The sequence below is a fragment of the Aphis gossypii genome, unplaced genomic scaffold, assembly GCF_020184175.1.
Source record: "Aphis gossypii isolate Hap1 unplaced genomic scaffold, ASM2018417v2 Contig00260_ERROPOS192875, whole genome shotgun sequence".
In the NCBI taxonomy this organism is placed as follows: domain Eukaryota; kingdom Metazoa; phylum Arthropoda; class Insecta; order Hemiptera; family Aphididae; genus Aphis; species Aphis gossypii.
The window spans coordinates 1-53,283 of NW_026083047.1; the positions used below are offsets into that span (position 1 = coordinate 1).

General features: G+C 27.5%; 3 protein-coding genes and 3 pseudogenes across 3 annotated transcripts; 3 read left to right on the plus strand and 3 right to left on the minus strand.

Annotated features, from left to right (window-relative positions):
- Positions 1-5,135: 5,135 nt before the first annotated feature.
- LOC114119167 (uncharacterized) lies at positions 5,136-8,333 on the minus strand (annotated as a pseudogene).
- Positions 8,334-12,825: 4,492 nt separating this feature from the next.
- On the plus strand, positions 12,826-13,307 carry LOC126553556 (clumping factor B-like). Its single transcript, XM_050208701.1, has 2 exons — positions 12,826-12,874; positions 12,958-13,307. Exons 1-2 carry the CDS (start codon positions 12,826-12,828, stop codon positions 13,305-13,307), a joined length of 399 nt encoding a protein of 132 aa, XP_050064658.1.
- A 3,977-nt stretch (positions 13,308-17,284) lies between these two features.
- On the plus strand, positions 17,285-17,713 carry LOC126553553 (uncharacterized; annotated as a pseudogene).
- A 2,251-nt stretch (positions 17,714-19,964) lies between these two features.
- LOC126553557 (uncharacterized) lies at positions 19,965-24,049 on the minus strand (annotated as a pseudogene).
- Positions 24,050-34,687: 10,638 nt separating this feature from the next.
- On the plus strand, positions 34,688-37,290 carry LOC126553558 (uncharacterized). Its single transcript, XM_050208702.1, has 5 exons — positions 34,688-34,799; positions 34,890-35,040; positions 35,159-35,183; positions 35,608-36,518; positions 36,603-37,290. Exons 1-5 carry the CDS (start codon positions 34,688-34,690, stop codon positions 37,288-37,290), a joined length of 1,887 nt encoding a protein of 628 aa, XP_050064659.1.
- Positions 37,291-47,845: 10,555 nt separating this feature from the next.
- LOC126553559 (protein FAM200A-like) lies at positions 47,846-48,307 on the minus strand. The gene has a single exon (XM_050208703.1). The coding sequence runs from the start codon at positions 48,305-48,307 to the stop codon at positions 47,846-47,848; it is 462 nt and encodes a 153-aa protein (XP_050064660.1).
- Positions 48,308-53,283: the final 4,976 nt, after the last annotated feature.

Sequence of the window (53,283 nt, forward strand, 5' to 3'; positions counted from 1 at the left end):
TATAATAACTGTGGTATACCGGTATTTCAGTATACGCGGTATAACCAACTAGGTAAGTTTTACCCTCGTATTCACTAGTTAATGACACTCTCTAAAATAAATTAGAATGGCACTGTTAACTAGTGAGGTACGATGGTGTGCGCTTGTCGATTCTTCGCTCCTTTATAGTGGAAACGACTCGAAAATTACATATGTCCGTGGTACGTATATCCGGCACTGTTTCCTATATAAAGGTAGGAACGCAAGGAAGACTTAAATGATATTCAACTCGGGTTGTCCTGGTCGGAAACACTTTTTATTAAACTTTCAAAAAAAACACAAAATAAACAATCAAAAATACTATTCGTTTAGCCCGTACTATAACCGCCGCTTCACACGTACGATCGTCGTACCTACACTCGCCGACTCACTCAGCGACAGCGGGACTCCCCCTGCCCGTGCGTACGGCGGTCTTATATACGAAATTTTCTTGTTGCCTCAGCACATTTTGCTTCACCGGCCTCTCCCGTGGTTTATTTAAAAATATTCTTTTATACATATTAAGTAATAATTTTGGACGACTGTCTACAATATACGACATAACCATTGATCGTCTGTTTTTAGGTAAGCTATTTCGTTAGTATTTTTATTTTGTTTAATTAACTGTTTTATATTATTAAATTTGTTTTTAAATTTTAACGCTATTCCCTGGGACATCGTGAGACAAATGCTGACGCAGTGGCCTATTGCCCAAGTTTTGTCTAGTGGACAAATATCTCCGGTTATTCTCTCCGGCTTCTTCTCTATATTTTCCTGGTACTCTTTCTCGACTATTGTCTCTGCTGTATTGCCGGTATTTTGAGTACCGTTTTTCTTCGTTGTTGTTCTTATTACGCTGTTTATAATTTCCTCTTATTTCCCTGTCTTTATCATTTCTGTGTTTATACGTTATAAAATCTCTGTCATAACTTCTATCTCTACTACTTTCCCTAGAACTATCATAATTGTTCTTTCTTTCTCTTGAATATGATCTGTCTCTATTGTAATTGTTGTCTTTGCTATTATCTCTAGAATATCTATTATACAATCTAGTGGGGTAAGGACTATTATCTCTTTTATTATAATTTCTCTCTTCGCTATCATTTCTCCTATACGGGTATGGACTGTTATTTCGGTGCTCACGTTATCATTGTAGAAGTCTCTTTTCCTATTGTAATTTCGTCCTCTGTTTTCATTGTAATCACGATTATTATTTTTTTGTTCATTTTTGTCATCAAAATATACCGATCTTTTTCCTAATAAATTTATTTTTTGTATTTCGTTACTTAATTTGTTTATATTTATTTTATTCTCTCGATCTCTAGAAAACTGTCCTTTATTTGCCTTCTCAATTCATTATTCTCTATTTCTATATCTTTTGTTTTTAGGTTTAATTGTAATACTTGTTCATTTAGAATTTCTGTATATTCACTCATATCACTTTTTTTTTTTTTTTTATCCTAAACTGCATCAGTTCATATTTTTTTTAAATTTTCTTTTAATTTTTTTAAGCTATTATTGTCTTGCATTGAAATATATTGTAAAATGTTATCCTTTCAACCTTTTAAAATATATCCACAAATATCTTTTTCACTCATGTGGTTATTTACCTGCATACATAAACTTTCTATTTCAGCTAAGAAACTTGTGGTAGATTCCTTTTCTCCTTGTCTACGTTTTTCTAGTTTCATTTGCAATATAGTGTCATGTCCTATGGGTTGAAATTCATTTAAAAAAAATGTCCTCTAATTCTTTCCATGACCAATTATCTTTTTGGTCTTCAAGATTTTCTAAAAAGGTATTGTCTGTGCCTTTTACAAAAATTGAAAAATATTTTAGTTTATCATTTTCATTCCATTCATTAATGTCACTAATCTTATTATATTGCTTAAAAAATTTCCTAACGTCCTCGGTCCCAGTGAAATTATCAAGTTTAATCATTAGAGTTTTTTTATTCATTCTTCTTTTGCTCGGTGCAATTGGTGTGGGTAGAATAGAATTAGTGTTTAAATTAGGATTAGCTTGATTATTAGTTGAGTTATTTTTGTTGAGCCCTATTTCCTGATATATGTGTTTTAAGTTTTCGGGAGAATTAATAGAATCCTCAAGATGTATTAAGGTATTTTGGTATAATTGGGTGCTTTGATCTTGAGAGTTATTACCAGATGTGTTTGAATTTTCTAAGATTTTTCCAACTCTATTTGAAAAAGAATTTAAACTATTGTTTAAGTTGTCGTATAGAGCTAATGATGTTGAGTAAGTAGCTGGTGAGCTTTTATTGTTGTCTATTTGATCGGGACTTGAATCGGATAGCTCAGCGTCTTTAAGTAAATTTTTTAAATACATTTTATTAGTGATCGAATTGTTAAGAATTATATTACGTTTTTCAACGTCTAATGAATCATCCACTTCTTCCAAAGTTATAGCTCCTCTTAAATATCTACTTAGTCTAGCTCTTAATTCGGTAGTAGTTCCAGTAGATTTTAGATTTTTATTTTCGCAATATTGAATAAAAAATGGTTTTTTGAGAGTATAGATATCTGTTGCCGTATTTATCGTAATAGAAAGATCCGATCCAGGGTCTTTAAGTTGATTCATTAAACTGTAAATTTGAAAACTTAGTTTAAATAATCCTATATCTATACCTGGTCATATAAAATGTGTTAACTTTAATTAATTACTTTTAACTAAAATTATAACATTTTTGAAATTCCAAAATATTGAGTTAGTAAAATATATTGTTAGAAAAATTTATTTGGAGTGTTTATACAGCCAATTTATACTACTAGATTAATTATATTAAATTATAAACTAATTAAATAATTACTACCCTTACTAAAAATTAAAATATAATTAATTAACGCTAATAATAAATCAAAAAAAAAAGCGGGCAAGTGGGTACCGTTCTGCTGTACATTAGGGGATGGGGTGGATCTCGGACTAGGGTAGGTTAAATTTGAATGCAATGATAGGTATCATTGTATACAAAAACGATTCTGAACGAAGATGATTTGTCAGCCTAGGATATAATTTCCAATGGTTGGTGAAAAAGGTGGTTTATGTTTATGGCCTGAATACACCAAAATTTAAGTTCTTTTATAATTATTGTAAGCTAAACTTATGAAAAATCTTGTATTAAATTTTCAACTCTTAGCTACCTATACAAACATTTTTATGAATTATACCTACAAAATAATTTGCAAATATTCATAATTTTGACGAATTTTCGTCAAGATTTGAACTCAAAATGCTTATAAAAAAAAATTGTGCCTATGTATTCTTATAATTTTTTAATCACTATGAGAATAACATATGAGGAACTTTGTATAAAATTTTCAAGTATTTTGATAGGGTCAAAAAAATTTTATCGACATTTCAAAAAAAAATTTTTAGAAAAATTGAAAATTTCAGTTGTCTATAAATAGCTCAAAAAAACTCAAAATATTTTGAAAACTAAATAATGTAAGGAAAATGCCAATCTAAATAACTGGTAACATTTTCAAGTATCTACTACTTATACTTTTTGAATAATAACAAATATCAAAAATCGTTTGAGGCTAAACCGTTATTTAACGCGGTTTTGTAAAAATTTAAATTTCAAACACTCATAAAAATCTTTTGTCTGAATCCGGTAGAGTTTTTTTTAAAGATATTCGAAGAAAAGTTTATGGAGAATCTTGTACCAAATTTTCAAAATTAGTTATAAAAGAAAAAATTGTTACGATTTTCCAACCACAAAATTACTTGCAAATTTAAGCTATTTTGACATATTCGTATAAATTCGAACTTTAAGTACTTATAAAAAAAAATTGTGACTTACGATTTCGGATTTTTTTTTATCACTTTAAGAACAACTTATAAGAAACCTTGTATTAAATTTTCAAGATTTTCTGGTCAGCCAAAAAATTTTTATCGTTATTTAAAAAAAAAAAATAATTAGAAAAATTGAAAATTTCAATTGTCTATAAATATTTCAAAAAAAGTTTGAAAATTAACTGTATATGGAGAACGCTAATATAAACATTTTGTGAAAAATTCAAGTATTTACATCGATTAGTTTTCGAGTTAGAGCAAAATAAAAAAATCGATTTTGACGAAAACTGGTTTTGCGTAAAAATTCTCGTTTTTCCGTCATTTTTTTTTTTTGTTTTTCTCGAATTTTTTGAAAACTGTTGGAAAATGTTAACTTTTTACTTGTATATGCACCAAGGATATTCACTTTTACATCGGAAACCACCCCCATAGTTTGAAATTGGGTCATTATTTCGACTAGTTATGCTGTATACAGACAAAAAAAAAAAAAAAAAACAAAAAAACAAAAAAAAAAAACGTACATCATTGTAAAATCAATACATTCATCACTTCGTTCAGAATCTAAAAATAAATATATATATATGTTATATTGATAAACGAAAAATAAAAAATAGATCACGTATATATCAATTATAACCAAATACAAATATTCACCTCGAGTGCGTAAAACACCAAAATGATCACAATTGGTCGTAGTCTTCCTGCCGTGAGAATTCAAAAAAATGTTCAAAACGCGATATGTATGAAAGTAAAACACAAAAATGACTTGTATTTAATCTACACAAAAAAAAACAAAAACATAAAAACACAAGTGTTCAATAGAAATCCGGGTAGTGGATTACGAATGACGTTGGGCGCCACTGCAGTATGCCTATATCTCAATGGTACACAAAAAGATTAAAGAACAATTCACACTATTTTGGATTTCTTTATTATTCACACAAACAAACACACAAAAATAAGAACGTGTGCCGTCTCTCACTCGAAACCCGCACTGTCCCTATCCTATGGTGCTTACGTCCTTAAATATTATTTTACAATGTGCTGCCTCAGCTCATTTGCTTCATTGGCCTAATATTACGTAATTTAAACAAAGAAGTAACATTTTTCTATTATTATTTGTTGGCAAATGCCACATACAACAATAGTATAAATGTTGTACGTAATATATTATGTTATCAGAACGATACATATATAATGTTAAAATAACATATTATTTAAACAACTAAAAGTAACTATAAGAGAAAAAAAACAGGGCTAATTTAAACTGTTAACTTTTTCACAGAATTAAATAATAATTACATTTATATAATATCACTGAAATCCATTTCTTCAGAAGTAAATGTAAACTTGCGGGTGACGGAACTAGTGTAGATGTTTGTGTAAATTTAGCTGGAGATGTTTGTGTAATTGTAGCTGGAGATGTTTGTGGTACTGGTGTAAATGTAATATTAGTATCATGAGTTGGAAATGAGTATGGCAATGAAGGAAAATGCATGTTCATCGGATAACTTTGTGGATGATAATTATAATTATGAGTTGAAGGATCAGAAATGTAGTGATTATTTTGATATGTTGATTGTTGTTGATTAAAATATCCATAATCTGCTTTAAATAAAATATTTCATATTGAACAATACTTCTAACTTGTTGGTTGTATTTTTCTCATTTATTTCCAACAAACTGTCCAAATGATTGACTTTCATTATTTACAGATGAGGCTGATGCCACCGTTTCTAGAATTTTAAGCGCTTTATCTAGTCTACCATCTTCTTTGATATTTTTTTTTTTTTTATGGCTGTGTTAATGAACCTTGATTTTCAGAGGTAATTTGTGATTCTTTAGAATGAATTTGTAGTTCTTCAGTATGAATTTGGTTAATTTTGGTTGGATCATTATCATCGGACATCTAAAATAAATTACGGGGATTGTAAATAATGTGTGCATGAGAATTAATAAAAATGATTATGATACCACAAAATATTATTATTTATTTAAAGTAAAAATGTCAAACATGCACAATTTTACTTATTATAATATACAGTGTGTTCGCCAATTTAGGGAATTTCTCTTCCGGATTTTTTTGGAATAAATCCATTTTTTGTTTTTACAAACTGGTGGTATAGAATTACACATTTTCCGATACATATCAAATTTTTTTGAAATTTTGGTCTGCGTATGCTCAGTAAAAACTTTTTTTTTTGAATAGCAAAATCTATTTTGAACATCATATTCGGATAGGTCTATTTTTTTAAAAGCAATTTTGATGTACCTATCAATTATGGTTATAAATTCAAAATTGACTGAATAAGAGCCATGTAAATTTTAATAAATAATACATTTTTTATTATTTTAAAAATTTATAAAATCGTTTATAATTAGTTCATAATGGTTACTTTTTAAATATTTATACATTTTTTTTTTAGAAGTGCCATAAACAAGACTAACATAATATGGGTATAAAATTATAACACTACTAAAAAAAATACGTACAAATATTCAAAAGGTAACTAATAAGAATTAATTATAAATGATTTTATAAATTTTTTAAAATAATAAAAAAAATTTATTATTTATCAAAATTGACATGCTCTTATTCAGTCAATTTTGAATTTAGAACCATAGTTGATACATCAAAATTGCTTAAAAAAATAGACCTATCCGAATATGATGTTCAAAATAGATGTTATTATTTTAAAAAAAGTTTTTACTGAGCATGGTAGAAAAATAGATAGCAGATCAAAATATAAAAAAATTTTGAAATATATCAAAAAATGTGTATTAATATACCACCAGTTTATAAAAAAAATTCCAGCCGAGAAATTCAGTGTTCTCTAAATTGGTGAGCACCCTGTATATAATATATTAATAATAATCAATTTTAAAATGTTAACTTAAATTAATTAGGTAGTTTAATAAATATTTTTTTAACATAATGAAAAAATAAATCAATTATAATTTATGCTGAATAATATACACAAAGTAATTAAAATTAATTAAACAAATGATTACTATGAAATATGATTGTTTAAATATTTATTTGTATTATTATATTATAATAATCGTATTATTTTATATACAACTTCAGGTACTTAATACACCAAAAAAAATGGTTGGAAATTGCAAATGATTTTGAAAGGAAGTGGAACTTTCCACACACAATGGGTTCTATGGATGGAAAACATGTGGTAATCCAAGCTCCTATCAATACTAGGAGTGAATATATTAACTATAAATCTTCATACAGTATTGTCTTATTTGCTGTTGTTGATGCGAACTATAATTTCATATTCGTCGATGCAGGTTGCCAAGGAAGAATTTCAGATGCAGGTGTATTTCAGGATTGTCAACTTAATAAAAGATTAAAATCGAATTCACTAGATTTACCATTATTAGCTCCACTACCAGGTAGACATAAAAAAATACCATATTTTTTTATTGGAGATGGAGCATTTTCTTTACAGAAAATATAATGAAACCTTTTCCTGACTTACATTCTAAAGGCACGCCGCAACGAATATATAATTATAGACTTTCTCGAGCACGTCGGGTAGTGGAAAATGTTTTCGTTATTATTTAATCTGTATTTAGAGTTCTCCGAAAACCTCTATTATTAAATCCAGAAAAATCACAACTAGTTGTTACGACTATAGCACATCTCCATAATTTTTTAAGAAGAAATAATAATTCAGCCGCTATTTATACCCCAAATGGAATATTCGATTCTGAAGTAAATGGAAATTTCATTGAAGGAACATGGAGGAACACTAATAATGAAAAAATACAATACATTAGACCAATAAAGAGAGTAACTCGTAAATCTACTTTAAATTTGATGGAAATACGAAAAGAAGTAATGCACTACTGTAGTAATGAAGGTTATGTTAGTTGGCAAGAAGAATATGCATAATTTAAATAGGTATTTTAAAAATATTTTAAATACTCGTATTAAAAAATAATGTTATCATCAGTAGTTATATTTATCACTTTAGTTTAATATGTTATTATTATTTTTTTAATTAGCTGATAATAAACACGAAATAAAAACATTCCAATATTTTTAAAATTACTTATAAGTTATAACCATATAAAAATTTCTAAATTTACCGTGCATCTTCTTTGTCGAGGAGTATCTTTGTTTTTTAAAAATTCTAGACTTTCAAATGCAAACTATGATGACTTATACACATCTTCGGCACCTTATGAGTGAACAAAATTTTATAATTAACTATAATTTAGTTTACCTGAACCGGTTCCTATACTTTTACGTATTTTCATTTTTTCTCTTCTATACGCAGCAAGTATTGTCACAATTTTAGTTTTACAGTCATTTGCAGTGATTGCAGTTGAAGTATGATCGGACAATTCACTTGCGATTTCATTCCAAGCATCATTTTCAAAATCTTATTTAAATTATTTTTGTTCGTAGGGCTCCATTTTATTTCCTTACTACGATAAACTTCAATAAGTTTTAATACATTTTCATTTGTCCAATTTACCATAGTTACAAAATGTATTTAAACGATAGGTATTAAAGGACTATGGTTTGTCTTAGGAGGTTAATCGTCAACTAAATGAATGTTGTTATTATGATAAAATGGAAAATAAAATGTACGCTGCAATTTGGTGGTTATTTATAAATATTAGTATGCATAACATTATAACAATAATATCATACTAGTATAAATAATTATTTCGACAATCGAATATCGATATTATATAGGCATATATTTTATTAATTTTTGATTCAAAATAATGTATGTTTGTATGCTATATTCGTAAGGTGTTACATGATTATGTTCGTAATTTCGTCCATACATATTGTAACGTGAACGAGTATCACCCTTTGATGTTTCGCCAAAATACCGACAATCGGCGGATCGGTGATTTGTTGCACTCTTATGTCACACGAACATTGTTACGTGTTACATGTTCACTGTTTTGTTACGCTAGTGTGTACGCGCCTTTAGAATCCTAGGTTTACTTAAATTTGTTTTTTCTAACCGTAAGTTGTGTTGCTGCTGAGCACTTTAATTTGGTACTATGTCCATGATTCAGTTGGATTTCCACAAGCCAATTTACCGGAAGAACACTAAATTCCTTGGTGTCGGTAAACTTCACCACTACCCATTTCATTGATCGATTCTGGAATACCATTGTAATAATTTTAAATTTGTAAATTGTAAATTTGTGATGTATTTTTGTAAGACAAAGACAACGCATATGTGTGTACCATCCTTTTGGCCAGAGGCGTGCCTGTTAGTTGTTACCCACGAAATATGCTATGATATGGAATGAAATACAACTTACCTTTTTATATAAATTTTCCATATGGTTCTAAGATAAAATAGTTAAAATAACAGCTTAATAATCAATAACTACTATTTAAAAAATGATGATCGTTTGTCGGTTGATCTAAATGCGATCGGTAATAAAATATTATTATAATTGAGCGTGAACGGACAGTTTCGCAATGAGACAATGGAGTGGATATCTAGTAGTCAAAAGATACGCTGCTGGTCATCGATAACATTGTAGTAACCCGTCGCTCTCACCGCTGGGTTTGTACACGCTTCTTTTATGACGAGTGCACGTTCGCTGCTATTTGGAGTGGAAGAGGTTGAAAAGATATATATAATAAATATTAAGACTTTATTGATTTATAAACGTTAAGTTACAACTGTTTTTTGAACCGTATCAAATTAATTAATATATTTATTATAATTAGAAGTTTTTCGACGGAATAGAACTCTACGGAGAGTAAGTGTTGTGAGAACGTCTCCCTAGAGGCTTCGGGTAAGCATGGGTGAGACGTTGTGTGTAAGACTTGTAAGACTTCTCTGATCAGAGCTTGTGAATGGCTCCTATTTATATGGAGACATGCCCTGATTAGGATAGGATGATTGCCGTTATAGAAAACTGCTACAATAATCTAAATCGGTGTTTACCAATGAGAAGGCCCGATTAGTGGCCTATTCCGGTGGCGTGATGTTGTGTTTGACCTTTTTCACTATAGGCTTTCCGTACCTACGTCAGCTTACTACACTAATATAATTTATATTTCTGAACTCTGCAAAGTATATTAATCTAAAGTAAATTTATGATGAATAAAAGTGTAAAAAGTAATTTATTGTTTTGAAAACTATTATAATAAATGTTTAATCCATCCAATATAAAATCAATTGTTATCATAATAACAATATATATAATAAAATGTATTAATATAAATATATTTATAATGTGATACAATTTATTTGTATGTTTGTATGTAGATTATACTTTATAAACATTTTATATACTAAATTATTAACCTAAGATATTTATTGTAGATACTTGTATAATAATATTATAGATAATTTCAAATCGTAAAATAATTTTTATTGATAAGTATAATTGAGAATTATATGATACTAATTTATTGTTATTAATATATTTATCAAGGATATCCCTACTTTAAAAATGTTGAACTTGTAAGGTGCCACGTACAAGCAATGGAATGATGTAGTATCGAATGGAATATTTGTAAAAAATGAAGACTTTTGAATTATTTCTTAGTGTTTTATTTCGACAAAAATATTCTACGTCCAAATGACAAAATTATTGAACTGGGTGACGTGAAGGTGCTCGCTCTAACTCTGGTGGATCACGTCTGAAATGTGCCTAATCTTGGCCCCCTTATATATCATCCACGGACTCCCGCGGTACCTTTAGGTCCCTGATGGTCAGCGTCACCTGCATCCGCTTCTTCCCACGCTTTGCGTTATCTGAGCGACGCTGTGCGTCAATAATACATCTATAATATTCTACCGAGTGGGTAATTACGTACCTAGTATGTTCTACCGGGTGGTGATGTATTCATTACATGCCTCCGGCAGCAATCATATAAATCATATAGTTGTTATATTCTAGCGGGTAGAAAGCATACGGGCGATGATACTGTTGATTGGTTTTTTACCTTTCGTTTTAGGTCCCAATTTATTATACCCGATCATTGCTTGCTTGGCTGCTCACCCTTAGCATAATTATAGGGATGTTTGTTATGCCCCTATGGTTATTGTTGGCTACAGTATGTAGTAATTTATATATTATATTTAATATAAGTATCAGAGCACGTTGCAGACTCAAAATATCAACTGATGACTTGGCATTATTTGATAGCAGTAACAGTCAATTATGACCAATTTTGGGCTGTTTAGCTGGGAGCTCACACATATTTGTTATAGGTGTTTATCATGGTCTTACTAAACCAAACGATTCAAATATTTTTTTTTCAAGATTTTGTGAATGAAATGATAAATATTGTTAACAATTGATTTTTATTTAATGATGTATTATATAAAGTTTATGTCCATAGCATTATTTGTGATACTCCGGCAAAATCTTTTCTTCTCAAAATAAATGGCCACACAGGTTATTTTAGTTGTACCAATTGTACTCAAGAAGGTGAATTTCTAAATGGTCGTATATGTTTTCCAGAAATAAAAATAATATTTTAAGAACCGATGAGGCATTCATACGTTAGGTTAGGTATATGAGTACGAAGAATTTCATCAAAGACAATCAATTTTACTAAATATTCAAAATTTTAAACAACCTATTACTAGAGTATGTTTGGATTATATGCATTTAATATGCATCGGTGTTCTTAAGAAGATAATAAAATTGTGGCTAGAAGGCAAACCAAATTACAGATTTGTAAGTTTACCTCATGCTAAAATATTGTCGTTGACTTCAAAATTATAAAATATCATATTACTAAAGACTTAGCTCAAAGATCCCAAAGTATTGAATTTATTGAGAAATGGAAAGCCACAGAATTAAGGCAGTTTCTGTTATATACCTGTCCAGTTATTTTAAAAGATATTTTACATCCAAAAGTTATAGATAATATTATGACTCTTCATGTCAGTATGCGAATTCTGTGTAGTAAGAGTATTTTGCAAAATATTCTGATTATGCCAAGAACTATTGCAACATTTTATTGATACATTTTTAATTTTATACGTATAACACTTTGTTTCTCATAATGTTCATGGATTGCTACATATTGTAAATGATGCCAAATTATTAGGAACTTTGGATGAATTTAGCGCTTTTCCTTTTGAAAATAAACTTAGGTTACTCAAATGACAGTTGTGGAAATCTTATAGACTTACTCAACAACTTCATAGAAGGTACATTGAGGAATCTAATAATAAGACCTATACTGTTAGTTCCTCATTAGTAAATAAGTATACAAAGAAACTATCAAAAGGTCCAGTTATTGATACATCTGATGTCGATAGGCAATATAAAAAAGCTAAAATTAACAATATCTGTGTACATATTACAAGTCCTGATAACTATTACATGTTAAACAATAAAAGTATCATAGTTATTAGCAATATTGTATTTGATCAAGTTCTTAAATGCATGACAGTCATTAACAAAGTTCGTTTCTGCGTCGTCCATTAAGGTGTGTCTTCGCCGTGTATTACAACACACACCAAGTCTCCAACGTCAGTGCCCGACCATTTTTGCTGTATATTCACATTGGTGTTTGTGCTACGACTGGTGAGGCTGAGAAACATTGTCCGTCCCACGCGTTAGCTGGATCCAGGTCAGCCTTATATCATCCCTCTCTTTTGTTTTTTTTTGTTTGTTAACACGTTGATGGACACGCCATACTATAGCATTCTATGTGTTTTGGTATTGCCGGTGCATGACTGCTATAGCATTTGTTATTGTAAATGTTGATTTAGGGTCAAAAATGAAACTTTATGTGATGTACAACTATACAACCTCTTTGGTGGTATACCATAATATCTTTATCACACGTGCGCTTATCGGGCAAACCCGCCAAATTCATAATACAACGTATTTTGTTATCAATTATCATTATGATTATTATCCACAAACGAAAAGCAACAACATTTTAAAAACATTACTACTAAAACATTTTACTTTTTTATTTAAGATTTATATTTAAACGTATTTTATTAATATATTATTATAATGGATGAAGATAGCCGAATACTGGAAATGTTAGATGACGTGGAAAATGGTAAGTCGCTTAATATTTTTGGTGTTAGGGATATATAAATTAAAACTAACCATAGGTATTATGTGGTTATTGTTATATTTTAGATAATTTTTCAACATCTGGCGAATCATATGCAGAAGATTCTCATCAAGGTGATGGTAATTCGTACATAACTGACAGTGATGCTGATCATTCTACAACACTGTCAAGCTCAAATATAAGTTATACTAGTCCGGATATTGCAGTTGCTGAAAATAACATAAATAATAATGATAATGAAATTGACAGTGATAGTGTGGTAAGTTCTGATTCTAACACTGATACAGAAGAGGATGAAAGTGATTGGGAAGATGAAAAATTTGGTAATATACAAGATTTTGAATTTGATGTTAGTACAGCTGAAACAAAATTTGAAATAAACAATGAAACTTCAGCTATTGATGTTTTTTTTTAATTTTGGGATGAGGAAGTATTCAACTTATTACTTACATGCACTAATAACTATGCAAAAAAAATTGGCACTTTAACTCGTCCTCATACAAAAGGTAGTAGAGCTAAAAATATTACAAAAATTACTCGAGAAGACTTAGAAAAATTTATTGGATTATGTTTACTCAAGAGTCAGTTGAAAATCCCAATATTACGAAAAGCATTTAGCAATAACCCAATGTAATACCATCCCATTTTAATTATACTATGTCTGGTAGAAAATTTGAAAAAATTCTTAGATGTTTTAATAGCTCCGAAGGTATTTCTATAAATATTGTGATAGATTACATAAAGTTTCAACATTAGTTGACATACTAAAAAACAAATTTCAATCTAATTTCAGCCCTTATGAGGCTCTATCTTTGGATGAGTCCATGTTGCTTTGGAGAGGGCGACTATTATTCAGACAATATATAAAAAATAAAAAAAACAAATATGGAATTAAGTTTTTTGAGTTATGTACACCTAACGGTTATGTACTGAATACTGAAATTTATAAAGGAAAGACTGATCAGGTGTCAAATGGTTCAAAAATAAATGATCTAGTCATCAGATTGATGAAACCATATCTAAATAAGGGTCACCATTTATACATGGACAATTTTTATAACTCAGTGGATTTGTCAAATATTTTGTATAAGAAGAAAACACATACAACAGGCACATTAAGAAGTAATAGAAAGAAAAATCCAAAATCAATTACAATAAAAACTTTGAAATTGAAATTTGGTCAACATGTTTTTGCTAAAAAGGGCCCAATTTATGTCAGTCGCTGGAGGGATAAACGGGAAGTGCTATCAATTACAACTGGACACAAACCTCATGGTTTCAGTCAAAAATAAATATGGACAACAAAAAATGAAGCCCAAGCACATTGCTGAGTACAACTTAAACATGTCAGGGATTGATCGAAGCGACCAAATGATAAGTTACTATTCTTCACCAAGAAAAACTATTAGGTGGTATAAAAAAGTTATCTTCCACTTTCTGGATATTTCTGTATGGAATGCATACTATTTGTATAAAAAATCCCTGTCAACTAGCAACTACCGTTTTATTGATTTTCGTGAAGCCATAATTCAAAAACTAATATATTTACCAGAGAACATTATTCATGGAAACCAACTAATTAAAAATAAAAATATTCATAGAAATATGAATAATTTACCAAGACCAACATCGCCAATTTTAGGACACATGCAAGAAAAAATTCCACATCCTCCAGGTATAACAATATAAAAAATATTTTAATATAAAATGTTGTAAAACTATTGTTTTAGGTTGGAAAATAAGTGGATATTTCCTGCGATGTAGACAGTGCACAAAGCAAAAAAAAGTTAAACAGACCTCATGGAGGTGCAAAATGTGTCCTGAGCAACCGCCATTATGTCCAGGAATTTGTTTTTCAATGTATCATAAACTTGAGTAATAATCATATAAATAAAACCAATTTAATATTTATGTTTTATTCACAATCCATATAATTGTATGGGTTTTTACGTGTTTATACTAATTTTTACAAAGTTTGTATTGTTTTATTTTATTTTGTTATTTTAAGTTTTATGAAGAAGTATATATTTATGTTGTTCCTTATAATTTTCACTAAGTATGTGATAGAGTATAGGCTTATATTGTATTTTTTCTTATTATAAATTTTATGAAGAAGTATATAATACTTATATCTATTGTTCCTTATAATTTTCACTAAGCATGTGATATTGTATTTTTTAATTTTATTGAAAGAACTTAGGTTTTTTTTTACACGTTTTATAAAGTTTGTTTTTTTGTTTTATTTTATTTCGTTATTGTAAATTGTATGAAGACTGAAGAGAAATATAGACTTATGTTGTATTCGATTTTGATTTTTACTAAGTACTTTATGTTCCATTGCATTTATAATTCAATTATTTTTAAAAACAGTGGAAGTATTTGCACGGTTTCATTAGGAAAAACGATACATGCTATTGCAGTCATCTTATTTTTTTTTTCTAAAATACTCCATTATTATACACTGATTATAAAAATATAACTTTCATAAAAATCGGACGAAAACTTCAAGAAATACAGAGTGATGCTAAAAGGTCAGAAATGTGGTGCCATGCTATAGCAGTCATGTCCATCAACGTGTTAATATTTTATATTATAATATTATATTACTATGTTATTTTAAGTTTACTAACATTAGTACGTAAGAATATATATATTTTTATTTATACGTGTAAGAGTTGGCAATATGTTCTTTTCGATAAATTTAATACAGTCCACTTTCTTATAATTTGTTATCTGTTGTTTTTAATACATCGTAATTTCTGCCCAGTACATTTGCTAATAATTTATAGTACTACTTATCCGGCGCATGTAACTCTGCGAGTCTATACCCGGCAGACACCCAGTGGTGTCATAAAAGATCAGGTAGTCGCGCAAACAATTTTATTTAAATTCGATATTTTAGAACATGTTCAAAGTCCAATCTATGGCGAACCTTTCAGTAATCATCAAACTAATTCAAGGATAGAACATTTATAATTTAATAATAATATAAAAATAAAATCTTGATCTAATAATCTCGTATTTTAACATTTTAGAAAATATCCGTCGAAGTTTAAGCTACACTAGTGAACCTTCAAGTGACTATCAAACTGATTCAAGTAAAGATCTCATAATATAATATTATATAATTTACTTAAATTAATATAAAAATTAAATCATGATAACATTTATATACATTATTTTAGAAAATTTGTGTACAAGTTTAAATTACGAAGAACCTTCCAGTGGTCGTCAAACTAACTCAAGTAAAGATCTAATATTTATAGTTCAATAATATAAGAATAAAATCTAGTCTAGATAATATATAAAACATTTTATTTAATATTTTAGAACGTTTTCATCCAAGTCCAAGTTACGATGAATTTTCCAGTGATCATCCAACTATCAAGTAAATATAAAATTGATTGTACTTTATTTAGTAAATATAAAAATTAAATCATTATAACATTTATATATTATATTTTAGAAAATGCATATCAAAGGTCAAGCTATGATAACAACCTAACAGATAATAAATCTATTTTCAAAAAGGAAAAAACGTGAACGATGCCTTTCTAATAATGGTAAAATTTAGTTTACTATTTTTAATCTGCATATTCTCATACTTAAGTATAATAGTAATGAAATAATAATTATTATTATTTTCTAACAATCTATCTACTGTATTCACATGTTCACTTAACATTGCAAATTGTTCATAAAACTAAATTAACTATTAAAAATAGTCTATTAATAAATTATAATATATGAATTACTATATTTCAAGTATACATTTTGCATTTGTTACTTGTTTTAGATTTTTAAGACCGTGTACTAAGACAACTTTCACATATAAAACTTCATTTATTTAAATTAGATGAAAAAGTGTCTGCATTGAATTATCCTTCCTACAAAACACAAACATTACTGATTATTATAATACCAATATTTTAGAAAATTTCCCTCTTCAATATGAGCAAGATTTACAAAATGTTGAAATAAAACTTAAAAATGATGAAATTTATAAGTCGAACATGGTACGATTTGAGTTTTTAAAACTGATAATCTAGGTTAAAATTATAATAATTATTTTAATGTTATTATTTTTACAATAGTTAACAGCTCTATCCAAGATGGGTGGTTCAAAGACAGATGAAGCTACAAAGTATATTTTAAAATAATATACGCTGATAAATTAGCAATGTGTTAAGCTGGTTACACACGGAGCGGTTTGGCCGCGCGCCGTCGCGGTTTTTCTTCGCGCCATATTTAAAAATAGCTAAATTCCACATAAAATAAAGTGAATATTGGAGCGAGTTGGTGTTATTAATAATCAGTTGTGCTAAAAACGTGGTTGAGGTAAGACCTTTGAATTTCGTTTTTCAAGTTTAACATAAATTATACGTATATATTATGGACTTATTAAACGACGTTGAAGCCATAGCGGTAGCATATGTATTAAATAAACGTAATAGAACTGAAAAAAGCAAAGATCCAAAAGGCGCTATTGGGTACATCCGATAAACACAAAAAGAATTAAAGAAAGTCAGTTTCAAGTGAACTTTATGATGCTGAGGGCTCACCCTGAAGAATTTTTAAAGTACTTCATGATGTCTATAAAAACGTTTGATGAATTAGTAAGTAAATAAATAACGAATAAATATTTAAAATCAGAACGCATATAAAAATTACAAACGTTAACATTTTTACGTTTGGATAACAATATATCAAATAATTTCTATTTTTTAGATTTCACTGGTAAGACCATGCTTGTCAAAACAAATAACGCATATGCGCGTTCCAATTAGTACAGAAGAACGACTGACAATCACGTTGCGGTAAGTAGATAATATCATTTATTTTTTTTATTTATATAATTGTATACGCCCACAATGGGCTCAGAACAGTTTTTTTTTTTTTTTTTTTATCATAAACATAACAAGAATAGAACATTAATACATACTAGTAGGTACATAATAGTACTGTTAACAATTTAATAAAATTGATTTCAACCTGGTTAAATTATCATGGAAAAAATCGAAATTATTGATTGAGTTACCAGAAATTAGCATTCTATTGATCGGGGTGAATTTACTATAATTATTACGATAAGTAGGTACATAACATGTTTTTAATACACGACTATTAGTTTGAGGGACATTTAGAGGTATTTGGCTAAGTAGTTCTGGACAAATTATTTGAGAATTTAGAAGTTTATACAACCAAGACACATCATGAAAAGTTCTTCTATCCTTAAGCGACACAATATTATATTCACTAGCTAGCTGCTCCAGCGAGACGTCAGTTCTATTAGACTTATATGCAAGTACTCTCAAAAATCGTTTTTGGACTCGTTCAATTTACTAATTTGTCCAGTTTGGTACGGATTCCAAATAACCGAACCATATTCTAGAATAGAGCGGACTAAGGAACAATATAATATTTAAAACAATTAGGGTCATTAATTCTAAACTGTTTCGTCGTATAAAACCTAATACTCTAAGAGCTTTATTACACGATATGGTTATGTGATTATTAAATGATAAGTCTTTTGATAAAAGAATACCTAGATCCTTTATCTGGGTTACAATCATTAAATTAGAATTATTCATTTTATATTGAAATTGGATATTTATTTTTTCTTCGTGAGAATGAAATTTGCGAGCATTTTTCCGCGTTTACAGTTAAACCATTTACCGAGCACCATAAGCAGAAATAGTCTAAGTCGGATTGTAATTTTAGGCAATCATCATGAGAGTAAATAGGCATATATAATTTTAAATCGTCTGCAAACATTAAGAAATTACTGCTTTTAAACATATCTTTAATGTCGTTTATAAAGAGTGTAAATAGTATAGGTGATAAGTGCCCGCCTTGAGGAACTCCGGATGTAACATTTATTGGCAATGAGACACTATCTCCTAGTTTTACTTGCTGAGTTCTACCATTCAAGTATGATTTAAGCCATAATTGCATTTGACCAACAATACCGACATATTCTAATTTTTTTACCAGAATAGATAAGTCGACACTATCAAACGCTTTCTTAATGTCGGTATATACAGCATCAACCTGTATACCTTTACTAATTAGCGATATAAGATCAGTATAGTAGATTAATAAGTTGGTTGTTGTTGACCTCGAATGACGAAACCCATGTTGGTTATCTGAAACTACTTTATTAAAAACTGTTGTAATTTTGGTACTAGCAATTTTTCAAAAGTTTTAGGCAATGAACTTAATTGAGAAATAGGGTGGTAGTTTGAAACATTATTACGATTCCCTGATTTAAACACAAGATAAATAAAGCTGGATTTCCATTGATCATGAAAACAACCAGATGATAAAGAAAGATTAAATAGATAATGATTGGGACGCGTTAATGAAAAATAACACTTTTTATAAATTATTTCGGGAATTTGGTCTGGACCACTTTTAGTTTTATATGATAAATTACGAAGAGTATCAAATATTTTCAATATGGTAAGCTGGCAAGTGCTAAAATTTATATCGGTATTATAGCACCGGATATGACTAACATTGTTATTCGATTGACTATAAACAGATTCAAAATACGATTTAAATATGTTCACTGTATCGTCCATGTTTTTAGCAATATTAATACCATCAGTTATGTTACATGGAACAACATTACATTTTTGTTTATTCTTAATAAAGCTCCAGAAATACTTTGGATTTTTTGTTATAGAGGTTTGGATTCGTTCAACGTGTTTTTTATAACATAACTTAGACATATTTTACATTTTTTCCTCATTGCTGAGAAACTTTCGTAATCATCATTATTACCGGAAGACTTAAATAGTTTTGTGTTCGTTTTTTCTGTTCATAGTAAATATTTAAAAATACAACAGTGAATAAATGTATCTATTACATAATAATATTTTAACATTTTAAACATCCTCGTTTATATAAAATTATAAAAAAAAATGTATTATATTTTAAAATTAAATAAAACAATAAAACAATATTAAATATTGATAAAAATTAAAAATGCACTCAACTTAAGTTCTGTTATGAAAAAAAAAAAATAGTTAAAAATAATATAAAAAAAATACAAAAGTTTACATTCAATCTATTTAGTATTTTCATATTCATTAGTCTTATTCAGTCTTGAATTAGTGAAGGGTGTAGTCGATGGAGAACCAGGAGTAGTTACTGCTTGAGACGAATTTGAATAACAATTATAGTACTGATGTGGATTGGCAGCACTCACAGCTGATACTGATTGGTAAGTATCTAGTCCTAAAGAAGTTAATGAGGATGAAGCTGGTGTTATGTCGAGATGATTAGGACAATGATTTATTGCGGTCGGGTATGCGTTATAAGAACGGTCATAGAAAGTTGAGGTGGGGTTTGTATGGGCCTGGAATCAACATTATTAATTGCCGGAGGAATGTATGTACTTTGGTTAGGATTTGTAGAAGAAACTTTTTGGATGGTCTGCAAGAATTCAATAAAAAGTTGATTTTGTTTTTCATGACTTAACATTCTAATTTGAGGCGCCAGTGACATAAGAAAAGAAAATACTGGATCTTCAACTTTTCGACCTTTCAGCATTTGTAATAAGCTGTCTTCAAAAGACATTTTTTTTTCTTTTGACATACATTTGTTGTTGGGATTTCGGTGACTCTACTTCCGAGTCGTCTACACAGACACCAGAATCTTCCATATTCCTCACTATTTCTGATTGAACTCGTCGTTTTCCTCTTCCGGTTGACTCTCGATAAAATTACTTTCAGTCCTAATGGTTATATACTTATGAGTTTTTTCAAACTGTTAATTATTTTTAAATGTTAAAATGTAAATATTTTTGTTATGTTCTGTTTTCCATTGTAGGTCTTAAAAATTGTAAAATATCTGCATAATATACATATTTTTTTTTGTTTTTTGCAGCATTTCCTGATTTTTTTATACACTTCTTTCTGAAGGTATCTCGTATATTTTTCCATTTTAATTTAAGCTCTTTTACTAGTAAAAACAAAACATGTTTTTAATATAAATTACACTAAATATAACACAATATGTTATTATGTATTTATAATATGAGAATACAAGGATTGTAAAGTTTTTATTCACTATAAAAGTATAAAAACATAAAAATTAATTTAGTTATATACATGTAGTATTGTAATTGTATTTATTCTTGTTTTGATTTTAAGTAAACATTTTACTATTTGAAATTTATAATTTAATTTAATATAAATAATATTTTGATTTATAGTATTTATACCTACTGTGTAGTATTTATCATTATTTTTAAAATAATTACTTTTAATGATTATTAATTTTAATTTTACGTACGATTTTATGTTTTCAAGCGATCTTAAACGATAACTGCGTGATATAAATGATAATCTATTATCTGATTTTAAATATGTTATCAGATACTTAGCAACTGGACAGCACTTCTCCGCATTACATTTTGAGTTTTTGCGGGGGTATCAACTATAGCCATGATAATCCGAGAAACTTGTAAAGTTTTATGGCAGATTATACAGCCAATAGAAATGGTAGAACCAACTATAAATGACTGGTTGGATATAGCCAAAGGATATTTTAAAAAGACGCAGTTCCCGAATACCGTCGGTGCAGTAAATTATTTTATATATTTATACACTTTTTAGTTTTATTAATTTTTATTTAATATGGGGAAACGATTTAAATGTAACCGATAAAATTGTATTAATTTATATTAATGTATATATATATATATTTTAATTTAAATAGTTTACGTAATTATAATTTATAAATATAATATAAATCTTACAAACATTAAAAAATTATCTTATATACCTAAACTTAACATATTTAAAGTAGTTATGAAACAATTTAGTAATAATTTATACATCCTTGTTATATATAATGGTTGGATATATTTTTTGTAGGTAGATGGAAAACATATACGGATCGAGTGCCTAAAAAAAAGTAGTGGTTCGTTATTTATAACTATAAACACTTATAGATTCTGAACGAAGTGATGAATGTATTGATTTTACAATGATGTGTTTTTTTTTTATTTTTATTTTTTTTTTTTTTGTGTCTGTGTACAGCATAACTATTCGAAATAATGCTTCAATTTCAAACAATGGGGGTGGTTTCCGATGTAAAAGTGAATATCCTTGGTGCATTATAGAGGTAAAAAGTTAACATTTTCCAACAGTTTTCAAAAAATCGAGAAACACAAAAAAAAATTACGGAAAACGGCAATTTTTAAGCAAAACCAGTTTTCGACCAAATCGATTTTTTTTATGGTTGTAATTCAAAAACTAATATACTATAATACTTGAAATTTTCACCAAATGTTAATGTCAGTGGTATCTGTATATAGTTAAATTTTCAAAAAATTTTGACTTTTTTTGAGTTATTATAGACCACTGAAATTTTCGATTTTTTTGAGAAATTTTTTTTAAAGTGTCGATAAAAAATTTTTGGATGACCAAAAAGTTTTGAAAATTTAACACAAGGTTCCTTATGAGTGGTTTTTATTGTAGCTTAAAAAAATAAAAATCGTTAGTCACAATTTTTTTTTATAAGCGTTTTTAGTTCAAATTTTGACAAAAATTTCTTCAAAATCATGAATATATGCAAATTATTTTGTAGTTCAAAATTCATAAAATTGTTTGTATTTATATCTAACGTTAAGCAATTCAACACTAAGTTTTCCATAAGTTTTGCTTCAAAAAGCTATAGAGAAAATTTTAAGAGTCATTATAGAAAAAATGTTTTGAGCGTTTGAGTTTTAAATTTTTATGAAATCGGAATATTTGTTTCAAAATAGAATATATGACAATATTTAATTATAATATATTATAGACTGATAAATCATCTCCGTTCAGAATCGTTTTTCGTATACAATGATACTTATTATTACATTCAAATTTAATCTACCCTAGTCCGAGGTCCACCCCACCCCCTAATGTACAGCAGAGCGGTACCCACTTGCCGACTTTTTTTTCATTAATTTTAATGGCCATTTGCGACTCCAATTATTGCTTTCAAATAATTGATGTGGGATCATTTAGTAAAGAAAGTGATTGTAATGTTTTCAAAACGTCAACGTTTGGTAGGAAACTTTATGCAAATCAAATAAACTTTCCACCTGATCAATGTTTACCGAACGATGAACTCGGTTCACCACAACCATTTGTTCTCGTGGCCTATGAAGCTTTTGCTCTACATAAGAACTTATTACGACCGTTCTCAGGTAGAACTTTAAACGACAAAAGGAGAATTTTTAATTACCGTTTATCAAGGGCTCGTCATTATATTGAATGTACCTTTGGAATCATGTCTAAAAAATGGCGTGTTTTTCAATCTAATATATTAGTTGAATCGGACGCAGCAGTTATGATAACAAAATCTTGTTGTGTGCTACACAATTTTGTACGTCGCCGTGATGGCTTTAATGTCGAAGATATCACGAGTTCTTCGATGGAGAGTGTATTAGAAAGAAGAGGAATAGGGAACTCTACAAAAAATGCCAAAGACGTCAGGGAGTATTTTGTAGAGTACGTCAATAACCATTCAGTTGACTGGCAAAATACAATAGTTGGCAAATAATTGTTTAAAAATTTCAAAAATATATTATTTGATTCATCATATACAAGCAGTGGTTTTAAATACATATTTTATTTGTTTATTGTTTAAAAATTTAATACCCTAGTATTTATCGTTTTTACTTCATACTTTTTTATTTTATAATTACTAAAATTGCTGATAAAAATAAAGTATTTATGACTTACTTTTTTCCATTTTTATTTTATCTTCCATTTCGTCGAAATTTATCGTAGATGCTCGAGCTACACAACACTCTGTCCATTCAATAGCAAATCTAATACCTTGTGTTTTATATGTGGCAAGGTTTTGAACCTGCACGCAAATTTTACAGCCCAATTTTTGGTCTTTTACCATTATCCAAGGATATTTATTAAGAAATGATAAAAACATTTCATTTGTCCAGATACTTGGATAATCGTTATCATTTTTATCGCTACTTTCATTAGAATTGTTTTAACTATTATTAGTATTACAATTATTAAATTCTGTACTCACTGTCTCAGCTTCATTAGATGACGCTTTTATTATTGCTTGAGTAGAAATCAATGAATCGTCGATTGGGTTCACGTTTGTTTTGGTTAACCAATTTAATAAAGACATGCTTAAAATATAACTATTTATTCACAGTCTACTAGAGAATAATATAATAAACTGTCGTCGAACCATCGAACACTAATGTACTAATACCAACACGTTGTACAAAATATGCTTAATATAATATTAATTACTACTAACTCAGTAACACGCATAAACCATAACCATTTCAAAAGTACCTATACATTTATTGTATAGTATTGTATATACATATATTTCATTGTGGTCATAATACTTATCACCAGTTGTTGTATTCTATCCATAAGCTAAATTTAGAAATTGATCGCTTCACACATACACATTTACTTATCAGTTATCAACAAAATATTGTCAGAAATGACATCGTTATTGTTCTGTAATAATAATACGTATTATATATTTAGCCATGGACTAAGGTATATTATCTTGGTCCAGGGCTCTAAATAGTAAGTACGGATATAATACGGGTTGAGAAATGGCTTTAACTAAATATAGAAGATTTTCAATAACACCATATCGTTATGTATCGGTTTTTTGTAGTGATACGTGATACGATTAGCCGAGCGCCCGGGCCTGAATATTAAAAACAATAATTTTCACCGAAAAAAAATATTTCTTATACATAATTATATGTATATAAATGATAATAAGTATATCATTTTAAAATACAAGTCTTAAGAGGAATGCGTTATTCTAGACAAAACAAGTAGAGGGATGCCATCCCACCGTACCCCCACTTCGAGCACTGTTATAAGTATATTATTGCATATTATTGATAAAAAAGATTTAGGTGCGGTAGTCAACTCATAAATAAAATAACCACATATTATTAAAAATTAAAATAAGTAGTAATAATAGTTTTACATTTTTTTTTTTGTCACTTACATTTTTTTACTTAATTGTTCTTTTTGATCTATCTTATTTTTTATTTAAGTTTTTAATCCAGATTTTTGGTCATACCATTAAAATGTTTTCTTTATGTCTGACTCACTTTTTCTCTTGCTATTATTATTTCATAAACCATTATTATATATATTTTTTTTTTTTTAGCTTAAAGGCAGCAGAAAAAAAGAAGCCTTGACCAACATAAGGAAGATGACTAAATAAAATGTAGAATTCAAAATAAAAAATTGTGTACTTTTAAACAAAATATAATAAATATTAATGTATAAAAGAAATTTGTTTTACTTTTGATTACTATCTTTTCATTCTTGTTTTAAGGTATAAAATTATTTGTCTGGATCAACCAAAGTAAATCTAGTATAACCAATATTGAGTTATATGTACAGTAAAACTTCCTTTAACCGACACCTCCAAATAGCGGACAAAATGTCGGTGATCTAGAGTGTCTGGTATTTATTATAGAAGCTTCACTGTATATATTTGTGAGAGTATTTAATACATGGATAACTGATGGATATTGTCCAAGGTACAATGTGATATATAATAGATATCTAATGTATAGATTTTTTGTTCTGTATAGATATCTAAAAGTGTATTATTATGTATTATATATTATTATTATTATTATCCATATATTGTATAATATTTTTAATGGACATCCATAGTATTGGAAAAAAACGGCCATTTGGATATCTAGAATATATCTAATAGATATCCATGTATATTCACTATATATTATGGATATCCAGATATTATATTTAATGTATATCCATTAAATATACATGTGCTATGTGGGTTGTTAGATCAAAACATAACGCTGAAGATATAAAAGTTCTGAATTCTACAATAAATGGATTGTTTATATGAATCTTTTTTTTTTTTATAGTAAGTAATTTTTCCTCATACATTAAATACCTGAGAAAAATACCATTTGCCGTCCCACTTTGAATCAGACTGATGACTGTCAGTTATGCTTCAATAAATTAAATTAAAAGTTCAATAATACATTAAATGCTTTACTGGTGTGGTTATAAATGTGTTTTAACGCTATGTATGATGATTGTGATAATAATACACGCAATTTAGAGTTTATGTTTAACATATTTTATGTTACAACGTACTGTAATATTTTATTTATTAATTATTAGTCAATTTGTCAATATATGTAATATATCTCAGAATTCCGTTGAGATTAAATCTTAGTTTTCATTTTTTATAAATTAATTTTAAAATATACATTTATTAACGAAAATACAATTTATGTTCCTTATTTAAATATTTATGATTGTTTTTATTAAACAGTTCTTTATTAAATAATGTAAAATTGAGCTTTATAAATTTTAACATATAGGTAAAGCGTGAATGTGTGATTTTTTTTAAGGATGCTCGCTCCCCCATGTAAAGAATTTAAATTTTTTCTTGTGCAATTTAAAGCATTAAAAACACTACATTTTTATGATTTAAATATTTTTTTTGTCTGGATGTTTTTAAAAGACAACTAATACTTACAACTTAATATTATGAGAAAAAATATTCTCTTTCAAAATATTAAATTTGTATAAAACATTAGGTAATCATTCTTAAAAAAGTAGTTTTATTTGTGATTTAAATATTTTTCATGAAATAATGTACCTACAAATTTGAACATCTTTGAAGGATAAAAGTAGAATGAGTATGTTACACAATTATTGTTTACTAGCTGACCCCGTGCACTTCGTTGCCCGTTAAAAATGCAAATTCTATATAATATGATTCGAATTTTGATTAATTTGTTATTTACTATTCGGTTTAACGGTGTTCAAAACTTAGACATTTTCATTGACTGTTTTGATTCTCAAAAATCTTGTGAAAGCACCACTTTAATATGCGAATTTTGTAAAATGCTTTCTTATTACACACTAAATTTGTGATACGATTTTACGAATGTACCGTGTAAATTGTAAGCATCGATCTATCATTGTTCAGGCTCTACGTTTATCAGTCAGTGAGTTACTCAAGTTATAATATTATAGTCAGTCTGCTTACCGTTGCCGTGAGACTCTCTTATGAATATGAGAGCAGTATATTATCATGTAGGCAATCCACACGTGGTGGATTGCGGACCCCGCGAGATGTGTATAAGAAGTTTATAATGTCTAACACTTAAGTTTCAAAGTTATATCATTTTTTTTTTTACTACAGTGGGTAAAATACAATAATGTGCCATCTCGTGGTTTTTGTATTGTTGCCTGTTGGTAAAACAATAAAACTTAGTATAACTTGTTATGTTAGTCTATTGCTGTGAATTTGAAATTTACTGTGGACATTGACTTATTTCGCTAATTCTTTTTTTTGTTGGTATGGTTTTAACAAAATATAACAACAGATCTGTAACTATTATATTCAATCATAATCAATAGCGACATTAATATAGTTTATTTTCTTGCTGAACTGCAGTGACAGTTATACATTGTCTTATACATTTTTGTCTTCATTTATATATATATAGATTTTTAATTTCTTTTTTACTATGACAACGATTTTAGTTTGTATGTCTATTTGCTTGCATTATTAAAAACAACCTTGCTATAACATTTTAAATAAATTATTTATTTTATTTAAATGGTTGCCATTGACTACCAAAAATAATTTAGTTTAATATTTGCTGGACAGATGGCGCCTTTGTAATTTCATCACCTTCTCGTCATATTTCTCAAACCTGATAACTTTTTCAAATTTTTCGTCAGTAAGAACCTTCTCCGCAATGAGCTCTTCAATTTAAAAAAAAAATCAAAACGATCGGTTCAGTAGTTTCCGAGAACATATCACTCAAAGGTTTTCATTTTCACATTTATATATTAGATACGCTACATATTATACTACATTACATAGGTTATATACATAGGTAATTATAAAATGATATATAAAACGCTTAAAACTATATGGAGACCCCTCCTTCAATTTTTTCCCACTTTAAGCCCTAGACTGATGACAAGCATATTACTATAGTCTATAAGTATATTTTATAATATTATAAAATAATTACTATTAAAGTAATTTATTTTACTAGTGGGCATTAGTACCATGTTTATTTATTTATTAGACAATTTTGGTTTTAAATTATAAAATTTAATTTTTTTTTTCTAGGAAATTTTAGCAAAGCTTGGAATAAAAAAGTATATGAGTCAACTGACTGTGAAGATGAAAGAGTTCAAACAAATAAAAAACGCTCACTATCTGTGACCAGTGACAGTGATAGTAAAGGTAATTAATATTTTGAATATAAACTAATTTTAATTCAAATGTATTAACTAGATACTATAGTATACATAATTATATGGTGTACATATCATACTGGAATACATTTTATTATTAACCATAATTTACTTTAAATGTACCAATTTATTATTTGATTTAATTTTTTAGATAATGATGGATTTTTTATATCTACAATAAATAAACAAAATGAACCATCTGCAGTTGAATCAGTCTTCACAAATTAAGAGCCTGTACCAATATTTACATATGACGATGGCTATGAAAATTTAAGCTGTAATTCAGATTCAACGCCCATTACAGTTTATCCTGCTTCAACTTCAAAATCTAACCTTGAAATACAAGTAATTTACAAAAAATTGAAAACTTTTACTAATACAACATTTTTATGGTTTTTAAACTAATACATAATAATTAATTAGTTAATTAAAATCAAATTAAACTTTATGGATACCTACTAAATGTTAAATCTTAATACATCAAAGGAAATATGTTTATTATTGTTATGTTTAGCAGGTACAAAATAGTTATGAAGAACTAAATTTTTCAAATTTAGCAAATGTTGTGTTATCTGAAAATCATTCGGCTGAACCGTTGCCAAGTACATCTGATGGTAAGATAAATTAGTTTTTAATACATTAACTGAGGTACCACATAATATTATATCAATAATCTATATAAATATTACCAAATATATATCCATCATAATATAAATATATCTATATTTATTTATACATTATATAGAAAGTTTACCAAATTAATATATAGGTAATAGGTATACAGTATACTTATGGTGATCATTTTGCAATCAACTTATTTTGTTAGTTTAAAACCATTTTATTATTTAAATTTATAAATAATATAGTTGTTTTTTATTAGAAGGAATTCAAACTATTTTAATAAAAATTCATTCTGAACTACTTGCTAATCGTATGATGAGTGAACGATTGTGGAATCAGATGAATAGCTTGAAAAATGAATTTGCCAATATTAAACACCAGATTGCACCGGGTTTAAAACTTTCAAATAATTCCAATGACACAGAATTTTTAAACCAATTTCCTTTTCATACAGAAGAAAGTGTTTTAGTTTGTGAAAAATTATTACAAACAGACAATAATATCAAAGAAAGATTTGTATGTTATTTATACATAAAAACAATTAATTTTTATATACAATTTTGAATTCAAGACAATTTTTGTTTGTTAGAAACATTTTCTTCACTCTGTTGGTGGTGTGGTTGCTAAAAGCCATATTCGAAGAATTCTAAATTAACTATTTAGTAACAAATTCACAATAAATAGTTCATGGACTGGTAGAGAATTTAAAAAAAATATGTCCAAGTATAAAATTCAAAATTTACAAATAATTGCAGTGATGAAATGTGTGTGATATATTTGATTTATATAAACTATATAATTTGGTTTTAAAATTAATAAATATGTTTGTAAGGTGTTATAAAAAATGATCACCAGTTATATTCAGAGTTTAGCTTTGAAAATGATGTCCAATCATGGTTTAGAACTGCAAAAACAAGATTCGACAGAGAACGGTAATCTTTTTTAATGAGGCGATATAAATTATTAGCTTATTAATTTTTAAACTAGGTTTATATACATAATATTTCAACTGGGACTTTAATGTTTTGATAAAATGAATAATAAAGAATTTTTGTGTTATGTATTAATAAGGAGATCAAATGACTGATGGTTAAAAACACTTAAGGGAATACTTAAGAATCATAGCTGCATATCTTATGTATTACTATTATTTTTTAATTTAGTGTTTTTGTTTAATTAATTTTTGTACTATATATATATAATTTTTTTTTGTTATTAGAATATCCAAAACAATTTAAGAGAATTAAGAATATTGGATCTATCGTCAATTTAAGAGACGAATTAAAGCTCAAATAGAAGTAAGTAGTATTATATTCAATTTTGAGTCTTAATGTCTTGTTAACTAATAACAATTTGTTTGTAGGCTATATCCAATTTATCACAAAAATATACAGTTATAAGTACAAGTATTACAATAACAATAACAAAAACGACCGCAACAACACCAGCCAACATTTTAGTAGTGAGTGATTCATCAATTGTTCAATGTTCTTCAACTTTATTTAACGATTCTCATGTACATTCAATTGTTGAAGATCAAACTTCTGAATCTATTAGTATTTCTGATAAACTATGGTCTTGGGCTGTTCAATATAACGTTTCTCATAATTGTTGTAATTCTCTTCTTAAAATAATGAAAAATGAAGGTTTAAAAGTTCCTCATGATATAAAAACTTTTATGAAAACCCCCAAGACCCATAATGTTATAAATATAGCTAATGGTTCATACATTTATTTGGGAATAGAAAGTATATTATTACTTATTCTTTAAAAAATAATGCTAATATTTATGTGAATTACAATCATAAAAAAAAAATCGATTTGGTCAAAAACTGGTTTTGCGTAAAAATTGCCGTTTTTCCGTCATTTTTTTTTTGTTTTTCTCGATTTTTTTTGAAAACTGTTGGAAAATGTTAACTTTTTACCTGTATAATGCACCAAGGATATTCACTTTTACATCGGAAACCACCCCCGAAGTTTGAAATTGAAGCATTATTTCGAATAGTTATGCTGTACACAGACACAAAAAAAAAAAATAAAAATAAAAAAACACACATCATTATAAAATCAATACATTCATCACTTCGTTCAGAATCTAAAAATAGTTTAAAATCAACTAAATATCCTCTTCAAGAAACTCACAACAGATTATTAGAAAAACAAAAGTTAGAGTTATCCCATCAATATGAGACTCCTAAAATGTACATCACGTTCAATGAAATAGAGCATAATATTATATAGTATAATATACTCCCCATTTTATTGTAAAAATGATAAACTCTTTGAAAAAATAAATAAATATATGTTATTGAATGATAACTCTTTAGTTGTTGTTCATAAAATTATTGAAAACAATTTAAATCAGAACATACATTTACTTGTAAGAAAGTTTTTAAATTTTAAAGAGTTTATTGCAAAACCATTTTCATCCATAAATGTAGACATTTATATAATAAATATAAATGATCTATCTAATTATTAATTAATTAATATTTCAGATGTTAAATATAAATTGTTCTGTATCCAATTGTGTGGCAATACATCAATTGTTGTTACATTGTGCCACAATGCACAATTTTAATAAATTACTTTATATTTAAGTATATTATACCTATATTTTTATGTTTTTTTAAATATACAATCTACAGTTTTTGTTATATTATTCAAAATTAAATATATTATTAAAATGTATACCTACTTGTTTATTATTCAGTTAATATTGGAATAATTATAATTTTATTTGTTTTAGATTCTGAACGAAGTGATGAATGTATTGATTTTACAATGATGTGTGTTTTTTTTTTTTTTTTTTGTGTCTGTGTACAGCATAACAAGTCGAAATAATGCTCCAATTTCAAACAATGGGGGTGGTTTCCGATGTAAAAGTGAATATCCTTGGTGCATTTTAGAGGTAAAAAGTAAATATGAAAACCAGTTTTCGACCAAATCGATTTTTTTTTATGGTTGTAATTCAAAAACTAATCACTGAAAATACTTGAAATTTTCACCAAATGTTAATGTCAGTGGTATCCGTATATAGTTAAATTTTCAAAAAATGTTGACTTTTTTTGAGTTATTTATAGACCACTGAAATTTTCGATTTTTTTGAGAATTTTTTTTTAAAGTGTCGATTAAAAATTTTTGGATGACCAAAAAGTTTTAAAAATTTAATACAAGGATCCTTATGAGTTGTTTTTAATGTAGCTAAAAAAAATTAAAAATCGTTAGTCACAATTTTTTTTTATAAGCGTTTTTAGTTCAAATTTTTACGAAATCTGTCTAAAACGCGAAAATTTGCAAGTAATTTTGAAGTTGAAAAATCATAAAATTTTTTTCTTTTATAACTAAGTTTTGAAAATTTGGTACAAGGTTCTCCATACATTTTTCTTCAAATATCTGTAAAAAAAACTCTACCGGATTCAGACAAAAAATTTTAATTAGTGTTTGAAATTTAAATTTTTACAAAACCGCGTTAAATAACAGTTTAGCCTCAAACGATTTTTGATATTTGTTATTATTCAAAAAGTATAAGTCGTAGATACTTGAAAATTTTACCAGTTATTAAGATTCGCATTTTCTTTACGTGATTTAATTTCAAAATATTTTGACTTTTTTGAGCTATTTATAGACAACTGAAATTTTCAATTTTTCTGAAAATTGTTTTTTTATGTGTCGATAAAATCTTTTTGGCCCATCAAAACATTTGAAAATTTTATACAAAGTTCCACATATGTTATTCTTATAGTAAATAAAAAATTATAAGAATACATAGGCACAATTTTTTTTTTATTAGCATTTGAAGTTCAATTATTGACAAAAATTCGTCAAAATCATGAATATTTGCAAATTATTTTATAGTTAAAAATTCATAAAATTGTTTGTATTTATATCTAACGTTAAAAAATTCAACACTTAGTTTTCTATAAGTTTTGCTTCAAAAAGCTATAAAGAAAATTTGAAGCGTCATTATAGGAAAAATGTTTTGAGCGTTTGAGTTTTAAATTTTTATGAAATCGCGTAACGATTACGATTTATCCTCAAACAAGTCAAACGAATTTAAATACTTGTTATACTTCAAAAATTATAAGTCGTAGATACTTGAAAATTTCACCACTTATTTAGGTCGGAAATTGAAAAATTAAAAATGTGTACAATGATTATTTTACCACAGTTTATATATATCGATGGTGACAAGCAAAAGGGTCTAAGCGACATTTTGGGTCTAAGCGACACGATCTTTTCTATTGGATGGAAAAATATATATTACATTCATTGCGCTTGCGCAAAAACAGCTGCGACCATTATTTAGATAATAATTCGAATTTTAAGTTTGTGGTCTAAGCAACACTTTTATATTATGTCTTATCTAAAAAAGGGTCTAAACGACAATAATAGGGAACAAACGACATTAGCATAATTTTTTAGGGAACAAGCGACGTTTATTAGTGTCGTGCTCGTACCCAAATTTTTCGTACGTATTATAGTATTTCTAAACATTATTCTGATAGGAATGATAAGATTTTAGTTCAACCGACATCGAATTACAATAAAATATCTCAACCAAATTGGACAAACAACATTTTATTGTAGCAGCTAGGTAAGTTTTTAATCTTTATAAGACAATTATTTATCTTATTGCAACTCATCATTAAAATTGTATCTAATTAAATTAAATTTCTTAAATATAATTAATTTATTAAATAATATAATTTGTCACTATGGACGTGTTACCCAACCATGTACAATGGATGACCTTAAATGGCGTGGTTGTAAAATATAAGGAATAGCTTTAGATAGCCAAATGGTAGATATCAGTCTACTCAGGCCAAATCCCAATCAAACAAGTTTTTTATTTTATTTTTGCACAGTTTTTTTGCCGTGGTCTACTGACAGTCGACAAATAATCAGGCATCTTTATGGATTTATAATTCACCCGGTTATCACAGAAATACTGTATTTTTTTTTCGATTAAGTAAAATGTTTTCTTTTTAATGGTATATATAATTAGATTTTATTTTCGTTTATTGTTATATAGGTAAATGGTTATTTTTTCCAGAAAAAAAATGTCGATAACGATGACTATTAGTGTATAGTATAATATACTTTATAATATAAATACTAATATATTTTTAGTACTTTAATTATTATTTATATATTATTATAATAATTATCTATAAAGTTTTTTATTTAGACAAACTTATTTTTCTTATTTATAATGAAATCAATGCAACGATTTTATATTATCATGATTTAATTATTTATTACTATAGCTATAAATTTATTATTTTATACTATTATTATTATTATTGATATTATCAAGAAAAAAACAACGGGGACCGAATAGTGATGTTCCATTGGAAATGTTCCCGGTAAAAGTTCCTGGAAAAGTTATTTTCCCGGGAATTTTCTTTCAGATTACTTTTCCAACTTTCCTCAATATTACAATTATTATTTTTATGTGTGGTATATCAAATTGTTTTATTTTGAAAGACTGAATGCAATATTTTGGTGTAATAATAATATCTCGTTATTAAATCGTTATCAACTGGGAAAATACAACCTTATCGCGCACAACAACCAGCGTATATGGTATTTCAGTATATGTTTCATAATATAAAATATCACAATGTGCCTGTTGGCTGTTATTACTTGTGACTTGTTAGTTGTTTATCGAATGTCTTATGCAGTCGTGCAGTGTCGTTACTATAAAAATTAGTGACATATACTTAAAACTTAAAATTATAATTACGGTGTTTTTAACTGTTTTAAAATGACAAAAAAATCTAAATTTGTAAATAAATATTTTAATGAATTGACCAAAAAGTCCAAAACTGCGTGGTACTGTAAATTTTGTGATCTTAAATATACAATAAAAAATGCAACAAAAATGAAAATACACTTAATAAAAGCATGTAAAAATACACCACTTCAAGTGAAAGAAGAATTAAGTGACAAAAAGGTGCCGGTATTAACTGCAGAAACAAATATTATTCAAAGAGGTAACTTTTGCTCGGTTTTAAGTTTTTACTTTAATTCTTTAAAACTATTTAAATATAACAATGAAAAATGTTTAATTTTAATTGGTATAGATCTTTATCAACCATCTACTTCCCAAAGTTTATCATTTGTACGTGAAAGTACGCCATTGTCACAATCACAAAACGATTCAATGCCCGCAGATTTATCCATGTATGTTCCGGATCAAACAATAATTCGACAAATTGAAAAAAAAAAGTCGAAGTAAAATCGAACATTTCTCAATTTATTGATAAAATTGATTTTGCACAAAAGGTAAGTTTATGCATTTATAATAAATAATTAGATAAATATATACTAAAGTTATATACGTTATAATTAGGGTTCGGGACTTATTGCAAGGTAAGGTTAGGTTATATATATATATTGTTTAATACACGTAATGTTCGTTATTTTCGGGATCTTTAAAATTATGAGATCTACGAGAATAAAGATGCTTAAAAGTCAAAAAAATGTTGATCTTTAAAATAAATTTGCTTAACATAAAACGTTAAACTGCGTAAATATGCTATAGATAACAATTATATTGCCAAAATTGGTCAAATATGCATTTTGCCTATAAAACGGCAAAATATGCAAAAATATGCAATTAATATTTTTGTGTTTCAATCCGTTATGTCTTAAAATAAATTTGTATCTTACTTAGATTATTCTGCAGTCATTATTAAAGAATATGCAAATACAACAAGTCCCGAAACCTAGTTATAATTGTTTTTCAAGTTTCTTCAAAATTGGTAAATTCTAATACTAGACAAAATATTATCTCTTTAGGAAAAAATTGATACTCTATTAGCCAGAGCTATTTTTACAAGCGGAATACCACTATCTATTGTTGAACATAAATCTTGGAAACAATTATTCTATACTATTCGACCATCTTACAAATTGCCAAACCGAAAAACTTTATCGACAACTTTGTTAGAAAAGGAATTTTTATTACAAAAATTTAAAGTAGAAAATAAAATAGCCGAGTCAAAATGTTTGAGTATCCAATGTGATGGTTGGTCTAATTTAAGACAAGAAGGGATTATAAATTTTGTTATTACTACTCCAGAGCCTTTTTTCGTGGACTTTATTGATACTGATGGGAAAAGGCACACTGCTGAGTATTTAGCTAGCCAAATAATTACAGTAATAAATAAATATAATCCTAAAAAGTTTGTAGCTTTCATTAGTGACAATGCTAGTAATATTGTTAAGGCTGCTGAAATAGTTCAAAATAAATTTGAACATATGTTAATGTTAACATGCGTTTGTCACACTTTAAATTTATTAGTTAAAGACATATTTAAATGTGATCAATTACAAACATTTGATACAAAAGTCGTCTCAATAATAAAAACAATAAAATATAGCCAGAGACTTTCACACAAAATTCGGAAAATTTCAAAGGAAAAAAATATAAATGTATTTGTTCAATTGCCAGTGAAAACTCGATGGCAGAGTCACTTGATTTGCTATAAAAATTTATTTAAACTAAAACAAGTATTAAAATTGGTAGCAATTGATGAAGATGTAGCGATATTATTTAAGGATCACATTTATACTATTTTACTGGAATCTTTTTGGAAAAATGTTGATTCAATGATACAACTAATAGAACCTATCGTCAATGCAATTACTCTTCTTGAAGGCGACAAACCCATTATTCATAAAGTTTATCCAACGGTTAAAAATTTAAAGTTACGATTAATCGAAGTTGTTGAAGAGATAGATTTAGAAGATTTAAACGATAAAAAAACCCTTTTAGGTAATATATCTAACAGATTAAAAAACATAGTTAAACCCGTTCATATTACAGCACATCTTTTAAATCCAGAAACACTTGGTAATGACTTAACTAATGAAGAACATATTGATGTTTCTGAATTTATTAACAATTTTGGGATGAACAGTTATGATTTGAATGATGAAGATTGTCTTACTGAGATTATATATTATAAAAATAAAGAAGGATTATACTCAAAAACTTTTCTATGGAAAACAGTTTCTAAGTTGGAACCTTTAATATGGTGGAAAAGTTTTAACTCAAGGTTGTCCAAGCTAGCTCAAAAAATATTATCAATACCAGTTTCTTCGGCTGCAACTGAGAGATCGTTTAGTTCTTTTGCAAATATACATTCTAAAAAACGAAATCGTTTGTTAACTGAGCGTGCTGCGAAATTAACGTATATTTCACACAATTCGAAAACACTTGATCGAAATAAAAATGACGAAGATGATAATGATTCGGAAATAGAAGATTTTACACAAAATGAAACAACCCCATTTATTCTTCAACATGGAAATTCATCGCATCATCGTGAAAAAAGTTTCAACTTGAATTTTACTCAAGAAGAGAGTGATTTGGACTTTGAAAGCTCTGAAACAGAAATTGAGCAATTTTCTCTCCATGACACTGACACAAGTTTGGGATTTAGTTGCACTGACCACGATAGTGACCAAGATTATTAAAAAGAGTTTAAAAATACTGTATTGAAATATTTGGTATAAATTATATTACATTATAATTTAAGTTTGTGAAATTATTCAGTTTAATAAAAAGTTAAATAATATCATGTAGATTATTTTATTTTTCTAGTTATTTAATTTATACTTATACAAACAGCATATAAATAAAATATTTTTTAAATATATATTAATATAGAATTTGAGTTTTTACTATTTTAAAACTTCATAAGTAGTCAATAAGAAAGATAATTTTATTAAAACACTTTTCCTACACTTTTCTGATATGGGGAATATTCCCGGAAACTTTCCCCGGACATGTTCATGATTTTACTTTCCCGGGAAAGAGCCCATCCCTAGGACCGATGCGACGTCGACATGACGTAGTCGACCGACGTAATTATGGGACTGATTTCGCGCGGATTCTTGGGCATCGTGTGTCAAATCCTACGAGGCACGTAATTAAATATTGAATATATTCTTTCTCTGAGTAGAGAATTAAAATTATTTTTAATATTTATTTTTTAACGTTGAAGTTGCAATTTATTAAAAAATTTGATTTTTTTAAAAAGAAGGTTTTACATGTTTATAATTATCAATAAATAGCATTAAAATAATATATTTGTTTGCGAACAATTAGTTTTATAGTATTTAGTTTTGTTCTTACATCAACAATAATGTTAAAAACATGATGTACCAACGATAGGTTAGAAATTTAAGTAATAATATTTAATAATATAATTATTAGGTATGTTTGGAATAGAGAAATTTAGAACAATAATATAACCCCTTATTTGTTCATCTAATATAATTTTGGTTTCATAATCCAATAAAATTATCTTTTATCCGACGACTCAGGATCTATTTTCTATCAATATTTCAACTCGTTTTCATAATTATTTTATTAATTACTTAGTCTTACATTTAGGTACTCTAAGTTAGAATTTTTACAAAATTGTTTATTTCTACTTAAAATAACGATATTTTTATCATACTTTTTTTTTTTTTTATACACGTTTATAGCGACTTCAGTTATTTTCATTACAAAAGATAAAAATGTATTATTGATACAACATACCTCTTCACTACTTATTTGTAATTAAGTCTGATATATTATTTTCTATTTAGCATTTAAAATGAATTCACGAAGTCGAAAAATACTTCTGGCTGCACTAAAAACACCTGTATTAGACCATGTTGTACAAAACGAATTTTCATCGAATTTTTGCAATTTGGAGTACGCAACGTTGTCCCCAGTTCCTCCTTCTTTTCCTGACAGTAATGATGTTTTTACACAAATTATGAAACAAAAATCAGGGCCAATTTTCGTAGACAGTGAATCTACTTCCGATGAAAGTAGGGAGACAACAGAGTGGTTACCTCCAAATAATAATAAATCAATTATTAGTTCAAGCGTTTTCGATGATTTTAATAAACCCAGTTGTTCTCGAATCGTACCTAATGAAACTGATTTTTCTATAAGCAACGTCGTATCAGATCGCATAATGCTAGAAAATAATACTATGATAGATTCTATTAGCATAATTCATGAATCTAACATAAATTCTGAAGTAGAAGAAGCCTTAGAAGTTGGGACTGAAGCTTTAAGATTACCTCGGAAAACTAATATTCGTGAATTAAAAAAAAAGAAAAAGCCAAAGGAATAGGTAAAAAAGTTCAAGTTAATCCATGCGCTATTAAAAAATGTCAAAACTAATGTAAAAATAAATTTAGTGAAGAAGATAGAGAAAAACTCTTCACTGAATTTTGGAGCTCAGGTGATCCAGTAAGGCAAAAGGATTATCTGTTGCGGTGTGTAAAAACAATAGATATAAAAAGAAAACGTGTTGACGGTAACAGTAGAAGGAATATTTCAAAAGAGTATTCATTAACACATAAAAATGAGAGAAAAATAGTCTGTTTACAGTTCATTTTAAGTACTCTAAATATTTCCAAAAAATGTTTGTACTATACTGTGAATAATGCATCGCCGGATCAAATATTGTCAAAACTGGACAACAGAGGAAAACATGTGCCAACAAATAAAAAATCAGAAGATACGTTAAAAGCCATCGATGAATTTATTCAAAAATTACCTGCAGTAAAGTCGCATTACTGTCGCGCTTCTTCAAGTAGAAAGTACTTGCCAACTGACATAGAAAACGTCGGTAGATTGTATAAAATGTATACATCTTATTGTACTTCTAAAAAATTGAAATTGTAAGCAAGACTATGTTCCGAAAAATTTTTCATACAAAATATAATATTGGTTTTCATTCCCCGAAAAAAGATAAATGTCGTTTTTGTTTGAAATATGAAAACATTACGAGTGCAAGAGAACTAACTGAAGAGGAACAGAAGTTAAAAACAATTCACGAAGAGGAAAAGAATGCCGTTAAGGAAATGTTTTTGTATGACCAAAATTTGTCTAAAGCAAAAGGAAATTTTATTTGTATAAGTTTCGATTTGCAAAAAGTACTAAACACGCCTCAAGGCCAAAATATGAATTTAAACTATAGTCGTAAGTACAGCATGTTTAACTTAACAGTGTATGAATCTGGTACTCAGAACGCGATAGCATACTTATGGGGTGAAACAGATGGAGGTCGAGGATGTAATGACATTGTTACATGCATTTACAAATATTTATTAAGTTTGGATGAAAAGCAACTTTATAAGTCAGTTGCCTTATATTGTGATTCATGCTGTGGCTAAAATAAAAACCGGGCAATGATAGCAATGCTGTACAACACAAAGCTTAAATTCATCGAAAAAGAAAAAATAACGTTTCTTTTGCCTGGTCACACCTACATGCCGGTGGATTCCGTGCACGCCACAATAGAGCGTTTTACAAGAAATAAAACAGTGTGGGCACCTAGTGAATGGTCAACTTTAATCAGAAATTCACGAATAAACCCTTCTCCAATCGAAGTTCGAAATATTCAATATTCAGAGTTTTATGATTGGAAAACATTAGCTAAGCAATACTTCTCCCTAAATTTAAAAACCACAGATAACGAATTTCTTCAAATAACCAAAGTGAAGTCATTTATTTTTAACAAACCTTTAAATGGAGATCACAATGTAAAAGTTTTTTTCACTTACAGTGCCGATGAAGAATCAAAGACTTTAAAGGTTAAGAAGAAAAATATAGGCATTAATCCATTACAGTTATACGCGGAAAATTTTCAAATTACCAAAGAAAAACAAAGTGACCTTTTAAAGTTATGTACTGATGGCATCATACCCCACAACTTCCACGAAGAATATTCATGTATGAAATCAAACCAAAATATAAGTGATATTTTACAAGAGACTGACGAAGAAGACTCAGATTAAGTTATTTATTTTATTTACTCAATTTTTACTTAAGTGATTACAAAGGAACAGTAATATTGTTTATGTTATTTATTAAAAAAATTAAGTTGTTTTATGTTATTTTGTTATTTTAACCATATTTTAATAGTATTTAAGAACAAAATACTTTTTTTTTCATTGAACTTAGATGAATTAAGTCATATAATAAAAAGGAAATTTTTATGATGTTGTTTAATAAGTATATTGAAAGATACATTTTTTTACGTTATTTTTATCATTATATTTTAATATTTTAATAGTTTCATATATTTTTTTTACTGAAAATATTTATGTAAATATATCTTATTTTGAAGAACATGTGATATAATATTTTTTAATTATTCTTTAATGAAAATAGTTATCACTAATAACTAATAAGTATAATAATATAATCGGCATTATTCATTAAAATCATCATGTAAATTAAGTTAAATAATAGGGAATAAGCGTCGTATATATTGAGTGTAAAAAAAAATTTTGGGCATAAGCGCCAAAATTATTGAAAAAACTTGTTCAAATTACTGTATACAGGTAAGTAGTAGTCTATAACTAGTTTAAAATATGAATACATATTAAAGACATACAAACAAACAAAAAATATTCTATGAAAAAATGTCATATTCTTACTTTAAAAAAAGTTATTGTTAAAATAGAAAAAAATAAAATAAAATTACCAAAAAAAGTTTTTGGGCTCTCCTTAAAACTACGAATTATGTCGCTTAGACCCTTTTGCCTTGTCACCATCGATATATTATACGAGATGATTATATTGTGATTACGAAATGTTAGGTAATAAAAAAAGTCGGTAAGTGGGTAGGTACCACTCTGCTATACATTAGGAGGTGGGGTGGAACTCGGACTAGGGTAGGTTAAATTTGAATGCAATGATAGGTATCATTGAATACGAAAAATGATTCTGAACGGAGATGATTTGTCAATCTAGGATATATTTTATTTAAATATTGCCATGCATTCTAATTTGAAACAAATATTTTATTTTTCAATTAGGACGCATTTGCAAAAGGCATGGTTAGGTATTTTTCTAAAAACATTGCATGTAGTTATCATAATTCATAATACCTTATATTATATTTTAGATATACCTGGTATACCAAAGCATGATTGTTGACACTTCGACACTTTAAGACATGAGTGGAAAGGCGGACTTCGGGTGGATTTATTGTTTCTTTTAGCATTACTATCGCTGTTTTAGTGGATACTTATGGAACTAGATTATATTATTATTAGTTCCAAGAGTATCCACTAAGACGGCGCTAGTAATGCTAAAAAGAAAATATTCCCCCGAACTCCGCCTGTTGTATTACATCACGCCTATAATATTATAAGCCGTGTATTAATTTCATTTCGTGTCAACCCCCCACACCCTCCAACCATGTCATGAACAGTCCTCTATAAATATAAAATTAGTTATATGATATATTAGTATTAATATTAGTCCGTGGTTTGAACATTATGATCTATACAGTGGTACCAATATGTCATTTAAAATTTTCGAAAATATTGTTATATTATACGTGATATTTCAGTGACAGTTACTATGCTCAAATTATTTTCATAGATATTTGAAATACACCTATAAGAAGTGTATAGGTGTATATTATGTGTATGTTTATAGTATCGTGATGTTGGGTAAAAACACAGACTATATATTATATATTATATAGTCTGTGCACTGTGGTATAAATGTGCGACTATATAATATTATATTAATTATTACGATGCTCTGTGAATATAGTTTAATTAATTGGTGCCATATTATCTCTTCGGAACCACGTGGACGACACATGATAGAGAGATGTGAATATGTGATGACACTGATTACGCGAGGAGGCTCCGACATTTTATATTCTTATTCGTTATAGGTATTAAATGCCTGCAATATGGCAGATACATAATTATAATTATTTTCAAGTTTTTAGTGAGTTTCAATTTCTGGTTTTGGTTAAATAGAACGTTATATCTTGTTATTTTTTATTGTATTTTGTTAATATGGTGTAATCAATTATCAAATAACAAAGTGATTAGTTTAATTTATCAATAACGGAACTGTTTGCATTCGACCCCCAATGAAACGAGTTACCTTTCGTTTCATCAAGGTATGTTTACTTTATTAATTTTAATTAGTTATAGTGGTTGTGAATTGAATATTAAACGTAGCCTGCACGTGTGATTTATTTTATTTTTTTTTCATTGAAATTGTTTTGTTGGAATAAAATATATTTTGACCAATGAATTTCCAACTCCAACCGATGTGAATATGTGATTATAGGCAACATTACTATGCCTATACATTTAAATGCAATAATTGAAATAGCACAATGTATGGTATGTATTATTAACACTGTTGTACTCTTTTCGGCGAGTACTTTTTTGGTATACCTACATTGCGAGTTACAATTTTTGACACATTTGTCTTGGACTTTTTAATACTTGTTTACTAATTAACATAATTCACCTACATTTTCAGGTCCTATAACCCCGAGGAGGCAAATTTAAAAAAGTGTACTTATTTATTGGTGCATACGTTAAATATAAAAATTAAATATATTATTAAAATGTATACCAACTTGTTTATTATTCAGTTAATATTGGAATAATTATAATTTTATTTGTTTTACACAACAAAGTGATGAATGTATTGATTTTACAATGATGTGTGTTTTTTTTTTTTTTTTGTGTGTGTACAGCATAACTAGTCGAAATAATGCTCCAATTTCAAACAATGGGGGTGGTTTCCGATGTAAAAGTGAATATCCTTGGTGCATTATAGAGGTAAAAAGTTAACATTTTCCAACACTTTTCAAAAAAATCGAGAAAAACAAAAAAAAAAATGACGGAAAAACGGGAATTTTTACGCAAATCCAGTTTTCGGCCAAATCGATTTTTTTTTATGGTTGTAATTCAAAAACTAATCACTAAAAATACTTGAAATTTTCACAACAGAAACTCACAACAGATTATTAGAAAAACAAAAGTTAGAGTTATCCCATCAATATGAGACTCCTAAAATGTACACCACGTTCAATGAAATAGAGCATAATATTATATAGTATAATATACTCCCCATTTTATTGTAAAAATGATAAACTCTTTGAAAAAATAAATATATATGTTATTGAATGATAACTCTTTAGTTGTTGTTCATAAAATTATTGAAAACAATTTAAATCAGAACATACATTTACTTGTAAGAAAGTTTTTAAATTTTAAAGAGTTTATTGCAAAACCATTTTCATCCATAAATGTAGACATTTATATAATAAATATAAATGATCTATATAATTATTAATTAATTAATATTTCAGATGTTAAATATAAATTGTTCTGTATCCAATTGTGTGGCAATACATCAATTGTTGTTACATTGTGCCACAATGCACAATTTTAATAAATTACTTTATATTTAAGTATATATATTTTTATTTTTTTTTTTTTAAATATACAATCTACAGTTTTGTTATATTATTCAAAATTAAATATATTATTAAAATGTATACCTACTTGTTTATTATTCAGTTAATATTGGAATAATTATATTTTATTTGTTTTAGATTCTGAACGAAGTGATGAATGTATTGATTTTACAATACAAGGCCAAATCGATTTTTTTTTATGGTTGTAATTCAAAAACTAATCACTGAAAATACTTAAAATTTTCACCAAATGTTAAAGTCAGTGTATCTGTATATAGTTAAATTTTCAAAAAATTTTGACTTTTTTTGAGTTTTTTCTAAGACTACTGAAATTTTCGATTTTTTTGAGAAATTTTTTTTTAAGTGTCGATAAAAAATTTTTGAATGACCAGAAAGTTTTGAAAATTTAATACAAGGTTCCTTATGAGTTGTTTTTATTGTAGCTAAAAAAAATTAAAAATCGTTAGTCACAATTTTTTTTATAATAGTTTATAATTCAAATTTTTACGAAATCTGTCGAAAACGCGAAAATTTGCAAGTAATTTTGAAGTTGAAAAATCATAAAATTTTTTGTGTTCATAACTAAGGATTAAACTTATAACACTAAGTTTTCCATAAGTTTTCCTTCAAGTAGCTATAGAAAAAACTCATAACATCATTATAGGAAAAATTTTATGTGCGTTTGAATTTTAAATTTTTACGAAATAGCGTAACGATAACGATTTATCCTCAAAAGATTTTAAATATTTGTTATTATTCAAAAAGTATAAGTAGTAGATACTTGAAAATTTTACCAGTTATTTAGATTGGCATTTTCCTTACATTATTTAGTTTTCAAAATATTTTGAGTTTTTTTGAGCTATTTATAGACAACTGAAATTTTCAATTTTTCTAAAAATTTTTTTTTGAAATGTCGATAATTTTTTTTTGACCCTATCAAAATACTTGAAAATTTTATACAAAGTTCCTCATATGTTATTCTCATAGTGATTAAAAAATTATAAGAATACATAGACACAATTTTTTTTTATAAGCATTTTAAGTTCAAATCTTGACGAAAATTCGTCAAAATTATGAATATTTGCAAATTATTTTGTAGGTATAATTCATAAAAATGTTTGTATAGGTAGCTAAGAGTTGAAAATTTAATACAAGATTTTTCATAAGTTTAGCTTACAATAATTATAAAAGAACTTAAATTTTGGTGTATTCAGGCCATTAAATCATAAACCACCTTTTTCACCATCCACTGGAAATTATATCCTAGGCTGACAAATCATCTTCGTTCAGAATCGTTTTTTATTTTTATTTTTAATTTAACCTACCCTAGTCCGAGGTCAACCCCACCCCCTAATGTACAGCAGAACGGTACCCACTTTCCCACTTTTTTTTTTATGAACATCTGTGATATTTAGATTTTTTTTTGGGAGAGAGTGGTTGTTTAGTTAAATTACAAAAATAATCCTTAATAAATACACATTTAATGTTTGATTGCAAATATTTTAAATTCTGAAAGTAGTAATAAATATATTTTGATATTGTGTGGTTATGAAAACCAAAAATGAGTCATTTTAGTTATTTCAATGATGGGCGTCCATAGGTAACATTTTAGGGGGGAGGGGGGGGTCAAAATAAAAAAAATTTTCAAGTGTAAGTTAATAAAGATAATAATAATATTATGTTAATATTTATTGAGCTACAAGTCCATAATATTTTTTTTCCAGCGGGGGCATATGCCCTATCTTGCCCCCCCCCAGTGGGCGTCCATGATTTCAATTGCATTGCAAAATCAATAATTGCACTATCATATACCTATTATTTAATTAACTATAGGGTAATTTAATATTTCCTGAAGTTTGAACTTTTCTCTTGGATATTCTACTTATAAATAAATTAAATGAAGACATGGTTTGATTATAATTAACAGGAACTTAGTATAAATATTATTATATTTAAATATTCGATATGTGCATAGTGATATTGAAGTATTAAAAAAAAAAAAAAAACTTAGTAGTTTTTTTTTCTTGAGTCAAGGACCTCTCTCAGGTCCTTGGTTGATGTTTTCTAAAATTGAAAAAATTGTATTATTAAAATAATCATATTCAAATTGCACCTAGTCAGGAAACTGTTTTATTTAATTCAATAATTACCTGGTTCACTGGCCGCCACCAGCACCTGCCTTTGTGGGCGATGCTGCATAATACATTACATTCTGATTTAAACAACAAAATACATGTTTATTATTGCTTAATCAATTTAATTTTAATATTCAATTTAGGTATACTTACTTTTATTTTTGTGTATAATTGTGGCCTTTTGAATTTGCCTGCATTTGCCAAAATTATTTTTTTACACGTCTTACACTCTTAAAAAAAAAAAATTAAATAAATTAAGTATGTGAAATTAATCACATAGCATACTCAATAGGTATACAATATACATACTTGGTTTTGTATTTTTTTTTTTGGTTTTTTTTGATTTTTTTTTTTTTGTGTTGTTGATTGTCATCTAAAAAAAATAGAAATTAATCAGTTTGAAGTTAAATAATTTACTTTTTCATGCTTACTAGTTTTTATCTCGCTGTTTATGGGGACAGCTTGATTCCCATAGTAGTAATTATGATTTATAGTGGTCATCTATATAATACATAAATAACTATATTAAATATATAATTTCAAAGTTGATAATATTAATAAATTATAAATCATTTAAGGTCCACAAATTTTGAATGATGGTATTTTGTTTAGCATATGATAGAGTTAAGATCATAAAAATAAAACAATTAGGTATCTACATAAGATAATACATACATTTAAATAAAACTCCCTAAATAATGCTTATTTAATTTATTTTTATTATAACATTTATTTAATTTCATGAAGATTACATCAAATTTTTAAATTATTCATAATAAAATTTAATAATAAATTAAATGTGCATTGGGGCATTGATATTTTATATTTTGTAGTTTCATTATTTCATTACTGTACAATTGTATTTCAGTACATAAAAAAATGGCTGTATAGAAAAAAACATTGATGTGTATTTATTAAAATAAACACAACACATTTAAATAATAACTTAATGATTGTATGATATGTGAATAATATTTATAATACCAAAAGAAGTATGTAGACAATACAGGAAAAAGTAATCTATATAATTTTAAAAGATAACCGTTGTTTTTTATTTACATATTATATAAAAAAAAATTACGTATAATGCTTAACAGTGTGTACTTATCGTGAGTTAATTTAATTGTTGGGCAAGGGATCCCGTACAGGCATTCATGACATTAGTGACAATGTCACACACAAATATATCTTTTTGGATAATATTTTGAGATTAAAATTAGTAAAATGAATGAACGGAGTATAAAATACAAATTACTATGTCTATACTATTTTGAAACATTTTTAAATCAGTGGTTTAATTTTTTGACACTGTGAACTACTTGGAGAACTTTCGATACGTCACAGACCACTATACATTTTAGACTTTATTTATTCTCATAGCCAAGAATCAATTTTTTACACATTTTAGAATTTAGGTTATGAATAAATAAAATATAGTGAAATTAGCAGCGGTTCCCAAACTTTTTAAGTTCACGCCACCCTAAAAATTAAAAAAAATAATTGCGCCTCCCATAAAAAATTAAATTACAAATTTATAGTATTTAAATATACAAACACTTTTATTTTTATGAAAATATAAGTTAACAGTAAATATTATTAAACTTCAATTTAAAGTATTACAAAATACAATGCATATTAATATTTAAACTTAATGCGAACAATGTGCTGGTTTCTGTTTAATAATTCTTCAAAATTAGGTAGCAATGTTGTGACAGCCACACGCATTTCTTTTTCAATATTAAGTTTTGATCGATATCTTGATTTCAATACAGCAACTGCAGAAAAGCCTGCTTCACATAAATACGATGTCGCAAATGGTAGTAGTACACGCAAAGCTTTGTTGGATATTTCAGAATATTCATCTTTAATGCTGCTCCAAAATTCTAAAAGTGAAAATGAAGAAAATTTCATTCGTAACGAAGAATCAGATGAAATATCGATTAATTGTTCTTCTTCAGTAGTTGTGAAATTTGGTAATGGGTTTTCACTAAACGGATCTTTAATCCAATTGTATTTTACGATGTCTTCTGGAAAATATTTCTCGAAATGATTTTTAAGAGTCATCAGATGATCAGAAATTATGTTTAGTGAGCTCATTGGTAATTCAAGATCATTATCTTCAAGAAAACTTTTTAAAAATGAAAAACACGCGGCTTTACCGTTTTCTTCGGTTAGTTTCCTTTGCCATAACTCGATTTTTTAAATAAAAGCAACCACTTTATCATATAATTGCAGAATATGAGTTTCTTTACTTTATAAATATGTGTTGAGTATATTAAGTTTTTCAAAAATATCACATAAATACGCTTATTTAATTACAAAATCACTATCAATAAACTTGTTAAAATCATTATGACCTTCTTCACTCAAATAAGTGTAAAGTTCTTGTCTAAGTTCGAACACTCGTATTAGTACGTTTCATTTTGATAGCCATCTAGAATTACAATAAAACAGTAAAGCAGTATGCTCTGCTCCCATTTCTTCACATATTTTTTTAAAGAACCTTGCTTTAACAGGCCTTGTTTTTATGTAGCTTACTACTTTTATAACTGTTTGAAGTACGGTATTTAACGATGGACACATATTTTGTGATGCTAAAGATTCTCGATGAATAATACAATGAGTCCATTTTTCTGGAGCTTTTTTTCTTATTAAAGCCTGAAGTCCACCATAATGACCAGCCATAGCTCGAGCCCCATCTGTACATACACCCAAACAGTTTTCCCAATTAATATTATTACAATTCATAAAGTCATTAGTGATATCAAATAAGGTTTGAGCCTTAGTGTCTCCGAAAATTGGTTTACAAAATAATAACTCTTCTATAATATTTGTTTTGTCCATAAAACGAATATAACATATGAAGTGTGCGTCTTTATTACTATCGGTAGCTTCATCAAGTTGAATTGCAAAATTTTTGTTTTTTAATTTACTAATAAGCTGTTCATTTATATTTTCAGAAATATCATGAATTCGCCGACTTATTGTATTATTAGACAAGGGAATATTTTTAAGTTGGTTTGCAGCAGATTCTCCGATCATAGTAGAAACCATATCAATTGCTGATGGTAAAATGAGTTCTTCAGCAATTGTATGAGGTTTTTTACTCTGAGCAACACGAAATGCTACCTTATAAGAAGCTAAAAGTGCTTTGGTTGGAACACTTGTCTGTTTAATAAAACTGGTTGATTGTTTTTCTAATTGTTCACGTTGCCTTACAAAATAATCACGTTTTTATTAATTAACGATCCATGATTAGTTTCAAAATGACGCTTTAATTTATTTGGAATCATATTATCGGCAGCTAATACTTTTAAACAAATAACACATTTCGGACGTTCTTCGTTGTCTATTTTAATGTAAGTAAAACCAAAGTCTAAATAACTATCATCGTATTTTCTGAACTTACGTTTATTTTCTTCGTTATTGTTGTCTTCATTTAAACGCTTGGTTATACTCTTAATATTAAGAAATTTTTCCATTTTTCCAGAAAAGATATAAAACACGAGTTGATAATTCGCAATTCGAAAATGACGAATACACCTTACGTACGGTTCATTTACGACGACTACTGCTGTTGCCGTGCAAATATATTAATATTGGTCATTACTCATTACTCATTACAATTCTACACTATTAGGTAGGGTAGACGCAATAATATTCGGTTATCGATAATGCGATAATGCTGTAACGACATTTACGGAAATCACCGAATCAAGTATATTATTGTACGAATATAACGCGACTTTAAGTAATACCATTGATTTTATAAAACATAGATAAGCAATTCTATAGAGTAATTTGGTTTATTATTTTTTTTTTTCATCAGTATGAAATATTTGTTTGGAATAGTTATGACATTTCAACAAAATTATTGTTGATTTAAAAATATCAATATTTAACACGCGGCTCGCGCCTCCCCTGCCAAAAGCTTGCGCCTCCCAAGGGAGGCGCGCCTCACAGTTTGGGAACCGCTGCCTTATAGCTTACATATTATAATGTTTGTTATTGTTCAAGTTTAAGTAAAAGTTTTACATTTATCAACAATTTAACACAAATAACTATTATTAAAAAAATGTATATTGTATTATTATTTTTATCAAAAGTAAATTAAAATTATAAAAATAAGTTGATGTGATTTTTGGGCTTGTATTTCCTTTACTAATAAAGATATTAAATTAATATAATTAATATAAAATTAAAATATTTGTTTAAATTTTGTAGGTAGGTATGGTCTGCGGACTACAGGTTGGTGGGAAGGGAATCTCTGATTTAAATATAATACGGTATATGTATATGACGGGTTTCAAACACATTTAGTTACAATAATATATAAAGATATTTTGTATTTTCCAATTTTATTTAGGAATTTAAATTATAATGACTTATAAATATTATTTTTAATAAATCCTACTCTACTATTTTTTCTTTTATGACTTCAATATAATCGGTACTATAATTTATAATGTAATTTTAATCCTGAATTGGTTCATAAAACGTCACTCAGATGTAAATTTGTTCAAGAATTACTAACGACAGCAATAAATCTTATGAAACATTTTTTACACATCGCTAATTATATTATGCATTGAAAGAAATTCTAATTGTTTGTGTTTTAACAATACTTATCCAGTTAAAAAATAAAAATATTAATATAAAGTTACGTCAATATTGTACTTACTTTAAGTTTAGTGTAGGTATGGTTTTTAGGTATGGTACTGTTGTGAAGTCGTATGGTTTAATTATTTTCGTAATTTGACGTGTGTGCCAAAATCGGAAGCTTATCTCTACTGATATACCTATGTCTGAAGTATCCTTGTCAATTATTATTATTATTTTTTTTTAATTATCATTATCGTAATTAACCTGTACTCGCTGTATAATTTTACCCGTTTTCTACCGATGCTGTTCGATGTGGGTCTAAGTCATAGATACTTTTTATTGTTATATCTAATGTTTTGGCCTTTTGATATTTCAACTGTCGTCTGTCATATTAACACGTTGATGGACAGTTGATTTAATTATTTTTCAAAAACACCACCCTTAAAACGTCACTTTTCATTACTGCTATAGCAGTAATATTTTTAGTACTGCTATAGCAGTACTGACCCCCGACATCACATTTTTGATTAAAAAATTACTGCTATACCAGTATTACATTTTATTAGTTAATTATTTTATAATTATTATGTTGAAAGCTACGATTTATTTTAAGGAATGCATAAAAAGATAGGGAAGTTATTTTTATTTAATTAAATGAAACAAAATGCAATACAAAAACTTTATTATGTTATTGAAAAATTATACTTATACAATACTTAGATTATAATTTTAAACTAATTTTTTATTAATTAATTAATTTGAACTTTATATTCATCCTTCTGGTTGAGCAGCATGGTAATCTTTAAAACATAGTGGACACAGATGTACTTTACATTTTTGACATTGAATGGAAGTTTGTTTTCTGGTTTTTTGTTTATAACACTGAACACAATTTTTAAATTTTTTTTGTCTTTTATAATTTGGTGGTAACGGTATGGGTTCTTCGAAATGACCTTCTCTCAAATCTTCATCTCGGCTTGATTTTCTTGATTTTTTTTTTAATTGAAAAAATTCAGTTTCCATAGTATTTTTTGGAATTTTAATTAAATCTTTAATAAGTAAGTCTCTATATACTTTGAACCTGAAATCTGGACAATCAAAATGTTGTTTATATATATAAAAACTATTCCAAACAGCGACGTCTAACAGATGAAAAATAACTTTCTTGTACCACTTTGCAGATTTCCGAGGACAAGAATAATAAGAGATCATTTGATCGGCGCGATCTACTCCACTCATAAACTCATTATACTTGGCAATTTCGATAGGTTTTGGTTTTTCTTGGCCATATTTATTTTTGGAGACTATAATTTTTGGTTGATAATTGGTTGTTATGCATAAGACATCCCTCTTATCTTTCCATTTAGAAACATACACCTTATTTTGACGTTTCCAAATATGATCACCTCTTTTCAATTTTTTTTGAACAACATATTTTGGATTACCCCTTCGGTTACTTCGCAATGTACCAGTGGTGTGTGTTTTGTGATTTAAAAGTAAATTCGAAAGACTAACACTGTTGTAGTACTTGTCCATAATCAAGTGATGGCCCTTATTTAAATAAGGAGTCATAAGCCTTAGTACTAAACTGTCAATTTTTGAAGTTAGCGCCCCACTTGAAAATTGTTTTCCCTTATACATTTCTATATTTAAAACGTAACCATCTGGAGAACAAAGCTCATAGAATTTAATACCATACTTCGCTTTTTTTCCTTTGATATACTGTCGAAAACATAATCTTCCACGGTGGAGAAGCAGAGACTCATCTAACGAAAGTTCAATATGTGGGTAAAAGCTTTTTGAAAATTATCAATTAACATTGTGTACACTGGTTCAATTTTTTCATTGGGCCATCAGCAACTACTATTTTTTCCGAATACTCAACACTGAAACAATTCAGAAGTTGTTCGAACCGTCTTCCTGACATAATTTTTTTTGCGATTGGATAATAATATAACGGTTATTTGAAAATGCATCTCGCAACACAGAAAATTTGGAAGACCCAAAAAGTAAACATAACCCAAAAATTTATTGATTTCTTCTGTGTCAGTATTTTGAAAGTCGAACTTCTAGAATTTTTATTATGAGGCCGATCTTTTAATGCAAGTTTTTGACCATAATTATTTGTTGAACTTATAATAATCTCAAGTATATCGCCCGTCCAAATTTGGTTAAATATTTCGATAGGAGAGTCTTTAGCAGATTCTAATATATTTATTTTAATTCCAGAGGAGTTCGAATTAAATTCAAAATCAGAAATAGTTTTGTAGTTATCAACCCATTCAGAATCCTCGTCATCTTTTTCACTTTCATCAGTAGACGTACTTACCTCAGTCGAATATTCATCATCAGATAAATTTTGTATTTGAGGCATCACTAATACATTTGAATTTGATGGATCGTCCATTGATACATCAGGTGAACTGTTAATTGAGCCTTTTTCAGCGACACCGGGTGGATAAAAATTAGGA

Excerpts from the sequence above, each read along its gene's own strand:
- LOC126553558 (XM_050208702.1), top strand. The coding sequence starts at position 34,688 with ATGAAAATACACTTAATAAAAGCATGTAAAAATACACCACTTCAAGTG. Across the intron at positions 35,184-35,607 it reads GGGACTTATTGCAAGGTAAG|GAAAAAATTGATACTCTATT; the intron begins GTTAGGTTATAT and ends TTATCTCTTTAG. Across the intron at positions 36,519-36,602 it reads CCAACGGTTAAAAATTTAAA|ATTAAAAAACATAGTTAAAC; the intron begins GTTACGATTAAT and ends TATATCTAACAG.
- LOC126553556 (XM_050208701.1), top strand. The coding sequence starts at position 12,826 with ATGGATGAAGATAGCCGAATACTGGAAATGTTAGATGACGTGGAAAAT. Across the intron at positions 12,875-12,957 it reads GTTAGATGACGTGGAAAATG|ATAATTTTTCAACATCTGGC; the intron begins GTAAGTCGCTTA and ends GTTATATTTTAG.
- LOC126553559 (XM_050208703.1), bottom strand. The coding sequence starts at position 48,307 with ATGAGCTCACTAAACATAATTTCTGATCATCTGATGACTCTTAAAAAT.